The sequence below is a fragment of the Bidens hawaiensis genome, unplaced genomic scaffold (genome assembly GCF_021521415.1).
Source record: "Bidens hawaiensis isolate Kalapana, Puna unplaced genomic scaffold, B.hawaiensis_p1.1 tig00002236_1, whole genome shotgun sequence".
NCBI lineage: Eukaryota > Viridiplantae > Streptophyta > Magnoliopsida > Asterales > Asteraceae > Bidens > Bidens hawaiensis.
The window spans coordinates 1151926-1219974 of NW_027491119.1; the positions used below are offsets into that span (position 1 = coordinate 1151926).

A 68049-nucleotide genomic window follows, 5' to 3' on the forward strand; every position below is an offset into this window, starting at 1 on the left:
TTGACTTTCTTCAGTTGGTCAACCTCGAACAACAACAATTTCATTGCCCACAAACACCCAAATATGTGTCAATATCCAGTTTCAATCAATATCCCATTCTCAAACTCAACTCCATATCCAGAGTTGACACGTATTTGTTCACACGTAAGACCAAGAGATAACAAGTTTCACTCGTTGACGGAACAACGTCTTCGGTCTCACAATAATCGTGTACACCTGGCCATACAGACGAAAACTCCAAATACTCTTTTTTTTTTTTTAACTTCGCCGAGAAGTCAACTTCGCCTAAAGTCAACTTTGCCTGTTCATAACTTCGCCTGGCTATAACTTCGCCTGTCCATAACTTCGCCAGACCTTATATCTTCGCTGCCCGAAGTAAGGCAGAGCATAAGCTCAAGTGCGATCCGGCTGTTACGCCAGTCGTACAAAAGCGCAGAGTAATGGGGCCAGAACAAACTAACGCGTGTAGAACCCAAGTCAAGGAACTCCTTGCCGCAGGCATCGTACGCGTTAGCTGATATCAAACATGGGTTGCAAATCCCGTTATGGTACCGAAGAATAACAAACAATGGCGCATGTGCATAGATTTCAAGGACTTAAACAAAGCATGCCCCAAAGATTGTTATCCGTTACCCGAAATTGATCTTAAGGTGGATTCGTTAGCACCGTTTCGCCTTAAATGCTTCCTGGATGCGTATAAGGGGTACCATCAAATCCACATGGCCGTTGATGATCAGGACAAAACCGCTTTTCGGGCGCCCGATGGCACATTTTGTTACCAAATGATGCCATTTGGACTTAAGTATGCCGGGTCCACATACCAACGCCTGATGGACAACCAGTTTCATGCCCAAATTGGGAGGAACTTGGAAGTCTACATGGATGACTTGGTCATCAAAAGCCCTGACGCAGAAGCGATGTTGAAAGACATCGAAGAAACTTTCAACACGCTCAGGAAGATAAACATGAAGCTCAACCCGAGCAAGTGTTCCTTTGGGATGGAAGAAGGGAAGTTCTTGGGGGTCATCGTCACTAAAGATGGCTTCAGAGCGAACCCTGAAAAGGTCGAAGCCATTATAAAATGGAATCACCTACTACCATCAAACAGGCTCAGACACTGAATGGACGACTAGTCGCACTTAATCGCTTTTTGGCAAACCACGCGGATAAGTCGTTTCCTTTCATGTCAACATTGAGAAACTGTTTAAAGAAAACGCACTTCCGCTGGACACCAGAAGCGGAAGCAGCTTTTCAGGAGATTCGGTCACGCTTGATCGAACTCCCAACGCTCACAGCACCAGAAGCGGGGGAGGAATTAATCCTATACCTTTCCGCAACAGATAGAGCAACCGGGGCGGTCCTGCTAGTTGAACGGAAAGGCATCCAGATGCCAATCTATTATGTCAGCCGTATCCTAACAGACGTAGAAACCCGGTACTCTACCCTCGAAAAATTAGTCTTAGCACTTGTACACGCTTCACGCAGGTTAAGACGATATTTCCAGGGTCACCCAATCACCATTCTCTCCAACTTCAAACTTGCAAACGTTCTACGCAAACCCGAGTTATCGGGACGCCTAGCCAAATGGGCAATTGAGTTGGGGGAATACGCGATAAAGTATAAGCCAAGACCAGCCATAAAAGGCCAGGTTTTGGCCGACTTTATTGCGGAAGTGCCTGCATCGCGGGAAAAAGAGTGCCAGGAAGAGGCTCAACCCTCTCCAGCACAGGACATCAATGATGTCTGGCGACTCTACACTGATGGAGCAGCCATTAACGAGGGTTCAGGCGCAGGGTTGAAACTAACCAACCCAGCAGGCCAAGAATACACTTACGCTATTCGACTGGATTTTCCAAGTACGAATAACGAAGCCGAGTATGAAGCATTCTTGGCCGGGCTGAGAATTGCGCGTAAGATGGGAGTGAAATACTTGGAAGCCCACGTGGATTCCATGTTAGTAGCAAACCAAATAAACGGGACGTACACGGCCGTGAACGACACAATGGCCCTGTACCTCGCACAAGCAAAAACCCTTATGCGCGATTTTAACGATTGCAAAGTCATACACGTCAAGCGTAGCGAAAAAAAATCTGCGGATGCGTTAAGCAAGCTTGCATCATTAGCCTTCACCCACTTGGGAAAGGACATCCGCATTGAACTCCTCGGGGCACCTTCAGTCCCGCACAAGGAAATTTGTGTCATCCAAACCGGCACAGAAACGTGGATGACACCAATAATAAATTACCTTGCGGCGGGTATACTACCAGAGTCAAAAACACAGGCAAGAAAACTACGCTGTAAAGCACTGAATTATCAATTCATCGATGACATCCATTACAGACGTAACTTTCTTGGCCCACTCTTAAGATGTGTGGACAACTAAGATGTTGACTACCTCCTAAGGGAAGTACACGAAGGCATCTGTGGAGTACACGCAGGTCCACGCGCTGTTGTAGCTAAGCTAAACAACGCGGGATACTTTTGGCCGGGGATGCATACGGATGCGCTGGCATACATCAGAAAGTGTAGGTCTTGCCAGCTCTACGCACCCAACACGCATCGCCCGAAGAATGAACTTGTTCCAGTCACCTCTTCATGGCCATTTCAGAAGTGGGCCATCGATGTGACAGGCCCATTTCCTATAGCAGCAGGAAACGTTCAGTTCCTAGTGGTAGCCATCGACTACTTCCCCAAGTGGATAGAAGCAAAACCCTTAGCCCAAACAACCGCGAAACATATCAAAAAATTTATTTGGGAATTTATTATTTGTCGTTTTGGACTTCCACAGAATTTGGTGAGCGATAACGGCACCAACTTTGCTGACAAGAAGCTACAAAAGTGGCTGGAAGAACTTCAAATCACCCACACCTTTACCTCAGTGGCGCACCCGCAGGGTAATGGTGAGGTAGAAAGAGCAAATAAGAGCAACGTCGAAGGCATAAAGAAAAGACTCTTGGAACACAGATCCGGCTGGGTGGACGAGCTTCCGCACGTCCTTTGGGCAAACAGAACGCTGAAAAAGGCCAGTACGGGAGAAACCCCGTTCAGCCTCACTTATGGCACTGAAGCCATGGTCCCGGTCGAAATTGGTTTACCCTCACCAAGGGTCTTGATTCAGCCAGAAGACAATGATGCGGAAAGACGGTTAGACCTTATGCTAACCGAGGAACGCAGAGACTTAGCCGCAGCGCGTGAAGAGAACTACAAGCGACAAATGCAAAAGTACTACAACACGCGGGTAAAACTCTGCAACTTCAATGTAGGAGACTACATACTGCGTAACAACGAGGCTTCGAACCAACAACGCCCAGGAAAACTGGCCCCGGTCTGGGAAGGGCCATACATTATCAAAGAAGTTCTGGGAAAGGGCGCATACCGGCTCGAAAGGCTCGATGGCACTCCCATCCCAAGAACATGGAATGGAGCTCAATTACGCAAATGTTACATGTAGATCAATTCCAAACTTGTAAAGAAAAGGCCTAGAGCCACTTCTAATGGAAATGATTCTCCTTTCACAATGTGTTGATAGCCTTACCTTTATACTTATGAACTTCCCACACTGATATGCCGGTATTCACCGCATAAATATGGGAAGAAGTAAGTCGTTACGTGTGGAAGGCGGCAAAACCCGCATAAACACATAAAACGGTAAAAATTTCAAAAGAAAAGATAAGAAAAACCTTCACGCAAGTCAGTTATAGGTAAAGTTTGGTCATCCCACTAAATGAAAGTGACGGTCCTACCCGCACAATCATGATAGAGGAAACAGAACATTAACCTATTAACAACCGCGCGTACAAAGGCTAACTTATTCAAAATACTTAGAAAATTTCCAAGGAAAAGAGGAGGAAAACTTCCACGCAGGACAGATATAAGTAAAGTTTAGCCATCCTACTAAGTGTAAGTGACGGTCATACCCGCACAATCACGAAAGAGGAAGCGAAACTTAAACTTATAATCTGCCACGTTAAAAAGTTAACTTATCTAAGTACTAAAGAAATTGCTAAGTTAAATCAAAATATGAGTAAAATAAACAAGGCAACGAATTAGCAAATAATCTTTATTCCATCGAAATTCAAATATTACAGATTGCTGGGTACATACCCGCATACAAAAGAAGCTATACAAAAATAAGAATCTACTCTAATGGTGGAAAGGGATCTTCAGGATCAAGCTTCAGGACCACTTCCACTTGGACCCGCGCCATCAGTAGAGCGTGGCGGTTCAAGGAAAGCTTTAAGGATAGCTAGCCCATCATCAGCAGCAGCAACTTCGTTCACCTTCTCCACCACCGGATGCGGGAAGGCGGCATACTGGTACACTGCTTGGTCATATAAAGCTTCAGTATTCACATCAAATAAAGGGAAGTTGGAAGGCGGGATGCCTTTCTCAACGAACCCTAGACCAAGCAGGAAGCCGGCCTTTTCCCCATCCTCATGAGAAGCGTTGAGGGCTGCGCTCATGGCATCGTCGTATGATGTGTCCGTGAAGACTCGATGCACAACCTACAAGAAAAAAATACAAGTATCAAAACCTTTTCTATTTACAAAGAAAAGCGTAAAGATATTATGAAATTACGTATACCTGAGACAACGCTTCTCGAAGAAGTCATTCCTTGGCAACCAGAGCCTCCTGGAGGGCGGCTTGAGCTTGGTTACGGGCGCGTTCGGCTTCACTTTTATTAAGGTTGGCAAGCAACACTTCCTTTGCAGCAGCCTCTTCAACGCCCTTTAGCTTCCGCTCAGTGTGGTCAAGCACGCCCCTCTGGTCCAAGATCTCTTGGAGCTTCTTGGCGTCTTCCATAGCCAAGGCATCATGAGCCTGCTGGAGCCTCTCTAGCTTGGCTTTAAGCTCCTCGTTCTCAATGCGTAGAGGCTCAGCAACAGCTTCAGCCTTGGTGGCCCTCTCAGTTGCGTTCCGTGCAGTTTCCTTGGCCAGCCGAAGCTGTTCGTTAACAGCTTGGGCAGCCTTGGAACGGGCCTCGAGACGGGCCTGAACTTCAACTTCAAGGGCCTTGAAGGCCTTCTCCTTTTCCGCAGCCACTGCGGTAAGCCTATTGTTCTCCTCCCGGACAGCCCGCGCCTGAGCTACTTCTTGGATACGAGCTGCTTTTAACTTGTCGTTTTCACGACAAAGCAGCTCGACTCGCGGCTGCATCCGGGCCAGGAGAATCCGAAGCTCATTGGTTAGCCTACCCCCCTGGTAGCTAGCCATTGCTTCCCCCAACGCACCACTGGGAGCTGCGTGACGAGCCCACTCCACGCACTCCACAGGCGTGCGAAGGGTTGTTCCTCGTCGGATGTTCCATCGTGGAACATACACTTCATTGGAATCCGACACTGCAAAAAACAAAAAGCAGTTAGGAAAAGATGATATATATAAAAATAAAAAAAAAGGCCAAAAGAACCCTACGCACCTGTAGGGTCGACAACAGGCCGATAGCCGCCAAACCCATCACCTGAACCCAAGGGAAATCCATCCAAGAGGTCAGGCAGATGGGAAGGAGGCAGAGGTTGGCGAGAAGCCCCAAACATACCTGAAGGATCGGCCGTCGTTGCCGATGACGGAGGAGGCATGGTGGAGGCCGCCGCGGTAGAAACCAACGGAGGTGAACTCACCGTAGGTGAACTCACAACCGAGGTCGCCGCTGCGGAGGAGCCCGCAGAAATAGTCACCGCCGGCTCAGTGAAAGATTCAGTAAATATGGCACTGACAGCCGGCGGAGATGTCGTCACAGTTGGAACAGTTGGCTCATCCGGGTGAGCAACTGAACCAACTGAAGCAGGCGCAGACGCCTGGGTCATCGCCTCAGGTAGGTTGACCAAACCTACCGTCATGGGTCCGGAGGTGCTCCTCCCCGCTCCACCCTGGAATGCGGTAGCATCCACGCCTGCACAAAGAAGATAAAGTATAATGATGGAAAGCTATGAAGTTAAAAGTAAAGGAAGTTTGTACTTACGGGTTTTCTTGAGCCTAAAAGTGCGAACAGGCGGGGACGAACCCGATGGAGCCGGCCTCTTTACGCCGCTCACCGTCGTCATCCTGGGCTGCCCGGAGGTGACAGTCGTCGCAGCCTCCGGAGCAGTGGTCTTATCACCACCAGGGTTCCCCGCCACCTCCTCGCTTTCGGTCTCTGAATCAGACCGATTCATCGGATCGGCAGCGGAGGCAACCTTCGCCTTCCCCTTCCCGCCGGCAGCCTTCTTTTTCCGCACCAAAGGAGGACCATCTACGGATTCCTCATCAGAAGACAAGATTAGAGGAATTCCAGGAGAGGTTTCAGCATTGAGAGGTCGAGGGTTGAATAACTCCTTACCTGGCCGCCTGGCGCTCAGGATCTCGTGGCCTGGCGGGTAGACCTCCACGAACCGATCCGCCGTCTGTTCAAGGATGGGCAACTCATTCTCATCTAGAGCACGAGTACCCATCCGAGCGGGACCATCAGCCTCCCGCGGATGCAGGAGCGACTGCAAGTCATTCCCCTCTGAAATAAAAAAATAAACAGTTAGAAGAAAAACCTATATCAACAAAGAAGACAGAGCATACCGTAAGGGACAGAGTTCAAACCGTATTCGAGGACGATGGGAACCTGCGACGCCTCCTTCCACACTCGGCTCATCCCAAGCATCACCATCCCAGACTCCGCAAAGCGGTACACCGGAGTCTGGACCCGGGAGATCTTGGCGAACCACTCCGCCTCCTGGTAGTTGAGGGCGTGAAGGGCGGGGAGTGCTCTCCCATTCTTAAAGGTCATCGCAAGGGGGACGACGCGAGCGGAGATGTAAAAAAACTCACGCTTCCACGACCGAAGACTGCGCTCGGTAGCGCAGATCTTCAACCCCTTGATCCGATTGACCAAGGTGTACCACCCCTGGATGCACATCCAGGAGTAGAAGGTCATCAACCGATCTACATGGGGCTCCACGCCCAGAATGAGGCACACCCATTCAAAATGGCGGATTTTGGCGATCGCCATCGGGTGTACCTCCGTCAGATGTACACCGTGTCTCTCCAGAACACGGTATACAAACTTCGTCAATGGGAGCCTGAGATTCCCATAGATGAAGAATGCAGCATACACCCCTATTTTGCCCTTGGGGGCATCGTACACCGTCTGGTGTGGCTCCGGAAACTCAGGCTCGAACGGCTCGAGCATGAACTTCCGGACGACGTACCGATAGAGGTCGGCCGGAAGAGCACACTGGCACTCGCCAGCAGTACTCTTGTCATCCTTATCGGAAGTGGACGACGGATTCTCGACGAACACGTCAGACTCCTCGGCAAAAGAAGACATGTTTCGGATGTACAGAAATGATTTCAGAAGAATGCTCGACGGAATAGTGAGTATTCGCCGGAAATCGTTTAGAAGATGAAGAGAGAAGTGAAAGTGTGGATTACAAAGGACCCTCTCCCCCTTTATATACTCATCGCAATTAATGCGATGAATTTAATGCGGAAGAGAGAGAAATCGCAGGTGCAATGAAACTATGACACGTGGCAAAGAGCAAGCTGACAACAGTTGTTGAAAGGACGCGTGCCATTAATTTCGCGGCCACGCGCCCGAAAAATCGCGCCCACGCGCCTGAAAAAGCGCCTGGAATGACCATATACTGTCACGTCGCCATAACTTCCTGCACGTCCTGATACTGTCAGAAGAAACCGTCGGACGACGTTTCAATAGTTTGGACTGTTCTTATCCTTTCACCAACTTTTCGAATTTCAAAAAGATTCAAAAGTAAGCGGGAAAATACCCCTTACCTTGGCAACCAAGAAACTATAAGACAGGTGCGAGTACAGTGCTAAGGCAAAACCCTTCACATACTTGGCACCTGCAGGGAATTGAAGCCAAGAATACCTCGGCAACCAAGTAACCATAAGACGGGTGCGAGTACAGTGTCAAGGCAAAACCCTTCACATACTTAGCACCCGCAGGGAATTGAAGCCAGGAATACCTTGGAAGTAAAGTAACTATAAGACGAGTGCGGGTACAGTGTCAAGGCAAAACCCTTCACATACCTAGCACTCCGCAGGGAATTGAAACCAAGAAGGATCTTCTGGGCAGTGCTTGCGGAAACGGGAATAACATCCCCGCATAGCGGGAACGTCGAGAACTAGACTGTTTGAACCTCCAAGATGGAATTGGTTGTTTAAACATAATTGATCACTATGTTCAAAACTACCAAAACCTCATGGAGAATCTACAAGTGGAACTCAACGCTCCTGACTTGCGAGGAGGTTACAGACCTACCCGCATCACACCCAAAGATCAAGCAGAAAAGTCGGGAATTTCTGCGTGGCATTAGGAAAACCGCGGGAAGAATCCCCACGGAAAACCTTAAAACTAAAAACCCTTTTCAAAACCCCTTGCTAAAGTCCAAAAGTTCACCTCACTTATTAATAATTCATGAGAAGAACATTGGACTGGGGGGACTTGAAGAGGTAGGTCCCAGCAGAGCCCAGTTGGACCCGCAAGACTCACCTTGAAGAGGGACGTCTGCGCAAGGACCAACTGCTTCCGCAGGACCCACCATGCCCAGAGATGAAGACCTTACGCGCAGTACGCCAGCTGTTCCCGCAAGGAAAGCCTCCCAATGGTGAAGTACCCCGCCTGTTCCCGCAGCTGCGGATACAAGCCATCAGGGAAGGCTACCCGCACTAATAGCAAGGCTACACGCACAAGGCACTAACTCTTGATACTTCAGTAATGTCACCTGAAGGAATGAGCAAGGCGGGAATACTCCCGCCCAAATGAGCCAGTCCGTATGCTTCTGGAAGATCTTTTGTACTATACCTGCCAAGGTATGGGCAAAATAGACAAGATCTGACCAAAACAGCCCATGAACCAATCACAGGGTGACAGCTCACCGACAACAGTACGAGGAGGAGCACCCTCTAGTACTGTTTGTCACTATTAGCCGCTGCCTACTCACCAACCCCCACTGTGGGACGTGCGTAGCCTACAGTTGGTGGAACAGTGCATAGCCGGCAGTAAAGGAACAGTATACAGCCGGCCTTGTCACTATCAGCCGCTGCCTACCCACCAACTACCAGCATGGCATGTGCGTAGCCCACAGTTGGCAGAACAGGAATACTATTCAGCCGGCTGTACCTTCTTGGAAACCTACCTTCGGCTATAAATACTCCAACACCTTGGAATGGTATGGACACATTACATTATCTTACATGATCTGATATCTCATTATCTTATCTTCTCTAGCAATCTCTTAATATACACTTATATTCAGAGCAATCTAGTCTGATTCTCACACCGGAGGGTGGTCACAAGGAGGAACCCCCCCTTCTCAGTGACGAGCTTACGGTGTCTGTTTTGCAGGTCACCTGAAGAACAAATTTCTTTGCTGGACCTCATCCTCGTGGGAAACATCTATTTAACCCCCAGATTATCCGTAATCTGCCCGGGGTCAATTAGTGTTTCTTCAAATACCCACCATCTTCTAAACTATCAAGCCGAGCTCCACCACCAGTAGATGTAGAAACCGTTAAAGAAGTCCTCTCAGAAACTCCTAATATTATTATTGAAACCGAAGATATTGTCAATAAAACAAAAACAAAACATTTGTCCCAACACAACTCTTACAATATCCGACCAGAAGACACACATGTCTTAGAAACCGGTAGTACCATGAGCGAAGAAAATGTTTCCACCGCCACATTCGACGATGACGTGTACAACCGCCGCAGCAAAGTTATTGTTAATAATAATAATAATAAGTCCCCGTCAAAGTCAACGAACCGGAACAAGTCTCCGGGTCGGGTCAAGTTGGGCCCGGAAAGAACCGGGTTTGGGTCTCCAGGCTGGGTCAAGTTGGGTCCGGAGATAAATGGGCGGGAAACCGGGTTTGGGTCTCCGTGTCGGGTCAAGTTGGTACCGGAACGAAATGGGCGGGTAACCGGGTGTGGGTCGGCTGCTCGTTCAAGATCTCCTGTTGGAGGCAGTGGGGGACCCAGGATTGGTTTTAGTGGGGATGAGGCGGGGCGAAGCTTGTCGGGTCGGAGGGCGGGGAAGTCTCCGGGTCGGGTAGGGTCCTATTTGAATAAGAGGGTTCAGAAACCCGAAGTTAGATCGGGTCGGTTTGTGAATAAGGATGAGTCACCTGATAACCCGTTTGTGTCCTTGGAGTGTTTTATTTTTCTTTAGGAATGTGGTTTAATGATGGGTAAGATTGTAATTTTGTGTAATGATTATTGGCATATGTGATTTTAGTTTGTAATTATATAAAACTATTTCTCTATTTAAAACTGATTTTGAATTAAAAAATCAATAATTATAATAGCCTACCTCTTTTTTCTATACATAGTTATTACCGACATAATTTGATGTCCACTTGTGTTTTATTTCGATGCAAACACTGCTTTATGATGAATATGTAGAGAAGGAATTGTTAAGCCAAATAGAACTTTTAAATTAGAGTAATTTTCATATTTGACATTCTTCATATTGCAACACTTCCTCGACAACAACCTTCATATTTGACTTTATCGTGACGCGTCGTCTAAACCTTGGACACTACGATGATAACAAATACGGTGTGTTCTAGGGGGGGCGTGACCACTTTCGCCTGGATCGACCCCAAATCCATTCACTCACACAACATCACCTTGTCTTGGTCTAATCATGAGGGTGCCCCAACTTTTGATTAGTGTGGTTGCAAAAAGTGTAAACATTTATGTCACATGCAAGTATGCAAACACATTAATAGTAAGTGATGAAGTGAACCTCAATGCACTTTTACAAATAGGATTTTCTTTCTTTCTTTCTTTTAGCGCAAAGGTGAACCGATTACTCGTTATGCGATCATAAAAACGTTAACTATCCTAAGAGTGTAGTGTGGTAGTTGGGCCAAACCTTAATCTTAGTACAATAAGAAAACATATCTTTATTTGTTTATATGTATACATTTGATTTTATACATGTAATATATATTATTCTAGTATCTGTGCATAGAGATGGGCAAAAAAACCGGTTGGTGAACCGGTTCAACGGTTTAAACCGAAAACCGGTTTTTACAAAAACCGGTTATTTAAAAACCGGTTTGACCGGTTTAGTAACCGCCGGTTCGTATATCGGTTACAAGTTCTAGAGAAAAAACCGGTTACTGAACCGGTTATGGAAAAAACCGGTTAATTTTAAAACCGGTTATTATGAAAAAAACCGGTTATTAACCGGTTATTTAAAAAAAAAAACCGGTTAATTAAAAAAACCGGTTATTAACCGGTTCTAACCGGTTTCTAAACCGGTCCTAACCGGTTAGACCGGTCCGAGTTTTGCACCAAAAAAACCGGTTAATAAACCGGTCCGGTTATTTAAAAACCGGTTTTTTTCCAGGCCAAGAAAAACCGGTCCGGTTATTAACCGAACCGGTTTTTTTAAAAAACCGATTTGTGCACCTCTATCTGTGCAGAGCAATAATGGTTTGAGAAGTTATTAGGTTGAGAAAGACATTTCCATATAAAGAATGATCATTTGTTGTACAGTATGCAATAAAAGGTGTACTTTTTACTAATAGGCTGAGAAGTTGTTATCAAAGTGTATTGATCAATGGCCTGGTTTGGTTGGTAGATGAATTCAAGTGACATTACATTTATGGATGGTCAAGCTCCATGTTACTTATTAATTGGGCAATTGGAATATACTACTAAATGCCAATGCATTGATAAGATCAACCAAAAAAAAAACGTTATTCGTTAAAAGGGTTTATATCGCCGTGGTGACGGGTCTGGTGGTTAGGGGGTTTTCTCTTATAGGTTTCCTGGGCTCGAATATTTGAAACGTCAAACTAGTTATGGACGGATGGTTGAAATTCTGTCTCATATTTCAAACTTTATGTATTGGTGATTGGTAGACCTAATAGCTTGCTGCGAAGTAAAAAAAATTGGGGGGGGGGGGGGGGTGGAGGGCGGGTTAATCTAGAGTATTTAATTATGCAAATCAATATTTTCATAGCATAACTCATTATAATAATTATAATAAAATTTGTTCTAACGATGCCCATACCCTAAAGACGGGTGATGCTTACGATGCTCATATGTAATGGATCAAATTTTGACTTAGATGATTATCGATTTTATAAGCTGTGTTGATGATGATAACTGAATCATTGAGGTTTTTAGCATACACGACACTGTGATGGCATTCGATCCGTCGACAACTCTTGTTGAAACCGACATGATCATCTCAACTATTTATAATGAGGTAACAGATAAAAGGCTAAATGGCCTTAAAGTGCCTTTTGTAGCTTTGAAGGGTGAATCATCATACTCTCTTATTTTTATTAATCTTTGGTGTCCTTGTAGTGAAATTGACCTTCCAAGCTACTAAAATTGCTTAGAAACATGTCATTGAAAGAACATTATTTTTATTTATTTTACAATTATTGGATGCAAATTGTCAGCATTTTCAGTGCAAATTAAAACTTTGAAATATTTTAGAAGCAAGTCTTATTCCAAGTTTATTTGGTTTTTAAACATTTAAACTTGCCCCTGTTAACTCTTCAAAGTTTAAACCTTCAATTCTTAAGACATGGGCCAATCATGTTTACTTGGACTCTTTTTTCATAAACAAAAAACAGGCCCAAACAATAGTAATGGTCAATGGCCTGCACTTCATTTTATATTGGGCCTTTATCAAATGAACTTTATAGTTTATAGTTTATACTAACTATTGCTGCTGTTTTATTTAAGGATTTCTTAAAACTTAAATGTATTAAAAAAGTAATATCAAATTTTCAATAATATACCTGTTTTTTTCTTTTTTTATTTTTTAAGATTATGATGTAAATTACACCAATTAAGAAACTGGTTTATACTTTTTAAGAATTTTATTTAGATAACTCGTTCTAAAAAAAACTGTGCAGCATGTCCATTTATAGTAGACTCATAAATAAGTCCCATTTTTTCCCTATGTTTGAAAAAACATCCCGTCAGGGGAGATCTTCACGAAGCACACTCTAGGCCTATCACTTTTATCCGCAACCTAAAACTCAACCCCAAAGTATTTGTAACCATGCCGAACCGTTATGATTTGGTTCCGTTACTCGTTATTCATTTTTGAGTTTTAAGTCAACCCGAAAAAACCAGTTATTCACTATTCCATCACATATTCATTTAACTCTTCAAATGGCAACGCATCGATTTCAAGTTCTATGGTTATTCTATTTCTAAGTTCTAATTACATATTTGTCATTCTAATTCTACGAATTTTACACCTTTTAATTCCTCTTCAACAATAATTCTATAGGTTTTTGTTCGATCGATTTCAAGTCGTTCGATTCTACAGGTTTTGTTTGATCGATTTTGTTCAATTCTACAGGTTTTTGTTCGATAGTATTATTCTATGTTCTCAATGCTCGATCAAATATTTACTTTTTAACCTTTCTTACTTAAAAACTCATAATCTTATGAACCCAACCCCAAAAACCCGGAAGACATTAGGGTCGTGTTTCAATTCTAATTTTAAAATTATCAAACCAAAGAAACCCGAAAGAACAACCCTTCCTCACCCTTTCAACCATATTTGCAACACCCAATGAATATTGATCATTTTATTGTACTCAAGTTACAAGTACAAAATAATCTTGTTGCCATAAATCCGATTTTATTAGATTTTTTTGGCTGGCATATCAACATCAACCCGGATTAACCGTACATATGGACCACTCTCTCGGTCAAATGTAGTTGTTGGAAAGCAGACCATGCAATTGCATGTACTAAACCATACATTGGCTTCATTTGGCCTATAAAGTAGCTAGGGGTGCATGTCATCAGTCTAAGACTCTCTATTTAACCAATCAAATTGAACTAATGTGGTTGGTTTGGTTTGGTTTGTGTGACTATTTTTTAAGGGATGGAGTTCTTTTTATAATTGCAAATTTATAAATGTTTTAAACCAATTGTTAGTTTGCAATCTTTTAACAAAAACCCATAGTGTCATTGAGTGTTTAATGATAAGTGAGATTTTTAGTGTTTAATGATAGTTTGCAATCTGTCAGAAGAAATGATTCATCGAAATAATGAGTCACCATTGATATCGACACATCTGACAAATGTTCGGGAGTTCCTCTATGCAATCATTTTCCTTTTTGTTGCTGCATATCTCGTTTGTATACATCTTCTCTTTGTTTTCGAGGCATCTAGGGAGTTACAGACAGAATTTGAAAAGGTCAAATATTTGATGATTCCATCATCTATGATTGAGTTGCGAAAAGGAGAACTATCATTATCTTGTGGATGTCCTGAAAAACCAATCATGTGTCACGCTACTCTCGTAAGTCATATGTCATATGATCATAACCAGATATTTTTCTTAATAGCGTTTGAAACTGTCTCTAGTGGTTTAGTAAGCATTCCTGACAGATAATGCCAACCCTTCATATTTATTTGGACGTTTCAAGCATGACAAAGCTGGTAACACCACCACGGAAGAAACCCAACACTGTGGAAAAACTTTTTGAGTTTGGTTTCAAACTTGAGACCGTAAATATCCCAAACCTTAACCGTCACTCTAATGCAATTGGATCAGATGGTCAATTGCATTGTAACCATATACTAATCTTTTTAGTACATTAACACATCACCTGAATATCCGTATAGAAATTTGAAACTTGAATCCGGTAACACTAAAACATAATATAAACTTCTCCGATTAGAACAACTGAATAGACAAGGTGCAAAGTGGAGAAATTTAAAAATAACATACTTATTCACCATTCAACATTTCTTCTATCTCAATGGATGGATTGCGATCACTCGGACACTGGCTATAATAGGCCTCCTTTTGACACATGAAGCGTAGCATACCGGGTATTAAGAAAATTTCGAGGATATGAATATGTTAATTACGAACAATCAACAAGATTGATTGGCAAAATAAATTTTGACTTGTGAAACATGTAATATTGATAAGAAAACAATAATTAATAATGGGAAAAAAATAATTATTCCGAGACACAATCGAATAAAAACAACAATAATAAGGTCAAATATGACCTTAAAGACAACATTATTCTTAAAGTCAACTTAATGAACACTGACCGTTCCCTCAGACTCTCAGAGGTCTTGCTCTGCACCGGTAGGGGGTATGAGCTGCTATGTATGTGACAACAACCAAAAAATAAGGTTGTTTACATAATGGGCCATAAGGTTGTTTTTTGCCCAATAAAGTATTATAATTATAATTTTTTTTACTAAATTATAGGATGTGGATTATACAATTATTGTATAATTTGTAGTTAAATAAATAGTAATCTTGATTAGGCTAGCTGGCCTAGTTAAACTTGTAATATGAAGCTCGAGTTCGATCTTATTTAAGTGGGATTGATTTGGTAACTTCACACCCCTATTTAACTTTAAACTTTTACTTATAAATGTATAATATAACTAATCTCATATGTATATACATAAATAAATCAAAATTGGTAACTTTACACCTTTTTTTTTATTCCCAAAGTACCCTTTAGTAAGGAAGAAGCAAATATATTGTAACAAAATAATATGCATTATTAAATCTAAGGACATATTTCCAAAAACTGATAGGAGTTTGGGGGAAATGTTTCAGAGAATATTTGTACAAGTAACTTTTGCAAGCATAAAGTAACCAAATATTATGGTGGAAACATGTAAACTTTAAGTGAAAGTGAAAGTAGAAAAGTAAATTGCCAACAATAAACCTTTTTCTTAATTCTAAACAAAGGACACAAGACCCAAATTTTATAGTGATATATGTATAAATGCCAAAGGGTAACTCTAGATGTGTCAATTTGGAATAAAAAACATTTTTAAAGATGATCTAATAGTTTACGATTGAATTATTACAGACTTCTAATTTGTTAGTACTAAGAAAACTTGATCAATATCCCTCCCTTGTGGCTTAGTGATAGAATGTTTTTGTTCTTCGGCGAAGACTTAAATTCGATTCCCACTTGTGTCATTTTTTATGGATACTGGTGATTAAGGATTTGAGCTAGATTTTGTGAAAATGTTGTCAGTTTGAATCCCAAACCCACCCAGTTTTTCGTCACTCTGTGTGTTACGTCAGAGAGTTTTGTTCTTGTGGTGGCACAACGACTATCAAGTGGCAACCGGCGGTATGGTTTTATGGGGGAACCCGCCCAAGCTAAACTTTGAAAGCCATCATGGGCTAAGTAAAGACAACATAGTCCATCCAGAAAAAGCCAACTAAGATCTCCAAATTTAAAGAATACGATGACTTAACATACAAAAAATTCATTGTTACAAAAGAGAGAAAAAACTAGAACAATATCAAGAAAAGAAAAGGTAAATTTGAATAATCAAAAGAAATACTTTATCTTGTACGAGTTAGTTTTTTTATCATATACATATCAGTTCAAGGAGTACATAATTATTGTTCGTTCGGTAAAATATAGTTTTCACTAAAATGTGAAAAACAAAACTTTCTCTTTCGGACCAATCAATCACAAGATGAAAAATATCACAGGATCTCACCATTATCTGTTTGATTATTGGGTAAAATTTTAGGTGTAAAAAGAGTGACGATAAATGTATATCTATTTTTCTCTACTTTCTTATTAATCATTCGGATGTTATACTTGTACACCCTTTATATGTGCATGTTATCACTCATTTTCATGTGGTCATACACCAAGGATAACAGCTTATATATAACATACTAATATGATAATAAAAATTTATAAACAGTGAATTACAATGGTTAGATGTATAATGTGGTTTTCTTCTCTTGGTTTGTCCAAAAGAAAAACAAGAGTATATTAGTATAATATGGTTTTCATCCCTGTGGTTTGTCCAAATATACGGTTTTAGTTTAGTAGTTTCAAATTTGTAATTTTCGTCCATGTGGTTTCATTTCACTTGCAATTAAACCCGATACCACTAACCCTGTTAAGTCTGGCCGTTAAACCCATCAATGAGCTCTCACGCGAGGGGTATTTTTGTCCTTTTTTTAACAAATACACCCCAGCTTCTCACGCGAGGGGGCTTGCGAATTAAAGCTGGGGTTTATTTAGGGAGAAAAAGAAAAAAACTGTCACTCATGTGAACGACCAGACTTAATGGGGGTTAGTGTGATCGGGTTTAATTGCAAGTGAAATGAAACCACATAGGCGAAAATCAAAAATTTAAAACTATTTTTACTAAAATCGCTGATATGTACAAACCATATAGACGAAAACCGTAGTTTACTAGAAAGACAATCAATTAAATTAAAATGGTAAAAAAGATAAATGGACCACCACGTGGAGGACATACTGTGGGACCCACAATTGATAAGGTGAAAGCAGCTTGAGATCGGGACAAAGTGAGATTATTAAACTCCCATGGGGCGCGGAAGAGGAGTGAGAAGGGCGCCGTGGAGGAGGGAACACCGCCGGGGGGGGGGGGGGCGGTGGTGGCGGGCGCGGAGGGGGAGCGGCCATTCAGACAACTGGCGTCATCAAGAGCTCTCTCTCTCTCTCCTCTCACATACACACACACATATATATATTGGGGCACCTAAGGGGCATTAAACCATAGCGGGACGGGCTTCAATGCGCCGTTTTTTTACGAGGCGATGACGTGGCGTTTACGTGGCACTGTTGAGGGGTTTCAAAGCCCCCCACCATAGCGGATAGCCTTATAGAATAATGAGGGGCAATAATGACAACAAGAAAGATATATTTTGCCTCATTTGTTCACTTAATCATTTTACTAGGGCTCATCATGAGCTAGCTCGAACACAATCTGGTTCGTTAGATTTTGACTCGGCGACAATAGTGGAGCTTGTACGAGATCACAGGAAGACACCATTTGTGTAGGTTATGACACAAACATTAGCTGATGATGCGGTATAATTACCGAGGGCTGTCACGTGACCCAATATATGTGCATTGTCACTGACAATGCTTGTTAACATGCAGTATAAATGTAATTATTACTATAGGATAAATTAGAGCTTTGTGCCCCAAAGCACCTATTGGACCACGTGGTGGATTGTCATTTGGCCATGCTAAGTTTGTTATTATTAACTTCTTTTAAGTTATGGTATCGTAATGAATGTAACCAAAACCGATCGGCGGTCGGGTTTTACATATTGGTCCTTTTGTTTTAGTTTCATTACCGTAATGAACGTAATTGGAATCAACCGAATTTGCAATGACTCGCCGCTGTAACTCCCGAGACCAATAATATTCGTGTTTTACCAATGTTCGGGTTTTACCAATTCACCGGCTGGGACCGAAAACGCTCGAGTAAACATATTTGACCTGTCACACAAGGGGGTTTGACAGGCAGGCCCACAGAATACAGATAGATAGAGACATGACAACCAATAGGCCCATTTCCCACTGCATTTTAAAGGAATTCTAGCCTTCCCATGAAAGCATAACAACCTACAAAATCTTAACATTCATTTTGAACCCGGATTACAGGGCTACATATGTGGGGATGTTGAGCCATTTGGGCCTAATATAGTTTCTATATTAATAAAAACGGTTTTTTATAAACTATTGTGTAATTATCTACTAGAGGTGCACTTTATAACCGGTTAACCGGTTTCGGACCGATTCCTTAACCGATTAGTAACAGGTCTTTCTTTAACAAGTTTTTACCTGGAAAAACCGGAGCCGATACATTTTGGCTCGGAATTGTTTAATAACTGTTCATGCCCATCAGCCTAGGTAAATGTTCGAAGTTGAAATGGCGGATGTCTGATTCCACACTTGCCATTTCAAATGACAGATGTATTTCAAAGGTTAAAAAAAATATAAGGGTAGGTTATTTCAATATACGAGACCCGCCAGTCAATCTGGTGGATTGGCTGCCAGTGGGTTCCATCATTTGAAATGACGGGATACAAGATAACTTTTTAACTTCCATCATTTCAAATGGCAGAACACGAGATAAACGTCCACCTCACCAAACAAAATATTACACAACCTGTCATTATTCTAAGATCCGTCATTTGAAATAACGGATAACATAGGAATCTTTAACACTCTTTCTCTCTCCTAAAAACACCTCATTCAATCTTCCCATTTTAAAAATTTTTCCGTTCAATGTGGGATTGCTCCAACTAGCACATGAGTTGGACCCTTCGTTCATGTCCGACAGCAATTGAGCCTACACAACCTCTTCTACTTTATATTCACGTATAATAATCACCGTTAAAAAAATATATAATTTAATAATTTTTTTATAAAATAAAGTACATATAAATACACCCAAAATTTTATTAAATACATAATAAAAAAATAAAGTATATTTCAAATACATACTAAAATTAAGTATATCTTTTAATAAAAAAAAAAGGTTTTACAAAACACCCACACCACTTTCTGAAAAAACATGAACGTATTTGAGTTCTTTATGCTTTAATACTTTATATACTACTTGTACTCTTGAACACCTATATAACCCAAGTACAAAGATCTTTACCCCCCTCACTTTCCTATGTTAAAGTCTCAAACTTCATCAAGTGGGAGTTGTTAAACTTTGAATCTCTATGCAACCTTCACTTTGAAATTAATATTCTCCATCTTTTCTTTCTTTTTTGTTGCATATTTTTGAGTTGGGTATTCAAGCATAGTAATACATCTTTCTATGTGCAAAACCTGAAGTGGGCATGATAGAATCTTGAATCTTTATCAGGCTTTTCAAGATTCTTGAAATGGGTATGCAAGTGTCTTTTTTTTTAAGTGGGTGTTATAGAATCTTGAATCATTATTCAACTTTTAAAGATTCTTGAAATGAGTATTCTACCACACTAAATTCAACCTATTATTTTTTTTGGCCAAATGATAATCAAGTTTCTTGAAGTAGTTATTCAAACACATAAACCTTGGAGTGGATAGTGATCAAGATTGTGTTTTTTCAAGTGGGTAGTAATCAAGATTCATTAAAAAAATTTAAAAAATATATTATTATTATTATTATTGCTTTGAAAAAATGGGAGTTTTTGCCAAAAGAAAATCAAGTTTCTTGAAGAGTAGTTATTCTAGCACATAAATCTTGGAGTGGTATTCTCTCTAGATTTTGTGTTTCTTGAAGTGGGTAGTGATCAAGATTCATAAAAAACAAAAAAAAGTTTTTTTAAATTTGTTATTATTATTGCTTTGAAGAAATGGGAGTTTTTGCCAAAGATAATCAAGTTTCTTGAAGGGTAGTTATTCTAGCACATAAATCTTGAAGTGGATAGTGATCAAGATTTTGTGTTTCTTGAAGTGGGTAGTGATCAAGATTCTTAAAAAAAAAAGGTTTTTTTTTTAATTTTTTTTTATTATTATTGATTTGAAGAAATGGGAGTTATTGGGAAATTGGAGTGGACGAACACATGCTCAAAGAAACAATACAAAAGCTTGTTTTGGAGAATGAAAGCAGCCATGAAAAAGGCAGTCAAGAAACAAACAATACTTGTTGCTCTATATGGAGGTCAAAAGAAAGAAGTCAACTTTCAATATGATCCTTCAAGCTATGCTCTCAACTTTGATGATGGCACATCCCATCATCATCATCATCATCATCATGACTATCAACATCAACATATGGTGGTGCAGCACAAAATTACCAAAATACCCTTGTCAAAGCAACAAGTGTCACATTTGGCTAATGCTACGAGGGTCTATGTTATTTGGGTTGGTTCTTTCTAGTATTATATTAAGATCTTTTAATGGGATTTGTTAGTTGTGAACCTTGATTTATGATGTGGATTTGAGTTATTGTACTTATCCTAAAAGCATGAGACTTATTGGTCACACAAGATCTTTTGGTCTCTTCAAAGTATTGGTCTATGGGTTAGATAATTTATTGTTTTTGCAGCATGGTTCTTTTTTTATTGCAGTATTTTTTTTCTATTTTAATTTTCTAAAATAACCAGGTTTCTAAAATACAAAGCAGCATGGGCTAATGATATCAGGCACCGATATCAAGTTTTTGAGAAAATCAAGATTGGGATTTTTTGATGCGGTATTTACCGAACTTTTGCTTACGGTACTGGTACCGTATTAGTAGAGTTGCACAAACAGGGTATTTTGTAGAAACCGGAACCGGGTAGGCACCTGTTCCGGGGATGGTCAACAAAAGTCAAACTGGGTCGATTTGGAACCGGTTCCGGGTTTAGTCGGGTATTTGACGGGCTTTGTCAGAGATTTTTGGATTTTGGGTAGGGTTTTGACCGGGTAAAGGCGGAGCCGATTCTGGTGGGTCCGAGCCGGGTCCTATTCCGGTACAGATCCAGGGAGAAATCCAATACGAGGTCGTACCTCCGGCCTGGGTACATGTAGAAACCGGTTCCGGGTCGGGTCCGAAACCACCGAACCGGGTATTTTGTGCACATCTACATATCAGTACCAAACCGAACATTTTCAGTGCGGATGCTAAGTTTTTAAGAAAATCGGTACTGAGCTCATCTCTGTAAAGAAGCATATAGATTGTACAAAAATTAATCCTATATGTATTACTATTATATATATGCAAGACCTTTGTCTCAAGGTCAAAATGGCAACAAAACATAAAGCATAAATAACTAAACTAGTCTAAAAAGATATTCAAATTACCAATTAAGAAAGCAAAACAGACTGTTGTAGCATACAAAGTCTAAATTTATTTACCAAAGTAATCATAATTCAAAAGTTGAAAGCTTAATGGAACAAATAGAAATGAAACTGCCAATGATCCAACTCTTAGTAGTCCTTGCCACAAAGTCCAGTATTGCACATTTGCACCACAATTGCCTGTCACGAAACAAGAAATGCGGTTTAGCTAGTTACAAATTACAATATACAAAGACGTCATGTATCGAAGAGTTATAGATTACACAATATTATCATTGTCATTATATGGCCTTTTACTAATTTATTATTCACAGTGAATAAAATGATTAATCTTGCATAATTTAAATCACTTATAAATATATATATATATCGCATGCTTACTAAAGAGAACGAAAATACTGTGAAGAGCGAATGAATTAGGTTAAAAATCAACATAGTTGTTACTTCACGTGCCAAACGTGTACGAGCATTTACTCTCTAAATAGGGTCACGGTATGTTTAACCGAAAAACCGAATTCAATCATAATTTATGTCACAAGACATAAAAGTATTTTTGTAATTTTCATTCCAAAATACAAACGACAAAGAACTGTGATTACAACTAAAACGTTTTCAAGATCGGATTGCAACAAATGATGAAACATGATGGTTATACGTACCCGGGTTGGTTCTGTTTCAAACTTTGGCGTGTAACGAATGTCAAACAGGCGGGTCTTCGAGAGTAGCAGTGAAAAGATCCGTGATTCGTGGATAAGCTGCCTTCTCATCAAGCTGATTTTGAGCCCATAACAGCATTCTTAACAAACTTGGGAGCTTCGGGTCTGTTAATCATGTAATAATCTCAATGTTAGCACTAATCTCAAGTATCATACAAACCATAATCTATATTGTGCCAGTTATAAACTTGTTCACTTATAAATGAGTTGATTTGGATTACATTTACCGCGTGTCAAATGGACAAATCAATTAATTAAACTAAAAGAAATACAGGTTCAACAACTTGACCAAATTACTGTTTAACATGATGCGGGTTGTTAAAAAATGAATTTTAGTATTTACATTCAAGAAACCAAGATATCGTATTGATTATAATTTATAGGTGGCGGTTCAACCATTTATCCTACGCCACAAAGGAATAAATGTTGAATAGTGAAAAATATTATTGAGTTTTTAAATTACTGATAAAGGACCAAAAGAGTGACACGAAAAGGTAGTTAAAAAGAAATTGGTTTAATAATAAAAAAGTTGCTGAAGATATACGCGTTTACAACATCCTAAACTGATTTATTGAAACACTTGGAAAAAGAGTAGTTTTTGTATTAATTTAATAGATTAAATTACACTTATTATAACTGCGGTATTCAAAAATAAAAAATTATTAATTTGCCCCCATACACAATTTTAATTACATAAATACTACTTTTGCCCCAAAAGCGGATGTAGTAAGATTGAAGTTGTTGATGAAGAGCAAATTTTACATTTTTACCCTCCATCACTACCATCTTGAAGAAGAGGAAGAACAGGAATTAAAATATTCATAAAATTAGAAACCTCGAGAACTCGAAATCAGAAAATTTTCTTCTTCATCTTCTAAGACAATTAAAAGAAAAACAGAAAATCAAATAGAAACCTTGAAAACCCCAATGCAAAAAAAAAGGAAAATATAATAATTCAAATCAAATAAATCAACATTCCTCATCATCTTCTTGAAGAAGATGAAAAACATGATTAAGAGAAACGAAAGACGATGGAAACCGAAACTTTTGAGTTGGAAACCAGCTAGGTTTTATTTTAGAGTTTAGAGTGAAAATTGCTCATGGGTTTCAGAAGATGAAAGATTTGATTTTAAAAAGTTGGTTTCAGGTTTCAAGCATTTGATTTTTCAAAGCTTTGCTTTTCCAGTTTTCAAAGTTTCACTCTAAATTATCTTTTAAATTGTGTTAAAACTTAAAAGGGAGGATAAAATGCTAAACTAAGGTAGTGTTTGTTATGGAGGAATGGAAGGTGGAATGTAATAAGCCATTCCAAAGGAATGAAAAAAAACATGTTTGGTTACCATGCATGAATGGAATGGATCATTCCAAATGGAATGAAACTCCTTCCATTTTTAGGATTTTCATTCCTTTGGGTATGGGTGTTTTTTTTCCATTCCTTCAAGGAAGGAAAAAGTCAACATCATTATTACTATTATAAAATTATAATTATATTATTATTATTATTATTATTTTCTAATTATAGTTATTATATTATCATTGTCGTTTTGTATATTATAATATAACTATTATTATATTAGAACTATTACTACATTATCAATATATTTTATTTTTAAATTAGATGAGTTAACATTTCATAACGCATATACAGTTTAACGATCTCGTTGCAGCACGAGGTCCTAAAAATACTTATTATGAATATTCATTTATTATTAATATTATTTATTTATTCTTTATTATTATTACTAATAAAAATATTAATAATGATAAAGTGATTAATCATTCCATTCTTACATGGTAACCAAACATGACAATGGAGTGGTAATGATCCATTTCATTCCTTTCTCCATTCCATTACCACGTCCATTCCATTCCCTCATCAATTCCATTACCCCGTACCAAACATACCCTAACTTTATTAATAATATCAACTGCCAAAAGTCAATTTACTCAAGTACTCAAAATTAGATAAACACTAACCTTTTTCATGGCTTTGACTTGTAAGGATCGCCGCATTGACCTCGCTTGCGGTTTTTAAACGCTGCGATATGTCTAAGAGATCTCCAACGGGGCTATTCTTTACATCTTCAAATGCCAACAGTGCAACAGTTCTTTCCAGCTCCTCTAGAAAGCTTTGCTGCAATCATGCGATCTTATCTTAATAAACAACCACTTAAATAAAAAATTAAATACAAAAAAAAAACAGTATTAATAAAGATAGAATTTACATTTTCTTCTCCCCTCGGAGCAAGCTCCTCCTGAGCAAATTCTAAAGCTTCTTCAACCTTTCCATTTCTAATCAATTCTATCAACCTTTGCTGCTGCAGATGGAAAAATAGCTGTGGATTCGTATCTAGAATCTGCACAAAATATTTGCCACGTCAGCATTTATAACTAGAGCTGCACAAACCGGTTTGAAACTCAATACCGGTTTGGGTTGAAACCAGTTCGGATTGGTCAACAAAAGTCAAAACCAGTTTATGACCGGTTTCGGTTCGGGCTGAAACCGGTTCAGTTTGGTCAACAAAAGTCATAATCGGTTTCAGTACGGGTTGAAACTGGTTTCTTGACCAGGTGACGATCGGTTTTGGTTCAGGTTTTGCCCGATTTTTGCTGGTTTTGGTTCGGTTAACCGGTTTTGGTGGAGAAAATTACAAACCTGTTCCAAACCTACGGTTTCAATCGGTTCTACATAAACGGTTTCAAACAGGTTCGGTTTAGGTTCGATTTTCGAGTCGGGTCGGTTAACCGGCTTATTTGCCTACCTCTGTTTAGAACAGTTAACAAAAAAGTAAGCCTTATAAAGCAAAAATAAGCAACTAACGAACCTCGGGATTCAGATCATTAACTTTTTCAATTGCATCTTCAACATTCCCAGATTGTACAGCTTTCTTAACAGCCATACGATCTGTAATGGTTGCAAGGTCTATATCTGCTAATTATATATAAGGAAGTTCAAAGCAATGGAAAAGTATATCCAAATCAACATAAAAATGTTATAACCAACTTGTCAAAGAAATAAAAAAGGATACGTTCCGTGCCAGATTCCATTCGGAACTTTTCTGCTGCATCGACATATCCCTCGGTGACAAGAAAATTCATAACCAACTTGTTCATGTCTTCTTTTTGAATTTTAACATCGTTAAGCTTTTTCTCCCATTCTTCCCTTGTTATCACCTTCTTTGAAGTAGCCTGCATATAACAAAAAAATAAAAATAACAATAAAGAATCCACTTTTGGCATGTGTTTTCCTTAAAGACACGGTGAACTACATATTATGGCATTTTAAGTGACCCTCGTAGATATCAAATATGTTAAATGTAACATTTGCAAGAAACCGATAAATTTCACATGAAGACTTCATCTCTTCATTGGTATAACACGTTCTCAAAACCTCACTCAATCTTAATATGAACAATTTTCTACCAAAAGAGGCCACAACATCTAACTAGACATGTAGTTCAAAAACGATAAACTTATTGCTCAGTTAATTAGATATTAGATGTATATAATGCATAGTTGCTAATAGCGAATAGCAGATGATAGCGACAAACTACCTACACGTTATGTAGCGATAACAATGAAATAGTGAGCGCTAATTTAAGTTTAGCGATACACTAGTAAAAAAATAGAAATTTTTTATATGCATCTTATATCTAAATACTCTCTTTTCATGTGTATATTTAACATGAAAAAGTTCTGCTTTTCACTAGGCAAAATTATCGCCATATAACCTGCTTTTAAATCCTGAAATATCGCTATTCATCATGCTATTAGGGCGCAATACTCAGATAGTGACAGATTATCGCCTGGCTACACTATTTGCTATAGCGCTCATTACGAGCGCTATTAACAACTATGATATAATAGTACATATCAAAACAATTTAACCCAACCAACTACAACATGCATACAAGGATGAAAAAGGCAAAAAGCATGATCATTTGCTTGAATTGAACTAGCAAACTATGCTGATGTTATATGAAACTCATAAATCTAGATGCAAAACTCACTGCATCATGCACAGATACTATGGTTGTAATTGAACCGAATGTTCGGCGGGAAGTTTGTTTATTCTGTTTCATTTAATAAATGAACGAAAATGAACAAGGAATTTCGTACGATTAAATGAGCGACAGAACAGAGGCCATGCTCGTTCAATTGTGTTTGTAAACATTCAATAAGGCGTTTGTTCATGTCTGTTTATGTTTGTTCATTAAAGGTATTTTATAATTTTTTTTCAATGATTATTCTAATCTTTATCATATAGATATAAGCAAAGTTATTAACTTTAAAACAAATTTATATATGAGCATTATATCATTAATTTAAATGTAAATAACATATGAATATAAATGTTAACCATCGACACCGACCATTCACAGTTAGCCAAATAAAATAAAACATTGTTCGTGTCCGTTCATTTGTGTCTGTGTAAAATGCGAACTGTTCACAAACAAGTTCATATCTTTAACGATCGCCTGTCCGATAAAAGCTTAACAAACGAACATGAACAAGGCCTCATGCGATTGGTCACAGCCCTAAATACCAACCTTCTAAGTAAACATATTAATAAATGTTTTGAGTAAATAATTAACACCAAATCAATTTAAAAAATTAGAAACCCTAGACTCAAAAATCACAAAATTAACAACAAACCCATCAAAATTAAACACAAATAGCAAATACCCAGATACGATTACACTCTATTTGTTCACTGAATCAACACCGATTCGAATATAAATTAATAATAATATTATCAACGAACATAAATGAATAATAATTATATTACCATGGCTTCAATCTCTGCTAGTTGACGGATTACACTCCAAAATAATGACATCAGTTTGCTTCCAAATCCATCTAATGATTTTGATCACTTAATATTTTTTTTATTTTTGAGTTTTGAATATATTTTGTTATTATAGATCGAAGATCAACAGTGGTTTTATTATTTTTATTTTATTATATTATATACATAAGCGTGTATTGAAGGATGAATACTATGAAGATTATTTGTTTCGAAAATGGCCCTTGAGGTTTGGATTATTTACAGTTTTCAACTTGATGTTAAAAAGGTGATTTTTTAAAATACTTGATGTAAGGGAGACAAGCACGAGAAAAGGTACGCTACGTTCGGTTCGGTTTGGGTATTGTTATATTGGTTTTAATTATTTTGTTATTTATTTTTTATATGCGCAATTTTATTATACACGCGTTTTATATAATTTTATTAATTTTAGTTTTTTTGGGTCACTTTCATGGTTTTATTTGTTCATTTTAAGTTTTTAGGTAGCTAGAAGTTTGTCTGAAAGTTATTAATTCGTTTTCAGGTGTATTATATATTACAGTACTTCAAACTTCAAGTGATGAGTGATGATTGGAAAATGCTTGTTTGGTTCTGGTTCGGTTTGTAAACAAGTTGAGCGGTACTCGTTTGATTTTTACTCAGTTTGTAAACAAATAGATTGGCTCGGTTCGGTTTGTAAATGAGCCAAGCACGAGCAAACCTTCGCTCGGTTAGATTCAACTCGTGAAGACGTGAACAACCCTACTTTATTAGAAGATTAGAACATTCGCATTGTATCGTCATCCCCATCCATGTAATTTAACTTAAAAAATACACATTTATTCTAGAGATTTGTTTATCTTTTTAAAAATTTTCACATTCAATTCCACATATCTAGAGGTGTACAAAATACCCAAACCGAACCGGTTTGATCCATGGATGGTCAAACCCAGTTTGACTTAAACCGGTTTGATTTATAAACCGGTTTATAAGCAAGATAGGCCGGTCTGGTCCTCGTCGATTCGGTCATGTTTAGAAACGGTTTTCCTCAAACCGGGTCAGTTTTATAACGGGTTTGCTAGATGTTAAGGGGAACCGTTCCTGAAATTGACAGTTTGGGTGAAACCGGGTTTAATATCAAACCGGTTCGGTTTGCATAAAACCAATTTTTTTACACCTCTACACATATCTATTAGAATTTAGAACTAGAAGCAAATATTTTGGGCTTCAAATCCAAATCAGGAAGTAAGCAGCCCATTAGAAGCAATTGGGCTTACGAATTCCACTCACATTCGCTTTGGTAGTAAAAACGTTTTCTTGTTTTTCTTAATTAAGTCGTGTATGTGCATGCCATATTAGCGAAAATAAGGCTCACGTGGGAGGGCTGGTGTCGTTTTTGGGTGTAATGGCTATAAATTAGTGGGTTGGTTTTCTCCTTTGTTGGTGTTTTGTTTCGGTGTTTGTTGTGGTGTTTCCAGCGTCTTGCTAGTTTAATGAAATTTTCTTTTGTTGAAGTTCGAAAAAAAAAGGTATATATTTTATCAAGTCATCCCATCATTAAATAAATCTGAAAGCCATAAAAATATTATTTTGCTTTAATTTATGTATGTATGTATGTACGTATGTATGTATGCATGCATGTTCGGACAAATTTGGAGAAGATTATAAAGGAACTAAATAAAGTTTATAAATTTTATCATGTCTGATGTAAAAAAAGGCTGAATCTGCTCAAATCTATATTGATTTCTAAAACATATATAAGTACCATTAAAGTGTGCATATAATGTAAAATTATAATAGTAAGAACACCTTTAATCAATGATTTTTTTTTCATCACAATCTATATGTCATCCTTTAATATTTTTTTAAATTAGTTTAACAAGTAAAAAGACTAGGCAATGTTATAAATGATTTAATTTGCAAAGCATTTGAAAATATCAATTGCAACACCAATGGGACCATACCTATGTTTTCTTATTCTGCCGACATTAAAATCAAACTCAAAGAGATACTATATTTCTATATTACTTTATCTTTAACGAAGGCTTGAGTCGATAAAAGAAACTATTGCTAATACAAAGTATGAATTAAATACTAGTATATACTTTTTATTTAAATACAACTATAGAAACTCAAAAGGCATAATGGTTTGTCACATATACTTAGAGCTAATAGTTCGTCTAATAATAACAAAGTTTAATTAGTCGTGTTTCGCTATTAACACTCTTATTTTAATTTAACTACATGATTATCCAATCTTTAACTTTAATATTGTTTTATCGTTATGCACTATATTTGTAAACTAGCTTTTATCCCCCGTATTACGGTGTTATTTTACATGTTTCGTTTATAACGTTTTTATATTTTTTTGGATTTTAATTTTATTTATTGTAAGGAAGTTAATAATTTGATGATAAAAGAGTTTCACAAATGAATGAAATGTTATAATCCGGTTTAAAAGCTATCTGGGTTTGGTGATACCCATGAACCGTTTATTTTTTATTATAAATTTGTTTAATATATTTTTTTTAAAAAATAAGATATTAATTTTTAGTATGTCCCTGTCTTATAGGATTTTAATATCAAATATTTGATAAGATTAATTTTTAATATAATGAGATGTTATAACCAGTTTAAGAGCTATTTGGGTTTGGTGAGACCCATACCCGTGAATTCAGGTCAAATATATGAGAATGATTCATTTATAAATAAAACAATCTGATGAATTAAAAGACTTTTTGGATGTTTCATTTATCTATATTTAAGATATTTAACAAATCTGAGGGGTGTGAGTATAAATATCATTTTGGATATTGATATAAGATGACAAATGTGTAGCTTTCTTCATTGTGGTAAGCCCCTTAGACTATCTTTTAATAACATCATAAATGGTTAATAGAAAGTTGGTGGGTGGTCTGTTTTCTTCAAAATCTAGCTGGATCACGGTTGTATGCAACATTCACCACCAAATATTGAAAAAGAAATATATGCATTGTATCTTTTATGACTACTCTTTGATGAGTTTTAACTTTTAAATAAGGGTATGAAGAAACATAAAATCAATCTGACCTGATTCAAGATGATGTTCGAGATGAACGAACCACGTCTTCGTCTTCCTCTCCAGTAGCTCGAGATCTGTCATGGAAATATGGGGGGGGGGGGGGGGTGGAGGTGACTGCTAAGAGTTTCCTCTTGTTTACAGACACAAAAATATATGTGGAGGCCAAGTGTCCAAGAAGGGATCCCCTCAATGAAAGATGAAGGCCCCTTATACAGAAACTCCATGGCTACCATCATGAAACCCTAACCGTATTGGGCCAGGCCTGATTAGGGGTTACCTCCATAACCCCCTAGCCCATTGGGCATTGGTTAGTAAACAATAATAATATAACAAATATAATATAAAACACAATAAGTAAAAGGTCGTACCGGGTATTTAGGACCCTACCTCCACAAGTCCCCCCAGTCCAGTGCTGCTCCTGGGCGTGCAAGCGGTTAGGTGGAGTTCTGGACTTATTAGGAGTGCTTGTTCGGTTTTTCCGACCCGGTGCTTCCCAAATGTACTTTTTTTGCATATATTTCTACTTAGCTTCGGGTTGTAAGAGGTTTTAATCATGATGGCGTGTTGAGCAGAGCGGAGCGTGTCCAGTCTTGTATTCAGCGCGGAACCGTATGGGTTTATAAGGATTCCCAACCTTTATATTCGGCGCTATAGCCGTATGGGTTTATAAGGATTCCCAACCTTTAAGTATGGCGTGTAGCCGTATGTGTTTATGAGGATCCCAACCTTTAAGTTTGGCGCGTAGCCGTATGGGTTTATGAGGATTCCCAACCTTTAAGTTTGGCGCGTGGCAGTATGGGTTTATGAGGATTCCCAACCTTTAAGTTTGGCGCGTGGCAGTATGGGTTTATGAGGATTCCCAACCTTTAAGTTTGGCGCGTAGCCGTATGGGTTTATGAGGATTCCCAACCTTTTTAAGTTTGGCGCGTAGCCGTATGGGTTTACGGGTTTATGATGCGCAAATGGATGCTTTTGACCAACTGCATTTTCCCGTCCGGGACGCTATCCAAAGCTTCGCTGCGGCGGCGGATGGCGTTCGCCAGCTCCGCGACTATCTTCGTGAAGAATAATTTTGTTGTATATATTATTTTTTTCTTGTTCCTGTAATCTCTTTTTTGAATGTATATATGGCATGGATTTTACATTGTCTTGTATGAGTACAATATAAATGTGTGTGAGCTAAATCCGTCATGTATCCAAAATATAGGATTATGATAAGTATTGGCACGCAGGCCTATCCGTACAGGAACTAATATTCTAACACATTTTAAATTGGGTAATCGCGCAACTATATTTGTATTAGTGTCATTTCAAATAACGAAGTTTGGTACGCAGACCGAAATAGCAGGAACACAGGCCAGTAAGGGGGCGCGCAGGCCTGAAACAAAAATTCAAACTTCTAAATATAACACCTTCGCAATTGTGCGACGTTCCAAGTCCTGGGAATAGGAGTATCATCCAATTTTTCAGCTTGTATGCACCCTTTCCCAGTATTTAGACAATTTCGTATGGGCGGGCCTTCCCAAGTCGGTGCTAATTTTCCTGGCAATTCGGCATTTGATGCTTCGTTGTTGCGAAAGACGTAGTCCCCTTTGTGGAATTCGCAGATTTTCACCCGCGTATCGTAATATTTTTGAAGTTGGCTCTTGTATTTGCTTTCGCGTATGGCCGCCAACTCTCTTCTTTCTTCTAAGAGGTCCAGGTTCAACCGGAGCTCTTTTTCATTATCAGCAACCAAAAGCATTCGTGCGGATGAGACACTGACTTCGGCCGGAATCATTGCTTCCGTCCCACAAGTTAAACTGAACGGGGTTTCTGAGTTACTTGTTTTCTTGCTGGTTCGATGCGCCCATAGAACATGAGGAAATTCGTCCACCCAACCTGCTCGTGTGGTTCCCAACCGTGCTTTTATACCCTCTTTTATACTCCTGTTTGCTCGCTCCACCTGCCCATTGGCTTGCGGATGGGCTACCGATGTGAACACTTGGTTTATGTGGAGCTCCGACAACCACTCTTGCAGGGTTTTGTCAGCAAACTGTGTACCGTTATCACTTACTATCGTCTGGGGAAGTCCGAAACGACAGATTATGTATTCCCAAAGGAATTTTTTGACGTTTGCCGCCGTGATATGAGCAAGTGGTTTGGCTTCTACCCACTTGGTGAAGTAATCAATTGCTACGAGCAAAAACTTAATCCGTCCAGGCGCCTCTAGGAATGGTCCCATGATATCTATGGCCCACTTCTGGAAAGGCCACGCCGAGGTTACTGGCACCAGGTGGTTTTGTGGTCTCAAGGTTTGGGGCGCATGCCTCTGATAGGCGTCGCACTTCCGGATTTCTTTGACTGCGTCCATGTGCATTCCTGGCCAGTAATACCCGGCGTTCATTATCTTTGCTACGACCATCCTTGGGCCCGCGTGTAGGCCATAAATGTCTTCATGTGTTTCTCGTATGACGTAGTTAGATTCTTCTGCGTCTACGCATCTGAGCAGTGGGCCAAGGAATGACTTTCTGAACAGAATCCCATCGTGTATTTGATACCACAACGCCTTATGGCGGATCTTTCGTGCCTCTGCCTTATCTTCCGGGAGAGCGCTAGAAGACAAGTAAGTCCGGATAGGTTCCATCCAGGTCGTTGCTCCGGTCTGGATGACCAGAACTTGGCGTTGCGGGACAGATAGAGTGTCCAGAACCTCGATTCTGACATCTCTGCCCATGTGTTCGAAATTGGTGGATGCCAACTTGCTTAGAGCATCCGCGGGTCGATTATCACTTCTTTTAATGTGGACCACTTTGCACGAAGTGAACTGTTGCATGAGGTCTTTAGCCTGGGACAGATATGAAGCCATGACGTCGTTTTTAGCTTCATACGTCCCTGAGACATGTCCTGCAATAAGCATGGAATCGACCCGAGCTTCCAGAAATTTCACCCCGAGTTTTTTCGCAATCCGCAACCCTGCCAGAAATGCCTCATATTCAGCTTCATTATTTGTGCTTTTGAAGTTTAATTTGATGGCATATGTGAATTCTTGGCCTTCTGGGTTGACTAGCTTTAAACCCGCGCCCGATCCCTCCCCGCTTGATGCTCCATTCGTGAACAGAGTCCATTATTGACTTTCGTCGGAGGGGGTCGGGGGTTGCTGCTCGAACAAGCATTCTTGGACTTTTCTGGTTGGTACTTCTGTGACAAAGTCTAACAAGACCTGTCCTTTGATTGCGGGCCTGGGTTTATACTCGATTGAGTGTTCGCCTAGTTCAATTGCCCACTTTGGGCAAGTCTTCCGGACAACTCAGGCTTGGTCAGCATGTTCTTCAACTTGTAATCAGTTAACACATGTATCGGGTGACCTTGGAAGTACCTTTTTAACCTTCGCGCCGCGTATACTAGTGCTAGAACAAGTTTTTCGAGCATCGAGTACCGAGTTGTCACACCCCAACCTACAACGGAATATGCCGGGGCGCGGCATAATTATATCATAGCTCAAAAGACACTAAAATAAATCCATGTGTCAATATCTAAATTATTAAATTCATATTATTCAAGTACGCAAAAGCACAAACATTGTCTCATAGAAATAAACATAATAATTAAATAAAAAGAAATAAATGGTCTTTAATTCATCATGTATCCTAAGGTACAACTACTCTTTAATCCCTTGTTTCTTCATCCAATATAGCTACCTGCGCCATGCGGGAAAATACATAGTTTGTCAACATAAAGTTGAGCAAGTAATCACGGTTTTTAAATACATATAATATAAAAATGACAATTCCTTGCGATAATATGTAATACTACAACTAGCATAACAACAATATAACAATAATATAAAAGTTGTCTTTTCACTCGAATCCCATGGATAAGGAGCTACTCCGACGGCGTATGATCATACTATGAGGATGAGGATGAGATACCAACCACCAAAACATAAAATAAACACATAGTCACATTTGCACGTACAACTAATTGAGCAATATCATATAACGCAAATAGTGGAATTGTAGTGAAAAATGATTTAACGCATAACGCCCTCAAAATGTAACACGGTAAAAAGGGGGATGTGAATTACTTACCTTATGTGTGGATTAAATGAGCATGAGATAATAATAAATAGTGAGAAAGAACACGTTCAAGCCTTCGAGATACGTCAACAAGGATGCCCTAATTGTTTAACGATAGTATTAATAAATGAGGAAAAGACCCAATAATGATTTGAGATTCGATGACATATTATTAGTAATTATTGCAAATTAATCAGTTTGATAAATGGGAGTCGTTTAGGTTTTCAAGTAAATGAATTATAATAACACATAACCGATATTAAGCATTGATAACATTATATATTAACTTAAAATCAAATTCGTATATATAACTAGATCGATTTAGTACCATAAATAAATGCCTTATTTATTGTTATTATACTTAAGATTATTATTATTATGAATATTATTATTATTATTAGGTAACTAATATAAGTGATATATCATATTCAGATTTTCAAGTAAATGAATTATAATAACACATAACCGATATTAAGCATTGATAACATTATATATTAACTTAAAATCAAATTCGTATATATAACTAGATCGATTTAGTACCATAAATAAATAGATATGACTAAATAAATAATTAAAATAATATTTGTTTAATAGTATTGTATGTGCATGTGAATAAATAAATAAATAGAGAAATATGAATAAAAAAATATTTGTTTCATATGCATATATATGTATGTTTATGTGTATGTATGTATACATACTTATGATGCGAAGCCATGGCCAAAATAACAGTTTCAAGGTTCGATTTCGTTAAAACAAAGTTTATTTAACCTTATATTATGATTATAATAAAATTAAAACAAAGATTTAAGCAAAAATAAAACAAATATGAAAAAACGTCCAGGGGGTTCGAACCCGTGCCTGGACCGGTTCCAGTAGCTTTACACGAGACGCACCAGCCATCAGGCTGGTGCTTTAGTTTGCGTTTCATAACAGTTTTTAAAACATATAACCAGATACACCCAGTACCTAATTTCCATTACAAAACCCTAGAAGTTAAATCCGTTGATTCGTTTGTTGTATGTTAAAATTAGGTTAGGGTTATTGTTCAGCAGACATAAACGATTGATAATCATAACCCAATTACTCGAATTGATGAAGGAAACAGAGGAGAACGACGAACAGAGGTCGCAGCTTGGACTCGGACCCAAATTAGGTCTTAGCAGCTTCGTTTTTAACAATTGGGTTAGGGTTTAGCGTCGCGAGGATGATAGGATGCTGTGTGCACGATTAATTGTATTATAATTGTGTTTATATAGTGTTTTAGAGCCCAAGTTAGCCGTGGTATACATTGATTTAATTAGCTGTCAATTTGATTCGTTTTCTATAATTATAGTGTCGGTGTGATTGTGTATTAACGGAGAATCGTTTTTATAAAGTTAATTTCGCGATTGGGGCCGAAAAACACGAGTTGCCATAGAGGGTTAGGTTTGTATATTTTGGATAGTTAAATAATTAAAAATAATAATTAAACAAATGGAAATCTTTTATTGATAATTTACCCGTCTAAGAACCGGGTCAGGTAATGATTACAAAATATGAACGGAAAACCCAAAATGTTACACGAGTTTCGGCATCTGTTAATGTTCTGCTGACGTAGTATATTGGCGTTTGGACGGTCTTTCGATCCGTCAGGAGGACTGCCCCGACTGCAATATCCGAAGCGGATAAGTATAGAGTGAGGGGCTCTCCATCTAGAGGTGCAGTCAATGTTGGAAGGTCCATGAGACACTTTTTTACTTCAAGGAAGGCTTGTTCTGCTTCTGGTGTCCATTTGAAATGTGCCTTCTTCAGGCAATTCCGCAGTGTGGACACGAAGGGGTAGGACTTGGTTGTATGGTTTGCAAGGAACCTATTCAAGGCAACCAACCTTCCATTCAGTGTCTGGACTTCTTTCAACGAGGATGGGGAAGGCATCCGAGCAATAGCTTGCACCTTTCCTGGGTTTGCTTTGAATCCTTCCCCGGTTACGATTACTCCGAGAAATTTACCCTCCTCCATGCCAAATGAGCATTTCGAAGGGTTAAGTTCCATGTTTATTTTTCTCAGGGTGGAGAAAACATCTTCGATATCCTGAAGCATCTGGTCTTCTTCCACACTCTTGATGACCAAGTCATCCATATACACTTCCAAGTTCTTCCCGATCTGATCTCGAATGGTATTATCCATTAGACGCTGATACGTGGCACCCGCGTTCTTTAGACCGAACGACATCATTTTGTAACAGAACGTGCCTTGGTCCGTACGGAAGGCAGTTTTATCTTCATCGCGGGCTGCCATCCGTATATGGTGGTACCTGTCACACCCCAACCTAATTAATTATTTACAAATATTACACACATTATCCAAATATACAAAACAATCCAAATACACAAATATGAGTTTATATAACGATTATCTTGATTATATCCTAAGGTCTTGTCTACATGTCCAGCTTCAATCTTCAGGCAACCTGCATATGCGTAGAAAATGGAGTTTTTGTTAACAAATATGTTGAGTGAGTTTACCACCAAGTTTTGACACAAAAATAATGTTAATATGATAAATAAGCAAAACGTAATAAATGCGGTAATGAAATCAAACCATAAACAAGTAAGTTGTCGACTAAACCATTGCCAAGCGAATTGGGCGCCGGTAAATCAACTATGAGCAAATAATGAGAATAAGACCGTTGCCAAGCGAATCGGGCGGTGGTCAATGAGAATGAGAACCCTCTCCAAGGGGATATGTCAAGCGAATGAATACAATAACACATAAGCACATAACAAGTAGACTTGATTAATCACACACAATTACACGTTTGCTATTTTTTATATGTATGCATATATAGATATGTATGTATATATAGATATGTATGTATAGTATTATATACGCATATGTCCCCAAAACGTTTATGAAAATTGAGTAAAATAGGTTGTAGGCGTCTAGGAAACATTTGAATTTGAAAGGCGCGACCGCGTCGACTTTGAGGTCGATTTCTAGAAGTGGGTAACAATCTTTTGGACATGCTTTGTTCAAGTCTTTGAAGTCTATACACATCCGCCATGAACCGTTACTCTTAGGAACCATCACGGGGTTCGCAACCCAGGTTTGATACTGAATTTCGCGGATGATTCCTGCACTTGCTCATCATAGCTTTGGTCTGTTCAGGCCCCATCTTCCTCCTTTTCTGAACGATCTGTGTGTAGGCCGGATTGACCCGCAGTCGATGTTCTGAAATTTCCCACGGGACGCCTGTCATATCTGAAGGCTTCCAAGCAAATATATCTGCGTTCTTGATTAGCAACTGTTTCAGAAAGATGCGCATTGTTTCTGAGATAGTTGCCCTGACTGTGACAGTTTGTTTCGGGTATTCCGGATTGACAACACATTTCTCAGGCTCTGTCCGTAGTGCCTTCTTGGGTACCTTCGCGGGCTTCGACCCTTATGTTGCATAACAATGTTTGTTGACCCGGATAATTGCTATCCCTGTTCGCGTGGGAACACTCACTGCACCGGGTGCCGTGGAACGATTGGCGTTGAAGTCGCCAATTGCTTCCTGCCCAAGGATTATGTCGTGTTTTGATCTCGCGGGTAGGACGAGGAATTCGACATCTTCGGTCCTCGTATGGGTTCCGTCACTTAACGTAATTGGGAATGTTATGACCCTCTTGGGGTGCATAACTTCGTATCCAAACCCGGAGACTGGGGCGTGCACAGGTTTCAACTTTGCCTTATCTTCATCGTCTAACTGCTCGAAGTATTGTTCGTACATTATGTCAAATGTACTCCCAGAATCGAAGAAGACGTACTGAGATCGATAGTGACCGAACAGAGCTGTGATGATTAGAGGTTGCTTCATGCGGACCTCCTTTCACTCTTGGAAAAACTACAGGTTCGCTTTTCCATTCATCTTCGTCCATCTCCATCCGCTTAAACTTCCGAGGGGGGCCCCCTGGATCATGTGCACATTTAAATCTTTGATCTGCTTTCGCGGGGGACCTTTGTCTGCGGGAGTTGCGTTCTTCCGTGGATCATGTCGCACGTTTTTGAGCAGATGGTCACGTTTCCCAGACTTTATGGCGGACTCGATCTCTTTTTCAGGCTTATGCACTCATTTGTGTCATGTCCAATATCTTTATGGAACATGCAGTGCTTGTTCGGATTCAGGTTCACCTGCTTGTTCAGCGGTTGAGGCTTTCTAAATTCGATGTTCTCCGTTGTTAAGATTTCGGATGGGGTTTTCTTCAAAGGTGTCCAATGTTGTCGATCGGACTTGCCTGCTGTTCTATCTTTTTGTTTCTGCCCGATCAGTATCTGGCGTCAAACTGCTTGGAAGAGCTTTCTGGGGGTTGTATCCTTGACCAAGCTGAACCCTTCTCTTCCTTTTTCGACTGAGGTTCCGCGGCTCAGTTCTTGTGTGCTGTTTGGGCGTCTCCCGCCCTAACAATTTTTCCGTGGCTGCGAAGACCTTGGCGGCGGACATAATTCCGTCTCAAGTCTGCGGCATGCCATCCCGGCCTGTCAAACATCTGACCATCTCTGGGCTCTTTGGGTTTACTCGGAACGCTCCTCATAACATGTCTTCACTAATTCCACCAATATTCAAGCTCTCATTGTTGAATCTGGTGATAAAGCTTTCCAGTGATTCATTGTCTCGACGGACAACACTCAGGATCTCTGACGGGTCCCTAGTGTGCTTATCTACTGACTGAAGTGCTGTGAAAATTTTGCCACCAAATCATCCCAGCTTTTGATTTGACCGTCTGGTAGCTTCTCAAACCACTCTCTGGCTGCTCCTGTTAGTGTCAATGCGAACATATGACACCAATAGGGCAGCGTCCATCCGCTCACTCCACCAACTACAGTGAAGTTCAGCAAATGATCGCTCGGATCAGTCATCCCATTGTATTTTCCCAAATTTCTTGGGATCTTAATGTTTGTTGGGAAAGGGGCAGTGGCTATTTGCGGGATGAACTTTGACTTTTCCGCGAACGTAGCGGGTCGGTATGGTTTGGTGAAGTCTTTCTCTGCATCGCTAATGTATTCAGCATGCTTCACTAACGGTTTGGGGCGACTAGATGTTTCTCTACCATAGTCCCAGCTGGCATCACTCGCATAATCCTCTTCTTGAAACGTTTCTTTCTGCCGAGTATCTCGTAGATTTTTGTGAGATAGAGTACGCTGAGTGTGGTGACTTCTTTCGCGGATTTTTGCAAGCGACCGACCAGCTGATCGAGAGTTATCTTCCAACTCTAGATCTTGGGTGCGTCGGAATGCTGGTGGAGGAGACGGAGATGGCGAGTCATACGTCAGTGTTCTGGCTTGAACCTGATCTCGCCTTACTTTTCGCTCATACTCCTCTTTTAGCCGTTGTTTCTCTTGTTGGTACCACTCTTCTGGGGTGAGAATGTTTTTGCCAGATCTGGCCTGATAAGTTCTCGTTTCGTTCCCGTCGAACCTGGGAAATTCTCCGGCTCCGTCTTCCAGAACCGGAGTTTGAGTGGTCCATTGGATCTCAGTGACTTTATGCCTTGGGAACTCTCCGGCCCGGTTTTCCCGGACCGGGGTTCTGGTGTTCCTGCGAGGTGCAAAGTCTTCAAACCTTGGAACTTCTCCAGTCCTGTTTTCGAATACCGGAGTTCTGGTGCTCCGACGAAGTTCCTCCGACACCTGTCCTTCATGGACTGAATCATCCAGAATTTCAGTACGACGGGATCTTGTCTGAGCAGCAGAGGGCTGTTGGTTCTGACTCATCTTCAGGTCACAGTGAATCGAAAAAACCGTAAAAAACCGTGGATCTAGCTAAAACCGTATGGCGCCAATGAAGAAACATGAAATGAATCTGACCTAATCCAAGACGATGTTCCTCGGTGTTCGAGATGAACGAACCACGACTTCGTCTTCCTCTCCGGTAGCTCGAGATCTACCATAGAAATATGGGGGGAGTGGAGGTGACTGTTAAGAGTTTCCTCTTGTTTACAGACACAGAAATATATGTGGAGGCCAAGTGTTCAAGAAGGGATCCCCTCAATGAAAGATGAAGGCCCCTTATATAGGAACTCCATGGCTACCATCATGAAACCCTAACCGTATTGGACCAGGCCCGGTTAGGGGTTACCTCCACAACCCCCCAGCCCATTGGGCATTGGTTAGTAAACAATAATAATATAACAAATATAATATAAAACACAATAAGTAAAAGGTCGTACCGGGTATTTAGGACCCTACCTCCACAGGGTCCATATAGACACTAGGCTCACTATCGATACAACGGTCTCACCTATACAAGTCATATAGCTTTATACAATTGATATGAAAGTCAGCGTTTTTTATAAGTCGTTGACCTATTCTATACGACTCGTACATCATCGTCTTTCTCTCTCCTCATGTTCTTGAATTGTAGATCTTCAAGACTTTTGTTTCTTCCTAACTCCATGCAAACCCGAAATCTTTCGTCTTCTGTTATCATGATCTGCTGTGATGATCCAATAATAAGAAAGGGGTTTGGAGCATTTCCAAGCTCTCTTCCTCTTTTTAGAAAATTTGTAATGTCATGAAAACAAGTCGTAAAACTCTACATGTAGAGTCGTATATAGAGTCATATGACTCGCATAAAAGCTTGACCAACAGCAGATCTGACATCTTTGTGTCGCGTCAGTATATGGTAAAGCCATACGAGTCGTATAAATGATATCTAAATAATATGACCCTAACTAATTAGTGTAAGTTATTACTTATTACTATCATGTTATATGCAAAGTGTATAAAATTGTATTGAAATTTACATAAATTTTCACTGGATATAATTATTAACTTTTAAACTTATATTTATATGTTACAGCTCTTTATATCCATATTATTAAACTTAGGCATCCTTCTGATCTCTAAATGGTTAGCAATCGATCATCTTTATCAATGTCCTTTTCAGGCACGCCGCCTTCTTCGTTGAGATCTCATATATTACTCGAGAATTCCGTTATTTATCTTGCTAGAACATTTTCTCATTAAGCCGAAGATAAAATAAATCTAATCCGTGGAGACCATTTTGTCGAAAACAATATTTTTAAAAGATATTCAAAAGCCTAATTTTAAGGTAGCCATCGACATTGAATGATAACAACTTCATAATTAACTTGTAACATCAGCGTTAGGATTGAAAATGTATTCTATTCAATGATGATCTGTGTAAATATCATAAATATATCACCACTATACTAGCAAAGACAGATACAAAAAACTAACTTATAACAATTAAATAAATAACTCACATACTAATTATCGTACTCAGCTATTCTTGGGCTAGATCACTACGTGTACACTGATCTTGAACAGTGGTGAAGCTTGGACTTTTACATATAAGCGCTGAAAGTCATTAACCTTGCTTCGAGGGGGCGGGGGGGGGGGGGAGCTCAATACGTATAAAATATTTTGGACGAAAACACATAAGTTTAAATTACTATAAAAAAAGGAGGGGCGAGGCCCGAGTCCCTAACTCACTATGATGTTGCGCCAATGATCTTGAACAAGTATTACCATTTCACGTCGTCATATATTTTTATGTATTAAATGTAGTTTGCAAAAAATATAAGAAGAATCTATAAATAATCAAAGAATAATATTGTAGCATCGACATTTTACTTTTTATATTACATACATAACTCAAGTCAATTGGACATATGTGATATGTTTCTTATGTGTTGTCGGGACCTTTGATGGAGCGTAACTAGTCACGCATAACACTCGTGTAACTATGAGAAGGGGATATGATCATATTGAATGTTCATCACAACACCAATTTGTAACCGGCCACGTATAATATCATTAAATGCTATTTAATATATTTTTAATCATAATAAACCTAATCAAGAGCTAAAGATACATGATGGTATGTTTGATGAAATACTCACACTACAAAACACTTTTATGTTTGGTTAGTATGTTTTTATCTGTTATTAAAAGTTAAAACGTCCGTAGCATTAAAGGGGTGGACAATAATACTTCTAGCAAAAACAAATCCGTTTATATTCTAAAGTATTTTATTAATTTGCTTTTGTGTTTTAGTTGCATCTACTATCACGCATTGACATATCACCATGAACATTTAAAGAAAGTATAAAAGACATGTGAAATCAATCAAAGAAAAACGTAATAGTTTTAAAAAGCGCACTTTGATCATCTTTTTAAAAGAATTATATAAACATGATATATTATATAAAGATGATAATTTAAACGCCGAAAATGACAATTAATTATATTAAACAAGAATAAAAGACAACCAGGGGCGGATCTATGAGGGTTGAGGGGTAGCCCGGTTACCCCTCAACCTTGTCGGTAAGGTGCAAAATTAGTGTAAATTTATTTTTTTCTTCTATGTTTTACGTATGGGTTACCCCTGAGACGAAGAGAAAGTGAATTGTAAAGTTTGTATTACCGGATTTCTTTTTTGGTCGTGGAATTGAAGGTTGCAGAAGCAGGTAAGAGCTTCATGAAAATGCATATCAATGGAGAAAAACTCAAGAAAATAAAAAAGAAAAGTCTTTACTTTAATAGATTATTTTAATAGAGAGAATACTTTTATTGGAAATCTAAACGTTTAAAATGCATATAGTAAAATAGTAAACTTGATAACAAAACTTATATAATATTTATTATATTTAATTATTATTTTTATTTATAAGTAATAAAAGTGGCTCCGCATAAGAATAAAGAGTTTACTATTTTAGTAATGTATCGTTTTATTGATTTTTATTTAGTTCATTTGTTTTTCTAATTTTGATGACATTTTTATTTATTTACAAAATTTTCAACTATTTTATGAAAAAAAACATAATAATAAGTATTTATCATATTTTTAGAATACCAATAATCATTACTCAAAAAGGTAAAAAAGGTTTAATTATCATAAATGTTTGTTATTAACGTAAACCAATTAACGACGAATATACGAAAAAGTAAGCATAAGATAAGATATTTGATAAAATGTTTTTGGCATACACATGTGAATGCAAAAGTATTGCTACGAAAACTCATAGACTAGTGTTTTAGTTGAAAGTTAATTGGATTTTATCTTTTCATTGTGTGATCTGAACCAGTCCGAATTTTTTTTTTAACATTTAGGGATAAATCGACAACTCAACCCCCCTCCCCCCACCAAAAAAGAAAAAACAAAAATTGACGCCTTTACATCTAAATTTGCTTTTTGGGTTACCCATGGAGTATTCTTCTAGATCCGCCACTTAAACAACTAAACCAAATCACCAACTAATGTTATCATAACCTTGATTGTTACACACAATTATATAAAAATATACAACCTTGATAGTTTGAAACCTATAGTAACAATTAACAAATGCCCATATTATTATAATTAGTGTAATCAATTAATAAATCATGCATCCAACCCAACGGTACAATAATCCTGATCCAGTGTGAGTTAAAAGAATATTAAAATCTAAATCTTTTTTAATTAAGACGTCTTTAATGAACAACAAGCAGGTGTTATGTGCATTATTTTCATTCCCCGATAATAACAAAGCATCAAGGGAGAGAGAGAGAGAAACTCACATGTGGTCTTAAATAGCAGAAGAATCGGGTTTCTCAATGTATTATGACAATAAAGGATTAAAGCTAGACTTTGTGAGGTTGTTAAATCGGATTCTGAGCCCACCCGGGTTTTCGTCTCACTTTGTGTTATGCAGAGAGTTATTATACTCTTGTGGTGGTACTACGGCCATTTAAAAATCTCACGACTCGCTCGATAAAAGCTCGAATAAAACTAGCTAAAAAAACTTGATTTGAAACAACTTGAGCTGTGTTGGCTTATTTTCGTAACCAACCTAAAATCGGCCCAAGCTTGGCTCGGGCCATGGCTCGATCTTAGGCTCGTTTAACTTCAAATTGAGCTGGAGCCTAGCTGAGCTGCCTCGTCTAATTTCGAGCTCGAAACCACCATGTCTCGAGTCACGAACAGCCTTAGGTGGCACAACGACTGTCAAGTGGCAGCTAACGGTATGGTTTTCGTCCCACTTATGCCATAGAGCACTAGGCTGTTCAAAAATCTCGCGGCTCGAAACTCTGTATTGTGGCTTGCTTGATAAAAGCTCGAATAAAACTAACTAAAAAAACCTGATTTAAAATAACTTGAGCTGAGTTGACTTATTTTTGCAACCATGCCAAAATCAACCCAAGCTCGGCTTAGTTCATGGCCCCTGTTCTTAGGCTCGTTTAACTTCAAAATCGAGCTGAAGCCCTGCTGAGCTGCCTCGTCTAATTTCAAGTTCGAAACCACCCTGTCTCGAGTCATGAACAACCTTAGGTGGCACAACGACTGTCAAGTGGCAGCCGATGGTATGGTTTCCTAGGGGAACACCCAAGCCAAACTTTGAAGTCAGCATGAGCCCAGTTAAGATAACATATGGGCTGTTTGGTAGCCTCTTAACATTCATTAAAAGGCTACCTATTAATGACTCATAACCTCTTAATGGTTAAGAGGGACTTAATTATCTTTTAACCATTAAGAGTTTATGAACCATTAAGAAGTAGTCTCTTAATAACTATTAAAAGGCTACAAAATAGCCCCCTAATCTGACCAGAATATGACAACACAACTCTTCGAGTTTGAGAAATACAGCGTTTAAAGAAAATAATAATAAAAAAGTTTAAGAAATACAGCGTTTAAAGAAAATAATAATAAAAAAAGAATATCAAGGCAGGGAGAGAGAGGTGGGGACAAAGTGGTTGAGTGTATGTATGTGATCCCACATGTGATAATATTAATCTCCAATCTTCAACCTCACTCTCTTTCTTTCATTCAGCATTACATTACCTATCTCTCTCTCTGATGCATGTGCAATACCTCATCATTTCCTGCTGCCTGTCTTACTAAAACACACTCTGCAATCTTCACAGATCTGTTAATGAACCCCATGTTATTCCACCACAACACTCATTCTTCTTAATTTCCACACATTCATTCATTCATTCTTCACACATCTTCTTATTTGCAGTATGGATCCATTCACACATCTTGAATATGCTCTGTTTCAGCTTACTCCAACTAGAACAAGGTACCGGTTTCTGTCCTGGTTCTGGATCTTTTGGCTCTGTTTGATGTGATATTAGTTGCTTTAAGTGTTGTTCTTGGTTAAAGGTTTGATCTTTTGGATTGATTTCAGTTCTTATGAGTTGGGTTTTGTTTGTTCTTGTTGAATTTGTATAAAAAATTGATCTTTTGGATTGATTTTAGTTATTATGAGTTGGGTTTTGTTTGTTCTTGGTGAAATTATTTAAAAAAATGATCTTTTGGATTGATATCAGTTGTTGTGAATTGGGTTTTGTTTGTTCTTGTTGAAATTCTTTAAAAGATTGATTTTTTGGATTGATTTCGGTTATTATGAGTTGGGTTTTGTTTGTTCTTGTTGAATTTGTATAAAAAATTGATCTTTTGGATTGATTTTAGTTATTATGAGTTGGGTTTTGTTTGTTCTTGGTGAAATTATTTAGAAAAATGATCTTTTGGATTGATATCAGTTGTTGTGAATTGGGTTTTGTTTGTTCTTGTTGAAATTCTTTAAAAGATTGATTTTTTGGATTGATTTCAGTTATTATGAGTTGGGTTTTGTTTGTTCTTGTTGAATTTGTATAAAAAATTGATCTTTTGGATTGATTTCAGTTATTATGAGTTGGGCCTTGTTTGTTCTTGGTGAAATTGTTGAAACATTGATATTTTGGATTGATTTAAGTTATTATGAGTTGGGTTTTGTTTGTTCTTGTTGAAATTCTTTAAAAGATTGATTTTTTGGATTGATTTCAGTTGTTATGAGTTGGGTTTTGTTTGTTCTTGTTTAAATTCTTTAAAAAAATTATTTTTTGGATTGATTTCTTTTATTTTGAGTTGGGTTTTGTTTGTTCTTGTTGAAATTCTTGAAAGATTTGATCTTTTGGATTGATTTTGTTTGTTCTTGGTGAAATTGTTGAAAGATTTGATTTTTTGGATTAAATTAAGTTACTTTAAGTTGGGTTTCTTTGTTCTTGGTAAAAGATTTGATCTTTTGGATTGATTTCAGTTATTATGAGTTGGGTATTCTCTGTTTTTGTTGAATTTTATAAAAGTTTGATTTTTGGATTGATTTCAGTTGTTATGAGTTGGGTTCTCTTTGTTCTTGCTGAAATTCTTGAAAGATTTGACCTTTTGGATTGATATGAGTTGGGTTTATTCTCGAAAGATTTGATTTTTTCCGGGTTGATTTCAGTTATTATGAGTTGGGTGTTTCTATATTGTAAGAATTCTTGATATGTTTGATCTTTTGATATGCTTTCAGTTAAGTTGAATGTGGCTTTATTTATTCTTGTTTAAGTTTCTAAAAAGCTTGACCATTTGGGCTTCTCTCACATTTGATTGTAATCCGAGTATTTAATTGTTCTTGTTGAATGGTTTGTTTTTTAAGTATTCATTGATTGCGATAAAATTATTCAACAATTTAACCATTTTGGGAATAATATCAAATCTACCGATTTGGATATTTGTTATTCATTTCACAATTTCTAAAGATTGCATCTAACCAAATTTGCATGACCCTTGAGCATTTAATGTGTAAAACTACAAAAAGCTAAAAATAGAGATCTTGAACAAATTTAATAGTGTAAATAACTAAAATAACCGATTTCGGATACGAATCTGAATGTGCTAATTTAAGTTTTCTTTGTTCTTGTTGTAACCGTCTTGTAGATGTGATCTTTTGCTATGTTCCGGGAAAACCAAAGAGAAATTAGCATCTGGATTAGTGGAACCTTTCATATCACACTTGAAATCGTTTAAAGACCAAATTTCAAAAGGGGGTTATTCGATCACTCTTCGTCCACCAACCACTAATGCGTTTTGGTTCACCAAATCCACTTTCCAAAGGTATAATCCATACTTTACTTTGCTTCATTCCATTCATGATTTGATATATGGATAAAATATCACATCAGTAATGAATAATATAAAGATTAAGTAATCATTAATCCACATCAGACATTGTTATCAAGATGTGAAATTGTTAAATAAAAAGACTTTCTTTATAGTAACTGAACCAGAAAATCTGCAGACGGGGTTTAAAGTTTATGGCTTTAACATGGAGATGTCTTCAACACACTTTACTTGTGAACGGGTCAACTTGGGTAATATTTAATCTTTAATGGGTCAAACAAATCTGAGGTCAACCAAAGCGTAATTTTAATGCATAAACCTCCTAAATCATTTCATTCAGAAAGTTATTATTGAAATAATATAACTTTGTTAATCATATTTGACACACTAATTATATATAAAGATTCAACCCGTTTTGTGAAAAAAGTGTTCGGGATCGACATTACCAAAAGAATTTACGCATTTTCATTTGAACCCGTTACCTAACGCACCCATTTTGACACCTCTACTTTATACTTAAAATGTTTAAACTTTTATAGTTTTATGAACTTCAAAAACTGAAGTGGGTCCCACTATGTTAGTACGACATACATACATACATATATATATATATGTATAGTTGTATACCATGCAAAATGGCTCAATTTAAATAAGAATTAGAATCAAGTGGTCCATGAGCCCAATATACCTTCATTACAAGGCATGCTTTATTGATTGAAAGCCTTTTCAAATGCTTGCCTCATTAGAAAGCAAAGTTCACTATACTACTAGATTCCTTTTTGCTCACATGAGTCATAACAAAGTAAGAGAATCTTGGCACTAATCGGTTGATATTTGCAGGCTTGTGCGGTTCATAAACTCGCCTGAAGTTCTTGAGAGGTTTATAAGATTAGAACGAGAAATTTTACAAATCGAGAATTCTGTTAATGACAGCGAGGAACAAGTTGGTGAAGGTATTGCTCAAACGTCAAAAAGTCAACTCTCGAAACTACTCGTGTTTATTTGTTGTCTCACATTGGTATTGATTTGTTAGCTGGAAGCTTATCATCTGATGGAAGCACTAAGAAGTCTACTGATATCTCCAAGGTACTTTTTTACACAAATCAGGTCAAACATTTGGTGGTCAAACATAAAAATATAAACTTTATATATTTATTTTAAAAAGAAAAAAAGGTAAAATTAAAATAATAAATATAGTGTAATTAACTTTATATACCAGGAGTGAAACAAGTGTCCGTGCGCCAGTGCGGGATACTGATTTCTTTCCTGTAGAGGTAGGTCTTCACCAGGGGTCAGCGTTGAGCCCGTTTCTTTTTGCAGTAGTCTTGGATGAGTTGTCAAAGTCGATTCAGGGGACTCTCCCGTGGTGCATGATGTTCGCAGACGATATTGTGTTACTTGCTGAGAAAAAACAAGATCTAAACATGAGGCTTGAGGAGTGGCGAACAACCTTAGAGACAAAAGGTTTAAAGATTAGCCGATCTAAGACGGAGTACCTCCACTGTGATTTTGGTGGGATAAACGACAATGAAGACGCACAGATCACAATTGAAGGGCAGGTGGTCCCGCAGGTAACGAAGTTCAAGTACTTAGGATCATTTGTACAGAGCGATGGGGAATTAGACAGTGATGTGACCCACCGAGTTCAGGTTGGATGGTGTAGATGGAAAGCAGCCACAGGTATATTGTGCGACAAGAGTTTCCCGACTAAACTAAAGGGAAAATTCTATAGGGTGGCAGTTAGACCTGCAATGCTATATGGAACAGATTGTTGGGCCATCAAGAAGGCACAAGTGCGGAAGATGGAGGTAGCAGAAATGAGAATGCTACGTTGGATGTGTGGGCACACAAGGCTAGACCGAATAAGAAACGGTGTGTTTCGCGAGAGATTAGGGGTGGCGAACATAGCAGACAAGATAAGAGAGTGGAGATTGAGATGGTTTGGACATGTAAAGAGAAGACAGACGACGAATCCTGTTAGATCCGTAGAAAACATTACTATAGAGGGGAGGAGGGGTAGAGGACTACTGAAATTGACTTGGGATGAGAGGATTAGGCATGATTTGATAGACCTAAACCTCTCCGAGGACATGGTTGAGGATAGGAATTCGTGGAGAAGTAGAATTAAAGTTAAGGATTTTTAGAGAGAATTGAATACCTTAGGGCTTAGACTTAACTTATTTAGGTCACATACCATAATGGTATTTCCCTTACATATATTATTATTATTATTAGGACTATTGGTTTTTATTGGTCCCAAGTATTTCATTTTTGCCGGCGCTGGTCCCAACTATCACTTTAACTGCCAACGGTCCCAACTTTCACACATGTGTCTGCCACCAGTCCACGACTAACCGAGTACTAACTCCGTTATGTTTTAGATGACGTGTCCATCCTACGTGTTAAAAAACCTTGACGTGGCTGTCTGCGTGTATATTAATAACAAAAAACCCTTCTCCTCCTTGAATATATAATAATATCAGCAGATGACAATTTAATACAAATCCCCAAATCGATATCTTCAATCGATCGAGAACCCAATCGATCAAGAACAACCCCAGCAGCCTGCGCACACACGAGCCTCGGAATCCTATCAACCAACCCCAACTCTTTACACATATGAAACCCTTTATAAAACGCGTAAATATTCCCCAAATTACCCCCGGGAACAATAACCCAATCCGGCACCTGCCAGTCAAACTGCTGCAAGATCTCGATCGCAGCAGTCTTTTGCCCCTCTAACCTCAAACTATTCAACGAATTCGCTAAATAAATCGGTAACTCAGACGTAACCTCCCTAACCAACTGCATACACCCATCGAAATCCGTATCAAGACTCAACACAAACGCCCCATTCGCAATCGACTAAACCAACTGCGCCATGGAAATCTTGTTCGCAGGCAAGAAAACAATACTCGGAATACCTGCGGACGCGCAGTAGGCCGACAACGCGGCCGACGTGTCCCCGGTCGACGCGCAGCCCACCCCGACAACGGGCCGGTTCATTTTACGCAAACGATTAACCTGACTAACTAACACAGTCATACCCAAATCCTTAAAACTACCCGTGTGACTAATCCCGCAATGCTTAACCCACAAATCATTCATACCCAAATGCTGTTTCCCAAACCTTTCGGCCCAGAACATATTCGAATTACCTTCGAAAGCCGATACGATATCGTCGGAATCGATCTCGGGCAAGACCCATTTTTTTTTGGACCAGACACCCGACCCGTATGGCCAAGTGGTCTTGCCGATGCGTGAATCGAATAAAGACTTCCAGTAGGATCCTTCGAAGGCTTTTAACGCTTCGATGTCGTCTTGGACGTCGAGTAAGCCGCCGGAGCGTGAGCGGTAGACGATCGATTGGGTTGTTCTTGATCGATTGGGTTCTCGATCGATTGGAGATATCGATCGATTGTCATCTGCTGATATTATTATATATTCAAGGAGGAGAAGGGTTTTTTGTTATTAATATACACGCAGGCAGCCACGTCAAGGTTTTTTAACACATAGGATGGACACGTCATCTAAAACATAACGGAGTTAGTACTCGGTTAGTCGTGGACTGGTGGCAGACACACGTGTGAGTTGGGACCGTTGGCAGTTAAAGTGATAGTTGGGACCAGCGCCGGCAAAAATGAAATACTTGGGACCAATAAAAACCAATAGTCATTATTATTATAATTATTATTAGCTTTTATATAGCTGTTAAACTGTGATCTTATTATTAATATTATTATAATTAGTAGTAGTTTTTATATAACTGTTAAACTTTGATTTCCTTTATTTTGCTTCATTCACATGTACTTAGAGCCGAGGGTCTCTCTGGAAGCCACCTCTCTATTCCTTTGGATAGAGGTACGGTGTGCCTACATCCCACCCTCCCCAGACCCTACTTATAGCTTTGCTGTCGGTGGGATTTTACTGGGCATGATTGATTGAAATTAGATATTTAGATCTTAATACAACCATATCCTTTTATTATCCTGTACTTGACTTGTTTGACCTTAAAAAGTCAACTATGTCTATGTTATTGAAACATGGGGATTCAAATATGTTTGTATCTAATTTATATCTTGTGTAATAGATCAAAACCGGAGAAGCTGGTGATAATGGACAAGAAGAAAATTCCAAGTAAATCGAGCTTTCTTATGAAAGATTTAATAACAATTTTTTTAGTATCCATATAACTAAGGTTGACTTTTGTCAACTGCAAATCAACAGGATTCAGCTTCAACGGTTATTGGAGACGCGAAAAGCAATGCTTCGGAAAGAACAAGCAATGGCTTATCACCGTGCACTTGTGGCTGGATTTGAAACCGAAAACATGAACGATCTAATATTGTTTGCTGATCAGTTTGGAGCGTCACGTTTAAGGTACATTTTGACTTTTGACATCATAATGACTAGCTTTAAGTTCAAGATTTTCATAAATATATATATATCTTTACTTCTTTTGCATTATGATTTTAATACTCTTTGCAAAGTCTGAAACTTTTCTGTTAACATAAGACGGGATTGGTATTTATATGTTTTTGTACACTAGAATGAAGAAGGCTTAATTTTTTATTTTTTTTAACAATCCAAGTTATAAACCTTAATGTTTAGATGCTCAAGTTAATTTTTTTTTTTTTTTTAATATAGGGAAGCATGCATAGAATTTAGAGATTTATGCAAGAAGAAGCACAATGATGGTCTATGGATGGATGAATTAGCAGCAATGGCTGCTGCATATCCCCCTTCAGAGTTAGCTTACACCGGTACCTCTGGATTATTAATTGCAACCGAAAGTAATGCTTCAACTCTAAATAACGATCTCAACTTCGAGAATCCAGAAGGTGACAAAAGTAAGTACTTTTACCGGTTTATGTGTGAGTAACGGTCTAACGTTTAAAAGTCACTCGTGCCATATTAATATGTTTACAACCTCTAAAATTGTTTTACAAAAGAAAAGTTGATAATTAATATAATAGTATGTAATAGGTTAATTATTTATGAAAATTTATAGAATTTACAAGAAAGTTGTTGGCAGGTCAAACCCGTATGATTTGACTTGTACCCTTTTGAAATTTTAAATAATTATCATAATATAATTACTAGAATAAGCATATTTTTGTGAATTTTGTGTTTGAGTTATTACTTATTTTGACCACACACAAGGTTTCTTACATTTTTTTTTTTTTTTGTAGATAACACAGATCAGACACCGTCTACTCCTTCAAATGTCCCAATGCAGATGCCATGGCCAAACCAGATGCCTCAATACATGTACAACTTTGGTCCACGTTACCCGTATCCATACCCCGGTATGCCTCCATATTATCCACCTCATATGAACTGGCCCGTTGATGATTCTGGTCACGGACGACATCATCGATCATCATCAAAAAAGAAGTCAAAGTCTCCGTTACCAGACTCTTCAGAGGAAGAAGATGATGAAAGCAATGAAGACGGTGAGTCTGATTCGGTTAGTGATTCGGGTACTATCTCGAAGCATGAAAAGTCGAGTAAGAAAAGCAAAAAGAAGTCTTCGAAAACGGTTGTTATCCGAAACATTAATTATATTACTTCCAATAGGAAGAACTCGGATGGAGGTAGTGATGATTCCACTGAAGATGAAGTTGATGGTGTTCTTGAGTCTTTGGTTAAACACCATAATAAGTCGTCGAAGTCACACGAAAAGAAGAAGAAAGACGCTGACTTGGATAATGAGTCGGGAAAACGAAATGAAAACTGGGATGCATTTCAAAATCTGCTCTTGAAAGATGATGTTCAAGATGATCATTTCTCGGCTCGAAATGATGCTATGGATGTGGGCTCTGAAAGTTATGTGAAAAGTCAACCGAAAGCGAGAGTCAACGACTCGTTTGTGGTTCTTGATAGAAATGGATTTGACGAGTCAAGAAAAGTCAACTCTCATGATTTTGAAAATGGTGAGACTTTTAGGATGAAGGGTAGAGATTCGTCGGATGCTGATCTGGTGGTTTCGCGTGGATTTGGTGAGGGAACCGGTGGAATGACGAGTTTCCGGGATCTTGGATCGGAATCGTCAATGATTAGAAACAAAAGGGATGGAGATTGGTTTGTGGTCAAGAACTCTGAAGGTCAAACCGAAAAGTCAACGTTTATCGATGACTATGCTTCAATGAAAGGCGACGTTTTTTCATCCGAAACGAACAAAAAGAGTGTGCCCATTGATGATTCTTTCATGGTACAACCGCAAACAACGGTTGCATATGATTCACAATGGCGGTCAACTGACGTCAGCATTGTCGAGAGTGTTAACAAACCCGATGCCAACGAGTCAAGCCAGGCTGCGAAAAGCGGGTTCTATGAGCCAGATGATCTCTATTTGATGGTTTCGGGTGATTCGGGGGTCGAGCCATCGGTTAGGTCCTCGTGGACCCCGGAAATCGACTATGGGACCGAGGCTCAGTTCACAAAGTCTGAACCCAAGCCGGCCCCGGTTGAGACAAAAGAACAAACCGAAGAGTCCCCGGTCAAACCTAAAACAAAGAAAGTGGTAAAGCCTCGGCCTTTGTCAAGATCTCTCCCAACTGACAAGAGGCTGCCTTTTGTGAGCCGATCTGTGGTTCCCAAGAGCAAAAGAGAACAGGTACGGAAGTGTTTTGACTTAACTTCGAGTGTCAAAGGAGTTAGTTTTAGTTATAACTTTAATACAAACGTATCTAATCTTCAAAGCGAAACCAATTGTTATATCATAAACCAACTTTACGTAGCGTAAATACTAAAATAATTAGAGCCAAATTGTCAATGATTGAATAGCAATTTTAATTTTGTCAAATACAAGTTTGACTTGACTTTGAATGTCAAACAAGTTACTTTTGGTTTTAAAATTTTATAAAGATGACCCTTTTCCAGGTGGGCACGACTGCACAAGACATTGACAAGTAAAATATGGCCTATACTGAATATCAATCTTAACCTTGTCAAATACAAGTTTGACTTTTAGTTTCAAAGTGTGAGAAGTGAGAACCTTATGGTTTTCTTGTTATAGAGATGACACTTTTTTTAGTAGGAAAAAAAATATATATATTTAGCCAACCTTAAACTATTTAAATTACATCGAAATAGAAGGCCCCAGCAACAAGCTGCACCGCTAGCCCCTTTCGGATTGCAAAACCAAGTCTTTTATAAACTACATTAGTTGATCTTGGAGTCATAACATTACTATGCATAACGCGTTGAACTCGGTTAAGTAACTCCACTGCTTCAGGCGCGAGGAACCCAAGCGTATCAAATGCACAAGGAATAAACACGTGTTGGTTGTCAGTGCACGCTTTCACGTGTTGATCACTTTGCATGAAGCGGCTTTTAAGGCAGCTTGACCCACCGTGAACACACTACTCCCCAAGCCCACAAGGATCTTGAATCTTTAGGCCCTTCATTTAGAAGTGCAATATTATATATATATATATGTATGTATATATATATATATGGTTTCTTGCTATAAAAATAATATTTTTCATGTATATTCAGGCCTTTATATGCATGTCTTTAGGCAAAAAGGGTATGGTCTCTTGCTTCTAATTTTCTTTTTTTATTGAAACAGGAAGACGAGGCTCGAAGGAGGGTGGAAGAGCTAGCAGCCGAACGACAAAGGAGAATTGCTGAAAGAACCGCAGCAGCTGCTGCTAAGAAGCCGGTTAACCCAAAGGCCGTTGCTAGTCCGCTTAAGACAAAGGCGGCAGCCAAGTAAAATGCTGGTAAAAAGTTTATACGTGAAGGAGACTTCACACACGGCCTGCTAACGCGATAACGGTTGTTATTATTGAGTTCTTGTTTGTATTGTCCAATGTGGGTTGGTGTGTATAATATTGGGTGGTTTTTGTTAAATACGGTGATGAATGATACGGGTATTTATACGTTTTCGGAATAATTTTTGTGTATGTATAATGTTTGTTTATTTTTATTTGTAATAAACATGGTGGTGGTTGTGGTACATTCTGAAATTATTGTGTTTTATAAATTTTTTGGTTTGTTGGTTTAATATGTTTTGAACATTGATATATTTTCAGGTCAAAGTTGGATGTTCACTTTAATTAATAAAGACTAAATTTTTATAGTGATTAGAGTATTACCAACGCTTATTTTACTGAGAATCAACACGCCAACAAACCTTTTGCGTTTGATACATTAGGGTCTCTTGCCTCTTATGTGGCTACGTTTATAAAAATAGTTCAGCGGGTCGTGCACAGTAACTCAACGACGCTGAAGAACGATAACTTTGCTTTCAGTTGGATTAGTTTTGCCATTCAAAAGGGGGTGGCGGTGCAGCTTGTTGCCCGCTTACTTGTCTCTCTATTGTAATTGGATTCTTTTATTATAATATGAAAATATTTTTTTTCCGTATTTTTAAACGTAAAAATTTAAGACCAAGGTAAACAAGCTTTGAGGGGGGGGGGGGGGGGGGTCTTTAGCTTTAAACGTATTCACATCTTAGAAAGGTACCTTATCTGACCAATTGAGTTATTTTTACATTATTTATAATATTTGTACAACATAATAACATATCAGTACAAATGCTTGTCTGTAAAGAATCGTTATCCATCATTTCAAACGAAGACTTGCTTAAGGATCATTGCCGACACAAGGGCGATCGTTTAACCAAAAAAATATATGCGTTGCCTGATGCCCATCATTGATCCAAGCCATCGACTACGATATGACAATTGGTGGTCAAAATCGATTGTGAAACAGCCATTCCAAGCTTGCTACTATGAACTTTGAATAGGTTGGTGCGTGCCTGCTTAAGGAATACCCTTAAACTGAAAATATATGGGTTACATTTATAAGTGACGGAACCAAAAAAATTTAACCGGAAGGTTATAATGTATAATACATTCACTAGTGTATAATAATAGCTTTTTTTACCCGTGTAAAAACTAAAAAGCATAAAATATATGGACCGGTTTTCCATTTTCAGTGAATGTATAACACTAGTGTATAATAATAGCTTTTTTTACCCGTGTAAAAACTAAAAAGCATAAAATATATGGACCGGTTTTCCATTTTCAGAGAAGAACCGGTAAGCAACGAACCAAAATTAAAATATTCTCCAAAGGGCTATTACGTAAATTATCTGTACAACATAAATAACTAAAGGTGCAAACGAGCCGAGCTGCTAGCGAGCTACTCAAGATCGGCTCGTTAAAAAGCTTGATCGAGCCGAGCTTAATCGAGCCCGAGCCTAAAAATAGCTCATTTTAATAAACGAGCCTGAGCCCGAGCTTCACTTATCGAGCTCGAGCCGGCTAGCAAGCCTAAACGAGCTTGTCATTTATATAATAAGTGTTAATTAATATATATAATGTTATGAAAAAATAAACAAAAATAACTAAATAATATATATTATTTTATACATAAAACTATAAAAGAAAAAAATAGATAAAATAATTATAATTATATAAACAATAACCGTTAAATAGTAAACAAGCCGAGCTCAAGCTTCAAAATCCGCTCACGAGCCAAGCTTCAACTTTGAAAATAGAGCTCGAAACAAACCAAACTTAAGCTTTGTATAAGTTAAACAAGCCAAGCTCGGTCTCAAACTCGGGCTCGAGCTCGACTCGTTTGCACCCTTATAAATAACAAAGCCTCCATTTGCTTTCATGAAACTCAATAACATAAAAAGGCGCGAACTTTATAAGGGAGTTTGACCCAATTTGGTTTTCAATTTCTGTTTGGATTCAACGTAATGATTGACAAAATATTTTCCAAAATATTTTTAACAAATCAGTAAATTATTATTATCGATTTTCTGGACTCTTTGGATTCAACGTAAAGAGTCCAGAAAATGTGTGGGTATGATTTTGAATCTGAATCTTGTTTTAGATTTCAATAATATTTAATTGGGTATTGTTTTTCCGGCGTCAATTTGTTTAATTGTCAATCATTAGGGTTCTATGGTTACTACTGAACCCAATGATTTGACCCAATTTGGTTTTCAATTTCTGTTTCGATGCGCCATAAAGATTTATCTGGGATGTCATGTTTCGGCTGTCTGTTTCGAAAGAAGCCTTCTAGATCTCGGGTAATTAATATTATTCATGTTTTATGTAATGCACACAAGGTGTTCGATGAAAAGCCCGAATGAGCTCAACGATTAGTACTAGATGTAATTCTGTTCCTGCTGGTTAATATAACTAGTATGATCCATTAGATACAGAATATAACTCTTCATTTTAGCATTATGCAGTACTTGTTTAACGTGCATAAGGTGTTCGATAAAAAACCCGAATGAGTTAAGGGTTTGTAGCAGATGTAATTCTTGCTGATTGATGTTATTAGGATGATCCATAAGCATTAAGCTAGGAAAACTGAATGCTAGATATAGGTTATAACTCTTCTTTTGTGCATTTTACAGTAGTTATTTAATGCATATAAGTTGTTCGATGAAAAACCCGAATGGGTTAAAGGGTTTGTAGTAGATGTAATTCTTGCTGATTGATGTTATTAGTATGATCCATAAGCATTAAGCTAGGAAACTGAATGGTAGATACAGAATATAACTCTTCATTTTAGCGTTATGCAGTGCTTGTTTAATGCGCATAAGGTGTTCGATGAAAAACCCGAATGAGCTAAAGGGTTTGTACTAGATGTAATTATTGCTGATTGATGTTATTAGTATGATCCATAAGCATTAAGCTAGGAAAACTAAATGCTAGATATTAAGATGTGGATTATAACTCTTGTTTTGTCGGTTTTTGCACTACTGATCTGTACTATATATAGTTTTTGCTCACTAATATAGTTAGTATGATCCATAACCATTATTCCATTAAGCAAGGAAAACTGAATGCTAGATATAGATCATAACTCTTCTTCTGTGCATTACACAGTACGCACTGCTTATCTAATGCACATAAGATGGTGATTAAAAACCTAAATGAGTTTAAGGATTTGTACTAGGTATAATTCCATTCCTGCTGATTAATATAACTAGCATGATTCATAAGCAAGGAAAACTGAATGTTAGATATATATTATAACTCTTTTGTTGTGTATTATGCACTACTTATGTAATGCGGATAAGGTGTTTGATGAAAAACTCGTTTAAGGATTTGCTCTAGCATGCTAGATATATCTGGACTACTTATCTAATGCACATAGGGTGTTTGAAGAAAAACCCAAATGAGTTCAATGATCTGTTCTGGTTTGCTAGATATAGATTATAACTCCTCTTTTGTGCATTATTCACTACTTATCTAATGCACATAAGGTGTTTGATGAACAACTTAGATGAGTTCAAGGATTTGTTATAGTAGTATAATAACAGCCCTGATTGACTTCTTGTTGATCTGAAAGAAAGGAAAAAGTACCGTGGGGTCGAGTAAGAGGGATCGGATGATAAGTAAAAACCATCCCGGGAATAGCAAAAGGTCTCAATCATCAAAAAGGGCTCTGGAAACCGAAAATGTGGTGGTGCAGAAGTCATATGCTGCTGATAACTCTGACAGTCTGATTGAGCTTCGACAGAAGATCATGAGCTTTGGAGAGTTGGTTGATTTGCCTCCCTGTAGTAGATCGTCAACCGATATTGAGGTATAATTTTTATTGAAGAATGTGTTAGAAATTGTTAATTCAACCTATTTATCTGGTTTATTTGCAGTTGGTGAAGCACACTGTCAATGAACTGCATAAATTATACCCAAATGTCGTGCATTGGATTTCAATATCAGATTCAGAAGGAGCTATGGATAAGGTTTTTTAGATGTAAACATATAATAATTGTGGATTTTATCGACTTCAAAGTTTTGGTTTTTTGTAATCAATGAGTTCTGCAAACAGGCTATAAGTGAGCTTTGTGCATCTATCAAGTCTCTTGGGAAGCATTGGGTGCATAATGATGAATGGATGGTCAAATCCAAAACTGACAACGCAACAGATTGTGGTTTAGAAAAACATGGTATGTTAATATTTTCATTACAATGTATATGATCCAAGCTAATCATTTTGTAATATAGTTCTTGTGGCTTCTTATAGCGTTGGCTTTGCTTGATGACATTATTAACGTGGCACGTGAGAAAATGAACAATAAAACGGATACTGATAACAACAAAGAAAAGAAGAACCATGTAGACTCGCCTTCTAGTTCAAATGGGAATTCTTCTTCCAAATCTTATCCAGACAAAGTACCTTCACCAACTTCAGTTCTTCGCGTGTTGTCAAATAAACAATCTGCAAAGGCATGCTCATAAGTTACATTCTCTCCATCTGTTCTCATTGACCAGGCATGGCAATTTTGACCCGTTAGCTTATGAATGGTCGATTCAGGTTATGTTTTATCTTAACGGGTCAAAAACCTCAAGTCGGATAAATTGTTAATGAAATAATATCTTTTTTCAACCGGATGAAAAGTTTTTCTGGTCAGCCTGACTTGTTTTGACTTTTGACACCTGTTACCCGACCTGCCAGTTTTGCCATCTCTGAACTTCTTTTTAAGTTCAAGATGTGGAGAAGTTAAATGTCACTGATATTTAGAGTTGTGATTCCAGATGGACAATAATGGGAACCCTGATGGCAATGTGATAGTGCAAATGGAGATTTCATTACCGTCGTCATCTTTAAAATCAATTGTGGATTCTGAGAATGTACAGTTGATTCCATCATCATCTTCTGAAAGGCCATCAATTTCAGCAGCAATAGTGTCGTCGCCACCTCAGATATTGGATTCAGAAGCCAGTCAATTGCAGCCATCACCGCCACTATCACCGCCAGATAAGCCTTCACCAAAGATGGACATCAACCATACAGCAGATTCATCTCTCACATCACCAGGAAATATTTGTCCTCCACCTCCACCACCACCACCACCACCGTCAGCATCACATCCTCCACCGCCTCCCTCGGTGACTATAAGCAATACAGCATCACCATCACCACCACTGCCACCACCGCCTCCACCTCCACCTGCATCCTCAACAGTAACAAGTACTATAACATCACACTCACCTCCACCAAGTAATGCAGCGCCACCACCGCCGCCGCCACCACCACCATTGTCGTCTGACAATGGTTTGCTAGTGTCAGTAGGATTACCTCCTCTTCCGCCAGGACCACCAGCAGCAGCTCCCACAGCAGGTGGAAGCATTCCACCGCCACCACCACCGCCAGCAGCAGCTCCCACAGCAGGTGGAAGCATTCCACCGCCACCACCACCGCCAGCAGCAGCTCCCATAGCAGGTGGAAGCATTCCACCGCCACCAGCAGCTCCCACAGCAGGTGGAAGCATTCCACCGCCATCTACATCATCAGGTGGATTGGTCCAACAGCCACCACAACCGGTGCAAGGGGTTAAAGGCGGTGCTCCACCACCACCACCTGCAGTTGGTAATGGCGGAAAATTGCTGCGTAAATCAGTCAGTAAGTTAAAAAGATCATCTCAGATGGGATGCCTGTACCGTACACTCAAAGCAAAGGTTGAAGGATCAGGTATGAAAACTAAAACATTGCAAAGGAAAGATAGTAAAGTTGCGCTTCCTTCTGGTGGTAGTGAAAAAAAGGGAATGGCTGATGCACTTGCAGAGATGACAAAAAGGTTAATTTAAATCATTAAATCCGTATTTATAAACTTTATATGTTTTCTGTATATTTAAGTTTTTTTGTTTTCAGATCATCCTACTTTCAGCAAATCGAAGAAGATGTTAAAAACTATTCAGATTCCATCAAAGAAGTGCAATCCGCCCTGATATCTTTCCAAACAACAGATATGGATGAGCTCATCGACTTTCACAAATATGTGGAATCTCATCTTGAAAAGCTAACCGATGAAACACAGGTCTATACTCTGAATTTTTTTTCCCAAAATAGGAAAAAAAAAGAGTTTATAGGTTTTCTAGTAGGGGTGGCAATCTTGACCCAAACCATTTCAAATGGGTCAATTTGGGTTGTTTAAAAATCATATGGGTTGGTTTGGGTCATAGATTTTAATAAGATGGGTCAAAATGGGTCACTTAAAATTCCACCTTCTTATTTTCGGGTCAAAATGGGTCGACAAATTTAAATAAATGGGTCCATTTGGGTTAGTGTCTTAAGGAAATGTGGCAAGCTCGGGTTGAAACGGGTTTTGGATTGGAACGAGTTCGGTTTAGGTTTCGAGCCGACATGAGCTTTCGCACTGGACGGGTTGGGTTTCGGTATCCTTTGTTTCTTTTTGGTCGGTTTCGGAGCACTGGACGGGTTGGGTTTCGGTCGCTTTTGTTTGTTTTTGGTCGGATTCGTTTTCGGCTTTTGTTTCGTTGTTGTCTGTTTTTTCAGTTTCATTTCTGTTCTGTTTCAGTTTTTAGTTTCGTTTAGATCGATATTTTTGGTTTTGATTAATTCGGTTCGTTTTTGGTTTATGTTCGTTTCCGTCAGCTTTCGGTTTCAGTTCATTTCTCGGGTTTTTTTTTTTTTTTAAGAACGAGGACAACGGCGCAAACGTTTTAGTTTTTTTACATTTTTCGTTTTTGATTTATATTTTGAGTTATGATTTTTTTATTAATTTTTTAGCATTTTTTTGGGAGGGGTTTTTATTACAATATAAAAAATGCTAAAAAATTAATAAAAAAATCATAACTCAAAATATAAATCAAAAACGAAAAATGTAAAAAAACTAAAACGTTTGCGCCGTTGTCCTCGTTCTTAAAAAAAAAAAACCCGAAAAATGCTAAAAAATATATAAAATGCTAAAAAAACAAAAAAAAAACCCGATCCGACCCGTTCCGACCCTGACCCATTCCGACCCGGACCCGTTCTGACCCAAACCTTTTGACCCTAACCCGTTCCGACCCGAACCAAAACAACCCTTTTTTTAGTTGACCCATTCCGACCCTAACCCGTTTCGACCCTAACCCGTTCCGACCCATGACCCGTTTCGACCCAACCCAACTTATTTGCCACCCCTAGTTTCTAGGAGAATAAAAGCTTTTGATTTTTAGGCGATCCGCCATTTGAAATGGCGGATCCTAAGAATTGTCCAGATGTTATCAGCGACTGTCTGGTGACTTGGAGGTTTCGAACGTGTTCTGTCATTTCAAAGGACGAAACCAATTTGAGTATGCTAGGATCCGCCATTTGAAATGGTAGATCTTGAATCTTAATTCAGACAAGTACGTACTTTGATTTGATGTACCAGTTTTTTGACATGGGATCCGCCAATTCAAATGGCGGACTCTAGCATATTCAAACAGGTTCCTAACCTTTGGGATGGCGGAGCATGTTCGAAACTTCCAAGTCACAAGACAATCACTGACAAACAACTGGACACTTCTTAGGATCCGCTATTCAGATGGCAGATCGCCTGACTCCTAGAAACCAAAAGCTTTTATTCTCTCTCTCTCTCCTAGAAACCATTAAACTCTTATTTTTTCCTGTTTTGAAAAAAAAAATCTCTATACTCCTATTTTAATTATATAAAAGTAATCTTAAAAAATAAACAGTTTCAAATATGACTTCAACGTTAACTAGGTTCTGGCAAGGTTTGAAGATTTTCCTACTAAGAAGTTGGAAGGATTGAGAATGGCTGCAGCATTATACTCTAAGTTAGATGTGATAGCCGATACTTTGCAAAATTGGGATATAGAGCCACCGGTGAACCAACTTCTCGATAGAATTGAGAATTATTTTAATAAGGTAACACCAACACTAATTATCATATACCATTTTGTCTTTTCGTCACTAACAGATAAACAATTTCATGTCAAGATCAAAGGAGAATTGGACACGTTAGACCGAACGAAGGATGACGAAATCAAGAAATTTAAGAGCCAGAAGATCCATTTCGATTTTGCTATACTTATCAGAATCAAAGAACTCATGGTGGATGTTTCCTCAAGCTGTATGGAATTAGCACTAAAGGTAATTCTGATTTTAAATGTAATAAAACGTAATGCTTTTACGTTTCTGAAAAGAGTTCAGCTGGTCGTGCACAGTAACATATCGACGCCGAAGAACTGTAACTTTGTTTTCAGTAGGATCAGATTTGCCATTCAAAATGAGGTTGCGGTGTCACTTGTTGCTCGCTTACCTGCTTCTCTATTGTAATCGGATCCTTTTGTGAAATTATAAAATCTCTTTGTTAAAAAAATTAAAAATAAATAAATAAAATAAAAACCTAATACGAATCATATGATCATATTAAATTGCTTATTATATATGTAATTTTGGTTTTCGAACAGGAAAAAAAATTGGCGAGTGCATCTAAAAGGAACGGGAAGAAGAGCAGTTCAAATAAAACCCTTTGGAAGGCATTTCAGTTTGCATTTCGGGTGTATTCATTTGCAGGGGGACAAGATGAGCGTGCTGAGAACTTAACAAAAGAGATCGCACAACACATACAAGCCGATAATATGCATTAGTATTTATTATTGAAGAAAACACATTTTAGTTGACATATGTATATATAGGGACACTATACTTGCAGCACAACAATGAGCCATTTAAGCCGCTTGATCGAACGAATGTGTTACGTTAGGCTTATATGCACCGCGTCCTATATGTAAATAAATTTTGGACACTTGTGTATTGTTGCAGATATGATACAAGCTCGGGAAGCTAGATACAAACTTTAGCATCACTATTTCGGTTTGTGCAGTTGATTTTGTCCCGCAATTTGGTTTTGTGACGACAGTGAACATCTTCCAGGCTTCCAGCAGGTGATTTATTCTGCTTGTATAGACCAAATGTGAAGTGTTATCCTGCTATTTAAGCTACTTAACAAATATTATAACATATCACTTATATTTGTTTTAAGCTGATGTTCATATAATTATCTGAGTAAAAAACCCATTTTATCTTGTTAATCATTTTAAAACTTTAAATGAAAAGTATTAAAAGTTGCACTCTTCTTTGAAAACATTAAAAAACTTTAGAAGTTAAATATGAAATACTGCAATAAAAAGTTCACCAAAGTTGTCTAAACAAAGACCAGCCACCACTATTGCCTATTGGTATAGTTTAAAGATCTTATGGTATATCTTAATCACAAATAAATTGTAGTTTACGTTTAAAAAAAACATAAAGTAAGGAATATAGTAATTCATTTTGGTAATTGTAGGTGGTCTATTAAAATTTAAAAAAAAATGAAGTTTCTTATTTTTTTATCTTTTATGTAAACTTTATTATTATTGTTGTTGTTGCTGTTGTTGCTTTTCGCTAGGGGTGTTCACTATCGACTTGACTGGATTTGACGAAATTCTGGGTCGAACTGCTAAATACTAGGGGTGTGCATGTGGTGGTTTGGTTTGGTTTTGGGCCTTTACCAAAATCAAAATGTTTGGTCATTGAATTCTCTTACAAATTAGTTTTCGATTAATCCTTTTTTTTGTCTCGGTTTGGTTTAGATTTGGGTCATACAACCAATTCATTATTTAGGCTATGGTGTTTTAAAATGTTGGGCCAAAAATAGTTTTTCTAGGACCCACGAGTTACTTAAAGGTTTAATAAGTCTCTCTAAGAATTTTTATCGAGACGAGTTAAGCAAATCCAACGTTAGCTCAAGCTAAGGCTCGAAGAATATAGATCAAATAAAGCCAACACCAGCACAAGCTAAGGCTCGGAGAATATAGATCAAATAATCATCTTTTAGTGGGCGTGGAAGTGGAATTGCAAGTCTAAAACAATAATCAAACATAGTAGTCAAATGATTAGTGTGTAGGTTTTACTGTATGTCTAGTATTTTAGAATTAATTTTAAATTGACGAAGTTCGTTTTGGTTGACTCGCTTATGAGTTATGACACACACCATAATTAAAACCGACCCACAATTTTTTGTTAATTGGTTATGGCTTAACAGAACCATCGCTTAGTAGTTCGGGTTAGTTAAGTCGATTAGTCCGGTCATTGTTTGGAGTGGGTCCGAAGGCCGCTAACATGCCCTCCTTCACCTTCTTGACGGTTTCATGGTTTGAACACATTTTATTTTCAAAATCATTAGCTTGTATTTAGACTTAATAGCTATTACAATGGTTAATGATTATAAACACCCAATAATTAGAAAAGTAAGATTTTCATAAATAATACCTTAAAAAACATATACTATTTATGTAACTCTTATCAGTCCATTGTATTTGCAATTCTTATTTAGAGAGAACTGAAAAGTAATTGAAAGAATCTATAAAATATCTGGGATCCAACGATTTTAATGAAAGAAAAATTGAAAGAAATAAATGAAAACATTTAATACTTTAACATTCTAACTTGGGCAAATACCATAAAAACCAGCATACTTTCTGTTTTTTTTCGTTGGAGTCCCTCAACAAATTTTTACACGTTAAAGTCCCTCCACATGTTAAATTTAAATTAAATGTGACATAACTTATAAAATCAATATTAAAGTAACCCATTCATTGTGAATGGATATTTTAATCAAAAAGGATTATTAATAATAACATAAGTAGATTAAATAACATTAGTAGATTAAAAAAAAGCAAAAAAAAAGTCGAATTGCATTAGCTTTCGTACGTGCATGACCATTCCATGAAGTATATAAATGATTAATTCTACTTGCAGGTAGGCTACTCTCCAATTAAATCTATAAAAATCATTTTTATTTTCCATTTACATATCAACATAAATGGTTAGCAAAGTTGCTGCAAATTAAATTGATTTTGAGAAAGATGAAATGTAACACGTGAAATTGAAAGCATCTATTTGGTTAGATCGTTTTTATCGTAACGGCATGGTTTTAGATGGTTTTTAATAAAAAAAAATCAGTTCCATATTTTTTTATAAGTTATGTAATATTTTTGTTCAAATTTAGCATGTGGAGGGACTTTAACGTGCAAAAAAATGTTGAGGGACTTTAACGAGAAAAAACAGAAAGTATGTTGGTTTTTTATGGTATTTGCCTTTCCAACTTTGCTTAAAAAATGGAAGAATTTGAAGAGAAAGTGAAATCCCATTTATTTAAAATTCTTTAGGGTCTGTTTGGTATGGGGTAATGGAATGGACGACTGAATGAAATAGATGAGGGAATGGAATGAACAAAATAATGGAACGGAACATTACCATTCCATTGTCTTGTTTGGTTATCATCTAGAAAACTAGAAATGAACTGAATAATTAATTAATGTTGTTAGTGAGGAAAAAAAAAGAGGGAATAAAATAAAATTGGAGGTAAGCGGTGGTGATGATGGCAGTAGTGGTGGTGAGCGGTGGTGGACGGAGGTGGCGAGAGTGGGAGGCGATTGGTGATGGTGGTTGGCGGTGGTCAGTGGTGGTGGCAGGTGGTATGGCGGTGGCGGTGGTATGGCGGGTGGCGGTGGTTGGCGGTAACGGCAGGCGCAGTGGTGGTAGTGGGAGGTGGTGGGTGGGTTGTGGTGATGGTGGGTGGAGGTGGTGGATGGTTAATGTGGCGGTGGTAGTCGGCGGCGATGGCAGTGATCGGAGGAGACGACGGTGGTCGGTGGCAGCGGCGAGGTGGGGTTGGTGGTGGAGATGGCGTTGGTGGTGGGTGGCGGTGGTGATCGTGATCGATGGTAATAGTGGGAGGATGGTGGAGATGAGTAGGGTGAAAGAGGGGATGGAATGAAAAAAAAACAAGGGGGGTGAATGGAATGAATTTTGGGTGTTTTAGAGGGAATGAAATGGACAAGGTAATGAGTGATTCCATTTCTTTAGCCAACCAAACACACTTTTCTTCATTCCTTCGTAAAGGTTCATTCCATTCCACCTCCCATTCATGCATACCAAACGCTACCTGAATGTATTTTCCTTTTATTCGAACTCGAAAACACGAGGTTAAATAATATTCACATTTTTGGCACTTTTTAATTTATCTTCTTTCCTTTATTCTATTTTGTTTATGTTTATTGTTTATTAATCTTGAAAACATATTAGTTCGTATCATTAACTATATATAAGATAACTATTCATGTTTGGTGTCACAAGCATAGATAATTTATCTTATGTATAAGTTGTGCTTTATACATCACATTTTACGCTTTTTATAGGTTATACCTTGTTTTATAAACATGTTGTTCGCTTTCATTTTGAGGCTTCCTCGTTTACTTTAACAATTTAGTGTCAACATCATTTGAACTCGTGTGATTCGCTGTCGCAACGCATGAGTTTTGTTAACATGTTAATTTGCTGTATTTTACCGTTGACAAATCTATCTTTTTTAGTTCCGGTATCGTAATCCGATACCGATCGAAACCGATTACACGTCGATTTATATATATATATATATATATATATATATCATAAGTTATAGTGTCACACCCCAATCCAGGGCCTAGGAGTGTGACCAACAGTTGATACCCGATCATTTTAGCGGAAGTCTTTAAATATTAAAATATTAATTTACATTATCAAAATTTATCGGGAATTAAACACCCGAGTTTCAGTTTTACAAAACAGTGATATTAATAATACAAGGATTTATAATATTAAAAAACGAGCCATCTCGAGCGATCTTCTATGACTCCAATCCTTGTATACCATCTATTGTCATCTAATTACCTGCAAGGGTGGGAAAAACACGTCAGCTATATGCTGGTGAAACGTTGACTCGATAAAACATTTATAACAGCCGTTAAATACAAATTATAGTTTTCTGTTCACAATCTCAGCAGGAATGCCTGTCAATTCCCTGGATTTGTACCAATGCCTTACACACACAATTCAAAGGTTCCCCAAGTACATAGCCCCTGTTCGGAGACAACCTTCCCCTAGGCTATGTAACCCTTATGGAGAACTGGTTATGACTGACTTGGTTTTGTATGCCAATTATCAGTTATGTTTGGATCCAGACACATGTGTATTCGGTCTGGGTTGCTTTTTATTATCTATTTTGTATTATAACGATTTTAGAGATTATATCTCATGCAAACATTTATCATACTCTTTGTAATAAACAACCTGTCTATTACAAGAGTAAAATCAGTTCGGACAGTAAAAAGGTTAACGTGTTCACCTTATATTATTAGTTGGAAATATCAACCTCCTTGGCTTCAGTATGCTATTAACCTATATATCATAATAGGTTTG

At 38.1% G+C, this 68049-nt stretch overlaps 3 protein-coding genes and 1 pseudogene across 4 annotated transcripts; 2 read left to right on the top strand and 2 right to left on the bottom strand.

The window, feature by feature from the left end:
• Positions 1 to 22192: 22192 nt before the first annotated feature.
• Positions 22193 to 27150, bottom strand: LOC143611957 (protein GID8 homolog). 2 transcript variants are annotated; one of them, XM_077086060.1, is made up of 6 exons: positions 27045 to 27150; positions 25285 to 25444; positions 25081 to 25184; positions 24481 to 24612; positions 24233 to 24389; positions 22193 to 22360 (listed from the first exon to the last, which is right to left on the bottom strand). In XM_077086060.1, exons 1-6 carry the CDS (start codon positions 27093 to 27095, stop codon positions 22239 to 22241), a joined length of 726 nt encoding a protein of 241 aa, XP_076942175.1. In that variant the 5' UTR covers positions 27096 to 27150; the 3' UTR covers positions 22193 to 22238. The 2 variants fall into 2 exon arrangements, with proteins under 2 accessions (XP_076942175.1, XP_076942169.1); XM_077086054.1 differs by having other exon boundaries at positions 25081 to 25187.
• A 17972-nt stretch (positions 27151 to 45122) lies between these two features.
• LOC143612729 (COP1-interacting protein 7-like) lies at positions 45123 to 55018 on the top strand. The gene is made up of 9 exons (XM_077086643.1): positions 45123 to 45208; positions 46870 to 47046; positions 47893 to 48005; positions 48086 to 48138; positions 51143 to 51189; positions 51280 to 51432; positions 51700 to 51902; positions 52245 to 53671; positions 54629 to 55018. The coding sequence occupies exons 1-9, from the start codon at positions 45150 to 45152 to the stop codon at positions 54773 to 54775; spliced, it is 2379 nt and encodes a 792-aa protein (XP_076942758.1). The 5' UTR covers positions 45123 to 45149; the 3' UTR covers positions 54776 to 55018.
• On the bottom strand, positions 48156 to 50987 carry LOC143612550 (threonine synthase, chloroplastic-like; annotated as a pseudogene).
• A 3404-nt stretch (positions 55019 to 58422) lies between the features above and the next one.
• On the top strand, positions 58423 to 63416 carry LOC143610594 (uncharacterized). Its single transcript, XM_077085036.1, has 9 exons — positions 58423 to 58620; positions 58688 to 58780; positions 58867 to 58984; positions 59062 to 59210; positions 59574 to 60616; positions 60691 to 60856; positions 62527 to 62691; positions 62764 to 62916; positions 63237 to 63416. The coding sequence occupies exons 1-9, from the start codon at positions 58423 to 58425 to the stop codon at positions 63414 to 63416; spliced, it is 2265 nt and encodes a 754-aa protein (XP_076941151.1).
• Positions 63417 to 68049: the final 4633 nt, after the last annotated feature.

Excerpts from the sequence above, each read along its gene's own strand:
- LOC143611957 (XM_077086054.1), bottom strand. The coding sequence starts at position 27,095 with ATGTCATTATTTTGGAGTGTAATCCGTCAACTAGCAGAGATTGAAGCC. Across the intron at positions 24,613-25,080 it reads TTAATGATCTGAATCCCGAG|ATTCTAGATACGAATCCACA; the intron begins GTTCGTTAGTTG and ends TATTTTGTGCAG. Across the intron at positions 22,361-24,232 it reads AAGTCAAAGCCATGAAAAAG|ACCCGAAGCTCCCAAGTTTG; the intron begins GTTAGTGTTTAT and ends CATGATTAACAG.
- LOC143612729 (XM_077086643.1), top strand. The coding sequence starts at position 45,150 with ATGGATCCATTCACACATCTTGAATATGCTCTGTTTCAGCTTACTCCA. Across the intron at positions 45,209-46,869 it reads CTTACTCCAACTAGAACAAG|ATGTGATCTTTTGCTATGTT; the intron begins GTACCGGTTTCT and ends ACCGTCTTGTAG. Across the intron at positions 51,903-52,244 it reads GAATCCAGAAGGTGACAAAA|ATAACACAGATCAGACACCG; the intron begins GTAAGTACTTTT and ends TTTTTTTTGTAG.
- LOC143610594 (XM_077085036.1), top strand. The coding sequence starts at position 58,423 with ATGATAAGTAAAAACCATCCCGGGAATAGCAAAAGGTCTCAATCATCA. Across the intron at positions 58,985-59,061 it reads TTGTGGTTTAGAAAAACATG|CGTTGGCTTTGCTTGATGAC; the intron begins GTATGTTAATAT and ends GGCTTCTTATAG. Across the intron at positions 62,917-63,236 it reads GTATGGAATTAGCACTAAAG|GAAAAAAAATTGGCGAGTGC; the intron begins GTAATTCTGATT and ends GTTTTCGAACAG.